Raw genomic sequence first — 72,089 nt, forward strand, 5'->3', positions numbered from 1 at the left:
GTCACAACCCAAATTTCAAGGGTTCAAAACTCAAATAGAAACTAAAATTGAGAGTGAAAAAAATAAAAATAAAAATAAAAGTAAATTAATATAAAATAAGAAAATGTTGTAAAATTAAAATGAGATTGAGTAACACAACATTAAATATAAAATAAAATAAAATTATAAGACGGTGTTGTTCAAATTTATCCAAAAAAAAAAAAAAAAAAAAAATTACAAAAGAATTCAAACACAAAGACAGACTAATGCTACATAACAACCCCATCTGTGAGTGCACAACCTTTGAAGGCTCCCTCATCTCAACGGTAAGTTCCATTACGAACCCATCCAAAATAATCACACCTGTGACCGCATCTCCTGACTTTAAACGGCTAGTCTGAACATGGTTTCGTCACGAAAGCTTTAGAGATAAATCTATATTTACAAAAATATTTTTCTCTTAATTTATAACTAGTCATAAAAAGAAATAATTAGGTACAAATTTGGTCTAGAATTCAAAACTTTCAAATCTCACCGTTCCTTAACCAGATTTAAATCCAAATTCTTAAACTCCTAGTACCTTAAATAAAGTTGTTATCCTCTCATAAAACAGGAATTTCTCTTAAGATCATTAAATTCTTATAGATTCCACACTCAATATCATTAATACAATTATGTTTTATCTTGAACATGCCAAACATGAAACTAAAGTGCGTTCAATTCAACTCCATTTTATTGTCATCTTGAATGATGTGTAGGGTATATTCTTGATTTACCTTAAAGTTCTTGTGACATGACAATTCATATTAGTTAAGCTTTTTGCAAAATCACAAGTTAAAAGACAACAACGACGAACCTAGGTCTATTAGTCAATTCAAAGACAATTTCTTTTTCCATCTTATGGATAATAATAGTTCAACTAAATCCATATTATGCAAAGAAACAAGTTTAGGACTCATAAAAACAACTACCTAAATTATGTCCTAAAAATTTTAAAACATAAGTTGTAGTTGATAATTACACAAAATTTTCCCTAAATCCATGAACTCGTGTCCAATTAGTCAATCCTAAAGATTGTAACTAGCATATAGTAATTGAAGCTCCACATGAAGTAATTTAAAGTTCCCCTTACCTAACTAAAGTTCATCTCATCTTTAATGAAGCACGAATTGCACTGAAGTTCATGAAATGCTTATAGACTCCAACTCTGAGTACTATTAATGCAATTATGTTTCATATGAGTTTGTCATAAATGAAACTAAGGTGCATTCAATACAACTTTATTTTCTTGTCATACGAGGCAAAATAGAAAAATTAAATCAAACAAACTGATGAACTGAACCGAATCAATCCAACCAAAATTGATTAGTTTGTTTATTTTCTTGCGTTGTTGGTTTATTTGATAACCCTGGTATATTATAACAATACAACTTTTCGTTATATAGCCCTCCAACTACTAAGAGAAAAATATATTTGAGTAGAAGCTAAAAATATTGGGTGTTCAAGAAAAAACATTTGGTTTAGTGGTATGATTCTCACTTGGGATGCAAGAGGTTTTGAGTTTAATTCTTGAAATGCCCCTATGTCTAAATCTTTTCTTATCTAAGGACTTCATATTTGAAATCAACCTAACTTCATACTCGACATTTTATACTTACCATCATGCTCTTAATACTCAAAGTCTTTCTTAACATCCCATCCCAAGGCTTTATTTGGCTCAAAGTCTTTCTTAACATCCCATCCCAAGGCTTTATTTGGCTCAAGTCTTTCTTAACGTCTCATCCCAAGGCTTTATTCTCCAAGACAAATTCTACATCCGAGGACTTCACGTGTTTCCTGCAATACGACAAAATACGACCTTAATACCTAGGCCTAAGGCTTCATACATATGTTTCAAGTGGTATAACAAGGGTAAGGCTTCATACATATGTTTCAAGTTGTATAACAAGGGTAAGGCTTCATACATATGTTTCAAGTGGTATAACAAGGGCATTTGGTCTAGTGGTATGAAAGTTCGATTCTCAAAATGCCCCTTCATGAGATTGTAGTATGAAAGACATTTACCAAGTAAATAAACACATTAAAATAACACAAGTGACACGTATGTAAACTATGTTATTAATATTTTATTTCTATTACATATTTCCTTATTTATGAAATAATGAGCGGAGATATTTTTCATTTTCACAATTACTGATGACAGGAGGTTTAGGATTTTTTTAATGTAAGAATCGTGGGGATGTAGCTCAGATGGTAGAGCGCTCGCTTCCGGTGTGGAAAGTACGGAGATCGATACCTTGCATCTCCAAATGAATCGATCACTAAACTTATGAAATAATGAGCGGAGATATTTTTTCATTATCACTAAATATATTATTCCATCTTTCCTTGTTTATGAAATAATGAGCGTAGATATTTTTTCATTTTTACAATTATTGATGACGGGAGGTTTAGGGTTTTCTGATGTAAGAATCGTGGGGATGTAGTTCAGATAGTAGAGCGCTCACTTTTGATGTGGAAAGTACGGGGTTGATACCATGCATCTCCAAATGAATCGATCACTAAATATATTATTTCTTTTCAATTTTTTCTTATTTACGCCATAATGAGCAGGGATAGTTTTTCATGTCACTATTATTGATGACGAGACGTTTAGGATTTTGTGACATAAGAATCGTGGGGATGTAGCTCAAATGGTAGACCGCTTGCTTTGCATGCGAGAGGTACGGGGATAGATACCACGCATCTTCAAAATAAAACTATCTATTATTAAATATATTATTGAAAATTATTTCTTTTCAATTTTTTCTTATTCATGACAGGTTGAGTAGCAATATTCTTCATTTTCACTATTATTGATGATGGAAAATTTAGGGTTTTGTGATGCAAGAATTGTGGGGATGTAGCTTCGCTTAGCATGCGAGAGGTACGAGGATCGATACCTCGCATCTCCAAAAGAAACTATTTATTATTAATATTTTATTTCTATTCAATATTTTCTTATTTATGACATAATATGCAGAGATACTTTTTCATTTTCACAATTATTGATGAAGCGACGTTTAGGGTTTTTTGATATAAGAATCATAGGGATGTAGTTCAAATGGTAGAGCGTTCATTTTCCATGTGGAAAGTACGGGGATCAATACCTTGCATCTCCGATTGAATCGATTACTAAATATGTTATTTCTTTTCAATTTTTTCTTATTCAGGACATAATGAGCAAGGATAGTTTTTCATTTTCACTATTATTGATGACGAAATGTTTAGGACTTTGTGACATCGAAATTGTGGGGATATAGCTTAGATGGTAGAGCACTCGCTTTGCATGCGAGAGGTATGGGGATCGATACCCTGCATCCCTAGATTTTCTTCATTTTCACTATTATTGATGATGGGAATTTGAGGGTTTTATCATGCAACAATTGTGGGGAGGTCTTCCTTTTCACTATTATTGATGATGGGAATTTGAGGGTTTTATCATGCAACAATTATGGGGATGTAGCTCGGGATGTAGCTTATGATGGAAAATGTATTATGATGCAAGATGTAGCTCGGGATGTAGCTTATGATGGAAAATGTATTATGATGCAAGAATTGTGGGGATGTAGCTTATGATGGGAAATTTAGGGTTTTATGATGCAAGAATTGTGGGGATGTAGCTTAGATGGTAGAGCTCATTTAACATGCAATGGTAGAGCTCATTTAACATGCAAGAGGTAAGGGGATATCCCGCATCTCCAAAAGAAACTATTTGTTATTAATATTTTACTTCTATTCAACCTTTCCTTATTTATGACATAATTAGCGGAGATATTTTTTCATTTTCACTAGAATTGATGACAGGACATTTAGGATTTTCTGATATAAGTATTGTGGGAATGTAGCTTAGATGGTAGATTGCTTGCTTAGCATGCGAGAGGTACGGGGATCGGATCGATACCCCATATCTCCAAAAGAAACTATTCGTTATTACTTTATTTCTATTCAATTTTTCCTTATTTATGACATAATGAATAGCGTTATTTTTTTATTTTCACTATTATTGATGACGAGATGTTTAGGATTTTGTGATATAAGAATCTTGAGGATATAGCTTAGATGGTAGAGCGTTGCATCCCATGTGAGAAGTACTGGGATCGATACCACGCATCAACTAAGGAAACGATTACTAAATATATTAGTTCTTTTAAATTTTTCCTTATTTACGACATAATGAGTGGCGATAGTTTTTCACTTTCAATATCATTGATGACGGGAAGTATAGAGTTTTTTGATGTAAAATCGTGGGAATGTAGCATGCGAGAGATATAGGGATCGATACCTCGCATCTCCAAAAGAAACTATTCGTTATTACTATTTTATTTCTATTCAATATTTCCTTATTTATGACATATTGAGTAGCGATATTTTTTTCATTTTCACTATTATTCATGACGAGACGTTTAGGGTTTTGTGACGTAAAAATTGTGGAGATGTAGCTTAGATGGTAGAGCGCTCGCTTTGCATGCGAGTTATACGGGGATTGATAGCCCGCATCTCCAAAAGAAAGTATTTAATTTGTTATTATATTTTTTCATTTTCACAATTATGGATGCCCCGCATCACCAAACCAAACTATTTGTTATTAATATTTTGATATTTTTTTTATTTTCACTATTATTGATGATGGGACATTTAGGGTTTTATGATGAACAAATCATGGGGATGTAGCTCAGATGGTAGAGCGCTCGCTTTGCATGCGAGAGGTACGGGGATCGATACCCTGCATCTCCAAAAATAAGACTATCTACTATTAAATATATTATTTCTTTTCAATTTTTCCTTATTCATGTCATGTTGGGTAGTAATATTTCTTCATTTTCACTATTATTGATGACCGGAAATTTAGGGTTTTGTGATGCAAAAATTGTGGGGATGTAGCTCAGATGGTAGAGTGCTTGCTTAGCATGCGAGAGGTACGGGGTACGGGGATCGATACCTCAAATCTCCAAAAGAGAGAGATTGTTTTTTTAAGTATGAGTTAATTTAACATGTTATGTATAAGGTGGGTACAAGAGAAAAAGAAAAGATACTTATATAAGGATTATTATATCATTATGGCTATGCCATTCTTATAGATAAAAGAGAGTAATGTCCCATATAGAGAGAAAAGCCTTATAGATAAAAGAGAGTAATGTCCCATATAGAGAGAGGACTTATTGTAAGTAAAGAAAGCCTTATAGATAAAAGAGAGGCGGCCTTATAGATAAAAGAGAGGCGGCCTTATAGATAAAAGAGAGGCGGCCTTATAGATAAAAGAGAGGCGGCCTTATAGATAAAAGAGAGGCGGCCTTATAGATAAAAGAGAGGCGGCCTTATAGATAAAAGAGAGGCGGCCTTATAGATAAAAGAGAGGCGGCCTTATAGATAAAAGAGAGGCGGCCTTATAGATAAAAGAGAGGACTTATTGTAAGTAAAGAAAGCCTTATAGATAAAAGAGAGGCGGCCTTATAGATAAAAGAGAGGCGGCCTTATAGATAAAAGAGAGGCGGCCTTATAGATAAAAGAGAGGCCTTATAGATAAAAGAGAGGCCCTTATAGATAAAATAAAAGAAGAGGCCCTTATAGATAAAAGAGAGGCGAGGCCTTATAGATAAAAGAGAGGCCCTTATAGATAAAATAAAAGAAGAGGCCCTTATAGATAAAAGAGAGGCCTTATAGAGAGAGGCCTTATAGATAAAAGAGAGGCCTTATAGATAAAAGAGAGGCCTTATAGATAAAAGAGAGGCCCTTATAGATAAAAGAGAGGCCTTATAGATAAAAGAAGAGGCCCTTATAGATAAAAGAGAGGCCTTATAGATAAAAGAAGAGGCCCTTATAGATAAAAGAGAGGCCTTATAGATAAAAGAGAGGCCTTATAGATAAAAGAGAGGCCTTATAGAGAGAGGCCTTATAGAGAGAGGCCTTATAGAGAGAGGCCTAGGCCTTATAGATAAAAGAGAGGCCTTATAGAGAGAGGCCTTATAGAGAGAGGCCTTATAGAGAGAGGCCTTATAGAGAGAGGCCTTATAGATAAAAGAGAGGCCTTATAGATAAAAGAGAGGCCTTATAGAGAGAGGCCTTATAGAGAGAGGCCTTATAGATAAAAGAGAGGCCTTATAGATAAAAGAGAGGCCTTATAGATAAAAGAGAGGCCTTATAGATAAAAGAGAGGCCTTATAGATAAAAGAGAGGCATAGAGAGAGGCCTTATAGATAAAAGAGAGGCCTTATAGATAAAAGAGAGGCATAGAGAGAGGCCTTATAGATAAAAGAGAGGCCTTATAGAGAGAGGCCTTATAGAGAGAGGCCTTATAGAGAGAGGCCTTATAGATAAAAGAGAGGCCTTATAGATAAAAGAGAGGCCTTATAGATAAAAGAGAGGCATAGAGAGAGGCCTTATAGAGAGAGGCCTTATAGAGAGAGGCCTTATAGAGAGAGGCCTTATAGAAAAGAGAGGCCTTATAGATAAAAGAGAGGCCTTATAGATAAAAGAGAGGCCTTATAGAGAGGCCTCCCTTATAGATAAAAGAGAGGCCCTTATAGATAAAAGAGAGGCCTTATAGATAAAAGAAGAGGCCCTTATAGATAAAAGAGAGGCCTTATAGATAAAAGAGAGGCCTTATAGATAAAAGAGAGGCCTTATAGAGAGAGGCCTTATAGATAAAAGAGAGGCCTTATAGATAAAAGAGAGGCCTTATAGATAAAAGAGAGGCCCTTATAGATAAAAGAGAGGCCTTATAGATAAAAGAAGAGGCCCTTATACATAAAAGAGAGGCCTTATAGATAAAAGAGAGGCCTTATAGATAAAAGAGAGGCCTTATAGAGAGAGGCCTTATAGAGAGAGGCCTTATAGAGAGAGGCCTTATAGAGAGAGGCCTTATAGAGAGAGGCCTTATAGAGAGAGGCCTTATAGATAAAAGAGAGGCCTTATAGATAAAAGAGAGGCCTTATAGATAAAAGAGAGGCCTTATAGATAAAAGAGAGGCATAGAGAGAGGCCTTATAGATAAAAGAGAGGCCTTATAGAGAGAGGCCTTATAGAGAGAGGCCTTATAGAGAGAGGCCTTATAGATAAAAGAGAGGCCTTATAGATAAAAGAGAGGCCTTATAGATAAAAGAGAGGCATAGAGAGAGGCCTTATAGAGAGAGGCCTTATAGAGAGAGGCCTTATAGAGAGAGGCCTTATAGAAAAGAGAGGCCTTATAGATAAAAGAGAGGCCTTATAGATAAAAGAGAGGCCTTATAGAGAGGCCTCCCTTATAGATAAAAGAGAGGCCCTTATAGATAAAAGAGAGGCCTTATAGATAAAAGAAGAGGCCCTTATAGATAAAAGAGAGGCCTTATAGATAAAAGAGAGGCCTTATAGATAAAAGAGAGGCCTTATAGAGAGAGGCCTTATAGATAAAAGAGAGGCCTTATAGATAAAAGAGAGGCCTTATAGATAAAAGAGAGGCCCTTATAGATAAAAGAGAGGCCTTATAGATAAAAGAAGAGGCCCTTATAGATAAAAGAGAGGCCTTATAGATAAAAGAGAGGCCTTATAGATAAAAGAGAGGCCTTATAGAGAGAGGCCTTATAGAGAGAGGCCTTATAGAGAGAGGCCTTATAGAGAGAGGCCTTATAGATAAAAGAGAGGCCTTATAGAGAGAGGCCTTATAGAGAGAGGCCTTATAGAGAGAGGCCTTATAGAGAGAGGCCTTATAGATAAAAGAGAGGCCTTATAGATAAAAGAGAGGCCTTATAGATAAAAGAGAGGCATAGAGAGAGGCCTTATAGATAAAAGAGAGGCCTTATAGAGAGAGGCCTTATAGAGAGAGGCCTTATAGAGAGAGGCCTTATAGATAAAAGAGAGGCCTTATAGATAAAAGAGAGGCCTTATAGATAAAAGAGAGGCATAGAGAGAGGCCTTATAGAGAGAGGCCTTATAGATAAAAGAGAGGCCTTATAGATAAAAGAGAGGCCTTATAGAGAGAGGCCTTATAGATAAAAGAGAGGCCTTATAGATAAAAGAGAGGCCTTATAGAGAGAGGCCTTATAGAGAGAGGCCTTATAGATAAAAGAGAGGCCTTATAGATAAAAGAGATCTATAAGGCCTTATAGATAAAAGAGAGGCCTTATAGATAAAAGAGAGGCCTTATAGATAAAAGAGAGGCCTTATAGATAAAAGAGAGGCCTTATAGAGAGAGGCCTTATAGAGAGAGGCCTTATAGATAAAAGAGAGGCCTTATAGATAAAAGAGAGGCCTTATAGATAAAAGAGAGGCCTTATAGATAAAAGAAGGCAAAAGAGAGGCCTTATAGATAAAAGAGAGGCCTTATAGATAAAAGAGAGGCCTTATAGATAAAAGAGAGGCCTTATAGAGAGAGGCCTTATAGATAAAAGAGAGGCCTTATAGATAAAAGAGATCTATAAGGCCTTATAGATAAAAGAGAGGCCTTATAGATAAAAGAGAGGCCTTATAGATAAAAGAGAGGCCTTATAGATAAAAGAGAGGCCTTATAGATAAAAGAGAGGCCTTATAGATAAAAGAGAGGCCTTATAGATAAAAGAGAGGCCTTATAGATAAAAGAGAGGCCTTATAGATAAAAGAGAGGCCTTATAGATAAAAGAGAGGCCTTATAGATAAAAGAGAGGCCTTATAGAGAGAGGCCTTATAGAGAGAGGCCTTATAGAGAGAGGCCTTATAGAGAGAGGCCTTATAGATAAAAGAGAGGCCTTATAGATAAAAGAGATAAAAGAGAGGCCTTATAGATAAAAGAGAGGCCTTATAGATAAAAGAGAGGCCTTATAGAGAGAGGCCTTATAGAGAGAGGCCTTATAGATAAAAGAGAGGCCTTATAGATAAAAGAGAGGCCTTATAGATAAAAGAGAGGCCTTATTGATAAAAGAGAGGCCTTATAGAGAGAGGCCTTATAGAGAGAGGCCTTATAGATAAAAGAGAGGCCTTATAGATAAAAGAGAGGCCTTATAGATAAAAGAGAGGCCTTATAGATAAAAGAGAGGCCTTATAGATAAAAGAGAGGCCTTATAGATAAAAGAGAGGCCTTATAGATAAAAGAGAGGCCTTATAGATAAAAGAGATAAAAGAGAGGCCTTATAGATAAAAGAGAGGCCTTATAGATAAAAGAGAGGCCTTATAGATAAAAGAGAGGCCTTATAGATAAAAGAGATAAAAGAGAGGCCTTATAGATAAAAGAGATAAAAGAGAGGCCTTATAGATAAAAGAGAGGCCTTATAGATAAAAGAGAGGCCTTATAGATAAAAGAGAGGCCTTATAGATAAAAGAGAGGCCTTATAGATAAAAGAGAGGCCTTATAGATAAAAGAGAGGCCTTATAGATAAAAGAGAGGCTTATAGATAAAAGAGAGGCCTTATAGATAAAAGAGAGGCTTATAGATAAAAGAGAGGCCTTATAGATAAAAGAGAGGCCTTATAGATAAAAGAGAGGCCTTATAGATAAAAGAGAGGCCTTATAGATAAAAGAGAGGCCTTATAGATAAAAGAGAGGGCCTTATAGATAAAAGAGAGGCCTTATAGATAAAAGAGAGGGCCTTATAGATAAAAGAGAGGGCTTAGAGAGGCCTTATAGATAAAAGAGAGGCCTTATAGATAAAAGAGAGGCCTTATAGATAAAAGAGAGGCCTTATAGATAAAAGAGAGGCCTTATAGATAAAAGAGAGGGCCTTATAGATAAAAGAGAGGCCTTATAGATAAAAGAGAGGCCTTATAGATAAAAGAGAGGCCTTATAGATAAAAGAGAGGCCTTATAGATAAAAGAGAGGCCTTATAGATAAAAGAGCCTTATAGATAAAAGAGCCTTATAGATAAAAGAGAGGCCTTATAGATAAAAGAGAGGCCTTATAGATAAAAGAGAGGCCTTATAGATAAAAGAGAGGCCTTATAGATAAAAGAGAGGCCTTATAGATAAAAGAGAGGCCTTATAGATAAAAGAGAGGCCTTATAGATAAAAGAGAGGGCCTTATAGATAAAAGAGAGGCCTTATAGATAAAAGAGAGGGCTTTATAGATAAAAGAGAGGCCTTATAGATAAAAGAGAGGGCCTTATAGATAAAAGAGAGGGCTTAGAGAGGCCTTATAGATAAAAGAGAGGGCCTTATAGATAAAAGAGAGGGCCTTATAGATAAAAGAGAGGGCTTATAGATAAAAGAGAGGCCTTATAGATAAAAGAGAGGCCTTATAGATAAAAGAGAGGCCTTATAGATAAAAGAGAGGCCTTATAGATAAAAGAGAGGCCTTATAGATAAAAGAGAGGCCTTATAGATAAAAGAGAGGCCTTATAGATAAAAGAGAGGCCTTATAGATAAAAGAGAGGCCTTATAGATAAAAGAGAGGACTTATTGTAAGATTGTAAGTAAAGAAAGCCTTATAGATAAAAGAGAGTAATGTCCCATATAGAGAGAGAGGCCTTATAGATAAAAGAGAGGACTTATTGTAAGATTGTAAGTAAAGAAAGCCTTATAGATAAAAGAGAGTAATGTCCCATATAGAGAGAGGACTTATTGTAAGTAAAGAAAACAATCTAGTTTCCCACGACTTATTGTAAGTAAAGAAAACAATCTAGTTTCCCACAAGCACATATAGAGAGGACTTATAAGTCTTATTGTAAGTAAAGAAAACAATCTAGTTTCCCACGACTTATTGTAAGTAAAGAAAACAATCTAGTTTCCCACAAGCACATATAGAGAGAGGACTTATAAGTCTAAAGAAAGCAATCTAGTTATACTGCTACTTGTGGAGAGGGAATTTGATGAATTCGTCAAAAGATAAGAACTTCGAATATTATTGTCATTTATAGCTTCTTATAGGATGGCGGTAGTCCGATGCATATGACGGAACTTCTTCACAATTGTAATATATGACTAATGAATATTATTGTCATTTATAGCTTCTATCACAATAATATAAAATTTGGGGTTAAAGCCTATATGTGATTGAAAAGACCATTCACCACACGCTTGTAAATTAAATTATATCTACCACCTCTGAAATTTTTCACGGCAAACCTTCCAACAGCTTGCACTTTTTCGTCATTGACATCCTTAATTGGAACTAGATTTTAAGGCAAATCTTCTCCACGACTCACTTTGGAACACTTTTATAGATAGTTTCAACAAACTTACTTTGCTCGTTAATACTTTGGAGTTCAATATTTATAGTTGGAGAACACTATTCAAATTGATAGGGTCGAATCTTACAACAAAGTCTAATTGAGCCTCCCTCTATTAGGAGATAGCTTCGAATCGAATTCTTTAGTTTGGACAATGGTTGCATTGTTTTAGTCAAACAACCGAGACTAGTGTATTACCAATAGTATAAACATTCTGTACGTCTATTTTCTTACATATTAACAATTGTATACAAATAATAATTAAATTTATGAGAAGAAGTTTGGATGGAGTTTTATTAAATAGGTCATCTTAAATTATATCTAAAAATATATAATATATTTTTTTTTTCTTTTTTACATTTAGGAGAACAAAACAAAGATTGAAGAAGATGTGATTCATGCCATGTTTTAATTTTTATTTTTCTTATTTCTCAAAGATTAAAAAAAAAAAAAGTTATCATCTCTCAAGTATGGTTCGTTATTTGATTATTTTCTATTGAGTGAATTTTAAGTGAAACACTCTCTACCCCAAGTATCAACGTCCCCTAAGTGTCAATTTTTATTCTCCATCTCAACATAAACTAAACTTATTTTCGTGAAGATATCTATTTATAAAAGCAAAATATCTCAGAGTCACGAAAATAAAAATGAGATATAGATACGAGACATAAATATGATACCAAATAGATAGGGTAACTCTTAGGATTAGATTTGATTGAGTTACTTGGATTAGATTTGATCTAGTTATTTGAATTAGATTTGATTTAGTCATTCTTCAATTTGATGAGAGATTTCTCCCAATTCTTCTGATCTTTACAGTTTTCTTTTTCTGTTCATAACAGTAACATGTCATTCTTAAAAAACTAGACACCGATGTGACAATGATACATTAATTAAAAAGAATTATTTCAAAAAATTTATCAATTTTATATTAGATTTAAATTCATATAAATAAGTTCATATATTTGTATACTTAAAAACAAGCTTAATGTACGTTTCACTCTCAAAATATATTCAAAGTCAAGTGTCTGATACGATGGATTATAACTTTGTAATGTATCCATTGTATTAACAAGTGTTCAGTACATGCCCAACACGTGTCAGATTAGTGACACTAAGTTATTTTCATGCTTTCTTTACACCCATTTAAAGTATTTTGAAAATTAGCATGTCAAATATTATAATTGACTAACTACAACTTCAATTTTGTGCTTAAGTAATGTTTTGACCCAAGAGAAATAAAATCCTTAATTTAGTACATGGTAGCAAAGATGATCATGAGAATGAGTTATTCTCATATGGAAAGAGAATTAACCTTAAGTTATATCTCATATCCTCTCCTAACCAATTATTTAGTTTTATTCAGTCTCTTTTAGAAAGATATGTCCATCAATAGCAAAAAAATATAAAATAAATAAATAAATAAATAGAATAGATTAAATTAGCCAAAAGTAATGACTAACATAATTAAAAAAAAAAAAAAAAAAACATAAAGGATGAATCGATTAAATTGGCGAATTGGTAACATAATTAAAAAAAAATGTAACAAACACACAAAAAAGTATGAATTGATTAAGGCTATGATAAATTAGGGAAGGATATAACCACAAAGTTTTTACGATATGATATGATTATGATACGACATGTGAAGGACGGATATATATCCAACAAGTGTCAAAGAGGGACGTGAGAATAAATTATTCTCAAGCTTTCTTTACATCGGTAAAGAGTATTTGATAAGCTTTCAAAATTAAGGGTTTTCATTTTTATTCTTCCTTCTTTCTCCGTTTAACGTTTAATTTTTTTTTTTAAATAAAAAAAGTTTAATGTGAGAATGAAGAAGTTAGAAAGGAGGAAGAAATGAATATAATAAAACTTTTCCGTCGGTAGGAATGGAAATGGTGAATGGGTCCTTGATGATAGTCGACTGCTATACTCTGGTTTTGGATATAAGTGATGATTATCAGCAATATGAGTTGTGTCAATACCACACCCTTATCAAGAGGAAGTAAAGTAGAGTAGAATAGATCAAGCGATCCATTTGTTGAGAGTACTGTACGAGAAGCACAAGTAAGAATGTTGGATATAACTACTCTTTCACATCTGAGGGATGAGTCTCATAGATCCAACTACAATATCAAAGAAACTTCAGGTGGTAGTGATTGCTTGCATTGGTGTCTCCGTGGTATCTCAGCCACACGTAACATGATTTTTCTTGCTCAAATATAGCTTCATTTGTCTTAAAAGTTCACTTTTGAGTAATCCTGGAACGCTTCTTAATTTGCAACCTCTTATGAAGATGATCACTCCGAGGTGGATTTGTTAGTGAAGATGCAATTATATAATCAGGGTTTTATATCAATGGTTTCACTTATATCTATAAATGAAATTTGTGGTGTATTTTTTGGAAATTCAACAATAATCATCGGTTACATGGTTACCATTCTAAAGAAATTCAACTTTCGACCTTTTGTGAATGCTCAAAGCTACTTGCAAAATACAGTCGATTATGATCCATAATACTCACCTGACTCAAAATTGAGGTTTGTTCATATTTGAAAATGTGACAAACCAAAAGACAAGATGCTAATTAATATTGTTTGTGATAGTTGTTGTGAATTCTTCATCTTTGAATACATAATTTTTCCATCTTTTAAAAATATTATTTTTTTAGTTTGGGCTTAATTTCATAATAGGCGATTGAATCACAATATTGCAATATTTTAAGTTACTTTTAAGCTTAAAGGTCGATGAATAAAGTAATTACAGTAAGTTCTTTTTATGCATCTTATTTTGATCTAGCACATAAATGCTTCCTAATTATTTTATTCATTTTTTTTATGAATTAGGTTATGAAGATCATTTGAATTATAAACGCTTTAATTCAAACAATATTTAATAACTAATCATTTTAATATTTATACTCAAATATACTAACAAGTACTAATAACACTCTTAAAGAATACAACTATTATTTCGAACTATAAAGAATTTAATTCAAACCTATTCTAATGGACAAACGCTTTATTAGACTCTATTGGAAGATTTCACTTCATCAATTTAAGTAGCGTTCAACTACAACTATAAATATCAAATTCTTAAGTATTCATGAACAAAATCGGCCTAACAATGTCTCTTGGAACTATTTACTAAAGGTGTTAGAATGAGCCGTGTGGAAGGGTTGCCTTTAGATGCTTTAGTACCAATTAAGGATGTCAATATCCTAGTAGTGCGGAATGCAGGAACATTCATAGTTGAAAAGAATAACGAGAATAGTGGGCATCGTTTCATCTACAAGCGTGTGGTGAACGGTCTGGTTGGTATGACCAGAGAACATCGTCCTCGTAGAATTTATATTATTATGATAGAAGTTATAAATAATGATGATATTCCTTGGTCTTTTATTACAAAGGTGCAGAACTTTCTTTTTGTGCATGTGATATATCCATGGCCACCTACTCATAGCTCTCATCTTTTAAAGAAGTTCTCGAGTTCCTTGTCCCCAAGTAGCAATACAACTACTAAAATGCTATCTCTACTTATAATAAACCCTCTCTCTCGAAATATATATGTGTTTGTGGATGTATTACTCTCTTTTATTAATGAAATATAGCTTAGTCATAATGATATTATGAGTATCTTTTCTATCCTTCCCTTCCTTATTGCTATATAAAGAATATGAAGATTATAAGTAAAAGTGTACAAGTAATTTGTTACTGTTAAGGATATTTAGTAATAAATTATAATTTACCATATATATTATATTTGATATTTGATATCTTATTGCTAATATTTGCCTTATTACCATAGGTATCCTTTTATTGCTATTTCCATTTATTACTATTTTCATATCCTTGTAATTTATTTGATTATAAATAAGATAACTTTCACACCATTTAGGTGTGGTGGATTCATCAAACATTATCATGGTATCAGAGTCATTTTTGTTTAGCAACTCGTATCCTTTCTTTTCAATGGCTTTTGAAATCTTCCACTGTTCTTCCCCATCACCATTGCTGGATTTGACGCTGCAGGGGCAGTCGTCATGGCTACCACATGCAGATCCGACTGATTACTCTTCGGCTCCACCCTTTTGACCTCTAAATCATCCTTCGCCATACTCTGTACATACAACCTCACCTTTTCCTAACATAGCATCTTTCATTTTCTTCCTAATTTTTCCTTCATCCTTCATCCTTCACAGAAACCCTAATCTCAGGATGATCATTAGTGTTCTCTTCAGAAATATACGGAATCTCGACAAGCCCATCAACCTTTTGCAGAGATTTACCTTCGGAATCTAGGTGCCGCACTGGCCTCTTCGCCAACAAAGTTGCTGCATCCCTTCCTGCCAAAATTGGCTCATTCGCCCAATGTGGCGACTCTTCCGACTGGCCTTCTCGCCAAAATTGGCTCCTTCGCCCAATGTGGCGATTCTTTCGGCTTCAACATTGTCTTTGTCCTTTGCTCTAGGTTTCCCCTTCTACTTCTTGGGTTAGACATATTCTCACCAGAGCCAAGGCAGCATCGTCGCTAAGCGACAATCCCTCTTCATGGGTTAGACATATTCTCGCTGAAGCCAAGGCAGCATCGCCGCTCAAGAAAGTGTTTCTCTACGCCTCCTCTGAACCAGGTTTTTGACATCTTCACGAAAAGTGTTTCTGAACCTCTTTGAATTTTTCAGATCCAAGCTTCACGTTCGTTCAAATCCGACGCTCAGCTTGCGGTGGGGTGTTAAGGATATTTAGTAATAAATTATAATTTACCATATATACTTATTACCATAGGTATTCATTTATTAGTATTTTCATATCCTTGTAATTTATTTGATTACAAATAAGATAACTTTCACATGATTTAGATGGGGTGGATTAATCAAACATTATTAGTTATTTTTTAACTTAAAATGCTTATAATTCAATTTATCTTTGTTATCAACAATAATTATCAAATAGTATATAATTTTGTCCAAGTAAGGTCGATTCTCATTCCTTGCATGATATCATAACACAAAATCGAGCGGAAGGGTTAACAATAAATTGATAGCAAAAACCCATTCGTCGAACTAACTTATAAAGGAAGGGTTGGTTGGAAACCATGTCTATACTTCTTTGCTTTAATCACAAGTAACTAAAGATATATAAGAACAACAGAATATGGCATGCCAAGTCAAAACATAAAAAATTTCTTGCCATGTTAGTTAATGAATATGGTATGAACAAAGATCTGACGTCACACTTCATGATTGGAGACAAATATAGTGAGCTATGGTCGTCCATACCGTCCTTTGGTCCAATTATGTCAAGCAAATGTTTCAGCAAGCAAAGAGTTTTTAATAAGTTCGCTATTACAAAGAGCTCGGTTTAAGGCTCAAATGTCTCTGATGTGAAAGGCGCACCAATTCAACGAGATTTAAGTAACCATGAATAAGACACATGATACAGCTTGTAAATGAAACGATGTCCATGACTCTTGTTATTTTCTTCCACTACAAACCTTCTAGCCTCTTGCACTTTTTTGTCATTGACATCCTTAATTGAAATTTGAATTGAAGGAAACACTTCTCCACAACTCATTATGGAACACCTTTGATAGATAGTTTCAACCGATTTACTTTGCCAAGGAATACTTTAAAATTCGATATTTATAGTTGAACGCTACTTAAATTGATAAAATGAAATCTTACAACAGAGGTTAATAAATCGTTTGTCTATTAGAAGAGAGCTTGGAATTAAATTCTTTATAGTTGGGATAAGAAACAAAGTATACTTTTTAGTTTTAAAATAAATTAATTTTTTAGTTTTAATTTTAGTCCCAATAAATTAATTTTGATGTGGTGTTATGTATTTTAATAAAATTAATATTAACTTAATCAACAAAAATTTGTATTTTTTTTTTAAATTATAATCTAAATTAATAAAAATACCATTGAACTTTGCACTTTAATAAAAAAAAATACTCATAATTTTTTTTTTAAAAACAATACAGTTAAATTTTCCAAAAAAAAAAAAAAAAACTTCAAAACTACTCTTTTAACTTTCAAAAGTGTTTAAAAAAGATAGATGGGTAGAAGATTGTGTTCATGGGGAGAAAATTGAAGGTTATTTTAGGGGAAGGTTTTCAAGATCAGTATAAGATCCTCAAAACATCACAAGAAGTAATCTCCTAGCTTATGGTCGCGATTAAGAACCTACTAGTAGGCTACTTAGTAAGTTTTACTCACTCCATGTTTATCATTTTTTTTCATGTAACTAGGAGTTGGTCATGGATGAGAGCGGACTTTGGAGTGTGGGCCATGAACTAACCTCTGTTTTTTATCTAGTATTTTTTGTTCTTCTTTTGAGTCTGCATCTTATTTTGTGTTTGTAACGAGTATGTATATGTAACACCCCAAAAATGAAGGAAATTATCTTCCATAAGAATAAGCCCTCATGAAAGACCCAAAGCATAGAAAGGAAAAAAATTAAAGGATTAAGCAAGAACAAAGGACTTAGTCAGGTCACCCGCGTACCTTAACAAGTGATTGCAAGGAGTTAAAAGGCCTTTTGAAAAAGATTGGAAAGGAAAAAGTAAATACAAAGGGCAAAAAAGTCATTTTATCAATTATCAAGAATCTTTCCCGATTTGTAATTCCTTATCTAGAAGGAATCTCAAGATTCAGAAAAAGGGAAAAATGATAAAAGAGCGATGAGAAATTTGTAGAAAAATTATGGATTTTTAGAGAAAAATAATAATAAAATATTTAGAAAGTGGCAAATTACCAAAATACCCTTGGAAGACTGGATAATTACAGAAATACCACTCTAATTCGAATCAGAGCATCTACCATGACCATCCGGGAAAAATCTTTCGAACTCAAATCTCAACCGTCAGATCTCGTCAAAAATTTGATATGATCTAGAACGAACACCCACGAATCATCACGTCCAACGACATGTATTCAAAGCCAAGGTCGGTAAGGCTATGATCGGAGTTGATATCTTCAAAAAATTATCCATAAAGTTTGAACTCTAAATAACGAAGATTCTGGAGCTCTCAATGTCAGTTTAAGCTCCTCCTATAAGGTCGGAAGTAGGAGCAACAATACGGAATAAGAATCGAGAAAGTTCAATCCCCCAATTGAAGGCAATAAGCATTTAGATGGTGGATCTCCTACTCTCAGATTTCTTCCAAATTCGAGAGCAATCCTCCACCATTTCTCTTCAAACTTTTAAATAACGAAGAATCTAGAGCTCTCAATGTCAGTTTAAGCTCCTCCTATAAAGTCTGAAGTAGGAGCAACAATACGGAATAAGAATCGAGAAAGGTCGATCCCCAAATCGAAGGCAATAAGCGTTTAGATTATGGGTCTCCTACTCTCAGATTTCTTCCAAATTCGAGAGCAATCCTCCACCATTTCTCTTCAAACTTATTCCTACAGTTTCTCAACAAGATTACCCACAAGTTCTATGAAGGAATAGAGTGCTGAAAGTGCCCAGAAACCATTCCCCCAATTCAATCCGCCATTGAAGAACTTCAAGAAAAACTTGGAAATCCAATTCGAGGATACATGATGACTCGTCGAGCAAGAATGATTCCAATCAGTTTCTGCACCTCCAAGGAATGCTTCCATAGAAGACCACGAAGAAAAATAACCTCGAGAGCGTGTCAAATTGAAGAAAATAGGTTTCGAAATTAAATTGGGGATAAGAGTCAAAATTCATATCTACGATCTCTTTTCCTTCAAATTAAGGATTCCTCTAGCTTCAGAGGAAGATGTTGAGTAAACTTGATGAAGGAATCGAGAGTTGAGACATCATATAACAAGCTACCCATGAGATCGAAAATCTAGCGTTTCGAGTGAGTTGCATACCGAGAACAATTTTTGGAAATTAAGGTCCTACACTCAAAGACGTTCATCCAAACAAATTCCTTTAGCCTGAAGATAGGACATGGAAGGGGTTCAATGAAGAAATAGGGCCTTGAAACCCCTAGAATCGGCTACCCAATAAGAAATCCTTTGTTTTATCTCCAGCGATAAATCAGATTTTGGATGAACTTTGGTAACGAATATCTTAGGCTACGATCCACGAGAAGTTATCAAATAAATCCCTAACCCTTTCTTGTAACATCCATTTGTAAGTTTCACGAAGAAATCGAGGAGAGAAACGCTGTAAATGTGGCTATACAGGCCGAGTTTCAGATGGTGGCAATGCGAAAAATGCGCATCTTCTTCCTTTTCAGAGGAAGAAAACGATGATACGTCTAGTTCAACTAAACTGTCCATGTCAACTCAAAATTTGACCTTTTCTCGAGTTTTCTCAGTAGATCTTATTTTATGAAATGTTGTATGAATCCTTATCCCGAGAGGTTATATAAGGTAATGAAGTTTGGGAGTTATTGGAAAACTTTAGTTAGCGAAACCAAGATATGGGAGAAAATGCTCATCACTGCCGCGAGGCCCCTATTTCTCTTTAGGTGGGATGCTTTGGTATATGTACCATGAGCAGGATTCCATGACGAACTTATTATCTCCCTCACCTAAATGAGATGCCCTGCACCACGATTTGCTAGCAGGATGCCACGATTATGACAACGCCACCTATGCACTCATGGGGAGAAAATTAAGAGTTACTTCGCAAGAGTTTTCATGGTTAAAATACGATGCATGACATGACAACCTCTAAGGTTTAGTTCCTGAAAACGAAACAAGAAGTCATATCCTAGCTCAAGGTTTAGACATGCTCCAAACAAAACAAGAAGTCATATCCTAGCTCAAGGTTTAGACATACTCCAAATTACCAACTATTTTCTGTAAGGGTCTATTTTATATGACATGAGAATAAATTCAAGATTTCAAGTTGTTTGGAGCAAGTTCGGAACCTAAAACTCATGCTAGTTATTATGGGTTCAAATGATATTGTTTGGAGCAAGTTCGGAAGTGAAAACTCATGCTAGTTATTATGGGCTCAAATGATAGCGGAGCAAGTTCGGAATAACTCAAGAATGTTACACCTTATGCCTCGAGAAAATTTGTGTTTTCGCATCGAATGCTAGGAAACACCCTTTTGTTTTAAAATGTCTTGTGTTGTCGTTCCTTATTCTGTGTTTTCGCATCAAGGTTATTTCTTAAAAAGGTCCTACCGAGAGTTGAACCCAGGTCATTGGATTCAAAGTCCAAAGTGCTAACCACTACACCATAGAACCCCTTGTAAAAATTGATTTTGGAATGGTTTTCCTATTTTATGCAGATTCCACAAGAAGAGAGATTCTATCACGCGTCAAACTCAAGTTATTGGATTCAAAGTTCTAGAGCTATTTTATCTAACTCGTTGTGATCTTGAGCACCTTTAGAGTGATTGCAAAAGTAACCCTCTAGTGTTGATTGAAGCCCTTGGAGAACATGTAATTTTATATATTTCTTATAATTAATTTATATATTGTTGTATATTACAAACAAATTGAAATAATACTTTACATCCCAGTCTTTCTTTCTTCCGTGCAAAACTTAACAGGAAAACCATATTATTTCAATATTCACTCAAGAAACAAGGGGTGAAAACTATATTATTGCAAACCCTCCATTATTGCTTCTACTTTGCGTCAAAATGCTTACACTAAATCATGTTACTAACTAGTTGGTTTGGTTCGGTTCAATTCTTGGGTCCACTAGATTGAATCGACCTAGCTCAATTAAACTCTTGAGAATATAAAAATCATAAGTTTCTTAAATTACCTTAACCGGAAAGTTTAACCCCTAATTTTTTTTAGAATGTTTAGCTTTGTGTCTAGTTGATCTCTAAATGCTTAGAAGTATCTAATAAGACTTCTATTTAAGGAACTTTTCTCTATAAAAGATGTAAGACTTGAGGTTTATTATTAAGGAATTTCAAATGAGTGATTTGATATAGGACAAAATATTTATTTGTTTCAAATATCTTATGTTGACCATTCTTTTTTGTCAAGTATTTTGAATATTATCATTGTGAATTACTAATGGCATTAGATTGAATCTCATTAATAACAATATCCCAAAACTCAGGTAAAGATACATGAGAATTAATACTTTAATTTCATCTTCAAAATTTATTTTCACTTAACTCAGTTGATTGATAATCATAATAGTCACCCGTGCACAAATATTTACAACCTTAAAAGGTAAAATTATAAGGAGTACAAGAGAAAAGTGATTAAAACCTACAAAAGTGATTAAAACCTACAAAAGTGATTAAAACCTACAAATATTTACAACCTTAAAAGGTAAAATTATAAGGAGTACAAGAGAAAAGTGCTTAAAACCTACCAATATTTACAACCTTAAAAGGTAAAATTATAAGGAGTACAAAAGAAAAGTGCTTAAAATATTTCTATTACTCAGTTGACTGATAATCATAATAGTCACCCGTGCACAAATATTTACAACCTTAAAAGGTAAAATTATAAGGAGTACAAGAGAAAAGTGCTTAAAACCCATAGATATTTACAACCTTAAAAGGTAAAATTATAAGGAGTACAAGAGAAAAGTGCTTAAAACCCACAAATATTTACCCCTTAAAAGGTTAAATTATAAGGAGTACAAGAGAAAAGTGCTTAAAATATTTCTATTGATCACTTATAAATATTTACAACCTTAAAAGGTAAAATTATAAGGAGTACAAGAGAAAAGTGCTTAGAATATTTCTATTGATCACTTATGGCAGCACCACACAAATGAGGGTAACATTTTTTTATTTCTCTACCATATTATATAGCGGCGCTAAGACCACACTATTTTCTTAATGATTTCTTGGTTCTTGTCCGAGAATAGTGGTGCTAAGTTTTTAACCATGTTCATAGTGGGTGCTTGGATACCACACTAGGACTTTGGAATAAGGTTTGGAATCGGTAATTATTCTTATTTCTTTTCATTTAGACACTCGATGGTCGGGAGTAAATCGAACAAAGTGTCTGTCCAAAATAAAAGGGCCTAACCAGATTCTAATGGATGACCTCTTGATCTGCAGTCAAATGCTCTACCACTAAGCTATGGATCCATTTTATATGATTTCAACCTTAGTGACCCCTTCTATAGAGTGTCAGTCCAAAAGTGTAAAAAGTGTCTGTCCAAATAAAAGGGCCCAACCAAGTTCAAACGGGTGATCGGTCAAATTCTCTACCACTGAGCCATGGATTCATTTTGTAGGATTTTAACATTTGTGACCCCTTAGACATAGTGTCGGTCCAAAAAGTGTAACAATTTTCTATCCAAGATAGAAGGGCCCAACTAGGTTCGAATTGGTGACCTCTTGATCTGCAATCAAATGCTCTAACATTGAGCTATGGACCCATTTTGTATGATCTCAACCTTTGTGACCCCTTCTACAGATTATCGGTCCAAAAGTTACCCTACCGAATCGGCTATGAACCAATTTTGTATAAATTTGTGGATTGCCTATCGGGAATTAAACACAGGTCGTTAGATTCAAAGTCGAAAGTGCTAACCACTACACCATAGAACCACTTGTTAAACTTTATTCTGGCAGCGATTTTGATAAGCACCAACAACACTGGATTTTGCAAAGCTAGAGGTCGCAGTATCCTTAGAGACTTTCACAAGGTGTTTTCAACTTCTTTTATAGGTAGTATCAGTTTGAGAAGACAGAGAAGAGAGACTTTGTTAGAAACTCTCCCATAGGTAATCTGGAAGGTGTTTTCAACTATAGGTAGAATTTTAAAATCAAACCACAACAAAACTTACTTCTATCTAGCAAAATTTTTTTTTTTTGTTTGAAACAAGATTATTCCCTTTTTTTTTCTAAAACTAAATTTGACTCTCGAATGCATTTTAATAGTTTTGTTCATTAAATTTTCTTTAAAATTTTTGGGCAGAGTCCAATGGAAATAGTATTTTTTTTTTATTACTATTTTGTAATTTGTATGGTATTATTAGAGGCTTTTGAATGAATATGATAATTGATTCTCTGTCCTCTTTGACAATTTTAGATACCTCCATATCCGATATTTGATGCGTCACGTTTCATTATGAGATCTGTCCTTCGGTCAATAAGACTTAAGCAAAGAGTTTATTTGACTAATGATTTGATTTTTTTTTTGTTGTAGATATATCCCTTACAAATCAAGACTTTGTATTATTTTGAACATACTCATCAAGAAATTTGTAAATGTGCCTGATATCTTGAAGGATATAAGACACGTAATTGAGAGAACCTATTTTTTTTTTAAGTTGGTTTTTCTAGGATACGTCATCACCAAAGTTTGAGACAAAGACCATTGGATGGGTTTTAATAAGGCTCAAATAAATTTAAAATCCAAAAAAATGGATATGAGTTTGATATTATTTGATTTTGGGTATGGACACAACTAGTTGTTTTCTTTTGATTACATTAATGAATGTATGTAGATGTTTAAAGTGTTGACCTTAATGGTTTTAGAAAATATCAACACATCATCAATATAAACTATCGAATTTTTTTGAAAGGATTGAAAATATCATTCATAATCTTCTGAAATTCGGATGGAGCATTTTTTAGCCTAAATGGCATGACGTTCCTCTCATATTTTCTAAATTGGACATAAATGCTATTTTATATTTGTCATTTTAGGAAATTAGAATTTTATGTAATCCCAATTTCATGTCGAATTTTATAAAAACATTTGACTCTAAATTCTTTTTATCAAATCATTTTTGTTTTGGATTGGATATCTTATTTATTCTAAAACCTTAGTCAAAGGTTTGTAGTTAATTACCAGTATCAGAATTTCTGGTTTCTTTTCACCATGTTGTTAACCTAAAATGTCAGACATGACCACATGCTCTTTGAAGACTTTATCAGCTTCCTCTGCAAAATATCACCTAAAATGTCACAATATTTAGTGTTTGATGTTTTTTGACTTAACCCTAGGGTTCTATTTAAAGTGAACTTGTGATAATTTTTGTCAAATTATATATTTGAATACCTAATACATTAAGATATAATATCTTATTTAAATAATATTAAAATGTCGTAGAATATCATAATATATGTTTAACTAATATGAATCTCATTCAAATTTCTAATATATATTTTTATTTAAGTTTATGATACACATCAGTTATTTTAATATTTAAAATATCAAATACGTTAATATGTTTTGATATTACACTTCAAGACTATAGGAACTTGCTGAGAGGACCTGAGAGTTACATTGGCCCACGATGCATCTCATGGACGATGCAAAACTATGGTGGCGCTTGAAGGTGAATTGTATAAAAAACTGGTCATGCACAAAAAAATCGTGGGAAGACCATTGATGGAATTGAAGCAATCGGCGCTCCCCTGGATGGGTTTCCAACCAAAGACCTAATGTTTGATGTTGACTCTTTTGAAGAAAGAGCCACAGGATCGAACAACAAGAAACGTGGCGGTAGCTCTAAGAACTCTATCACACACATAAAAAAACGTGTCGAAGAGTTAGACTACACAGAAGATCTGGCTTTCATCGAGGAGACCTGAGTTTGATTCTCGACAATGAAATTTTATTTTCTTATTTCTTTTATTTTATAGTTTCATCTTTTGTCACCAATTATATTTAAACTTTACCTAGGTTTGAGAAGCACTATAATGAATGAGTTCAATAGTATCTTAAATTTAAAAGACTTTTATGAACTTGGTTTGAGAGGCACTATAATGGTCAAGTTCAATAGTATCTTAGATTAAAAAGACTTTTATGAACTTTGAACCTTTAATAGTGTTATGTCATAGATATTTGGTTCAATTTCAACAAGTGAGGTTGAGGTCATTCAAATGGTTAATGTGATAATCCGGTCATTTTCATAGTCTCTTTTGTTGAACGCCATCATGGCTGAGATGACTGAGATGAGCACCAGAGTGAGTTTGATAAGGAGGGTCGTAGAGAACCACACCCCAAGCCAAGCTCATGTTGGGCTTCACAAATTGAAAATCCAAAAACAGAAACCCTTAAATGGGAACCGGGATGCTAACGAATTAAAAAACTTTATTTTTGACGTAGAACAATACTTGAAGGTTACAGGAACTTGCTCATAGGACCTAAGAGTTACATTGGCCACAATGCATCTCATGGACGGTGGCGCTCGAAGGTGGATGATATAAAAAATGGGTCATGCACCATAAACTCATGGGAAGACCGTTGATGGAATCGATGCAATCGACGCAACCCTTGATGGGTTGCCAATTAAAGACCTAACGTTTGATGTTGACTCTTTTGAAGAAAGAGTTACACAATCGAACAGCTCGAAACTTTGCGGTAGCCCTGAGAACTCTAACACACAAAGGGAAGGACGTGTAGAAGAGTTAGACATTAAGCAAAAGATCATGCTAAAACTCTTCAGCGATCTGACAAAATACTTCAGGACATCTACACCAAAAATCCATTGTCGTCCAGCGGTTAGGATATCTGGCTTTCACCCAGGAGACCCGGGTTCGATTCCCGGCAATGGAATATTATTTTCTTATTTCATTTTATTTTACAATTTCTATCTTAAATTAAAAAGACTTTTATGAACTTCGTACCTTTGTTCGAGTTATGTTATAGATATTTTGTTCAATTTCAAATGGTTAATGCGATAATTCAGTCGTTTTAGAGGTCTCTCTTGTTGAACGACATCATGGTTGAGATGAGCAGGTGATTCAAATGGTTAATGCGATAATCCAGTCGTTTTCGAGGTCTCTCTTGTTGAACGACATCATGGTTGAGATGAGCACCCGAGTGAGTTTGACAAGTTTGGCAGTAGAGAACCATACCTCAAGCCAAGTTCATGTGGGCTTAACAAACTTAAAATCCAAGAACACAACCCCTTAAATGGAAATCGGGATGCTAAGGAATTAAAAAGCTTTATTTTTGACGTAGAACAATACTTGAAGGTTACTGGAATTTGCTCATAGGACCTAAGAGTTACGTTGGTCGCAATGCATCTCATGCACGATGCAAAACTATGTTGGCGCTCGAAGGTGAATGGTATGAAAAATGGGTCATGCACCATAAACTCATGGGAAGACTGTTGATGGAATCGATGCAATCGATGCTCCTCTGGATGGGTTGCCAATCAAAGACCTGACGTTTGATGTTGACCCTTTTGAAGAAACAGCCACACGATCAAATAGCTCGAAACGTCGCGGTAACTCTGAGAACTCTATCACACACATGAAACGACGTGTCGAAGAGTTAGACATTACCTAAAACATCATAGTAAAACTCTTCAGCGATTAGACAAAAGACTTTAGGACAACTACACCAAAAATTCATTGTTGTCCAACGGTTTGGATATTTGGCTTTCACCTAGGAGATTCTGGTTTGATTCTCTAAAATTGAATATTATTTTCTTATTTCTTTTTATTTTATAGTTTCATCTTTTGTCACCAATTATATTTAAACTTTACCTCATTTTGAGGGGAACTTTAATGGTCAAGTTCAATAGTATCTCAGATTAAAAAGACTTTTATGGACATCGTACCTATGTTAGTGTTATGTTATAGATATTTGTTTCAATTCCAACGAGTGGGGTTGAGGTGATTCAAATGGTTAATACGATAATCCGGCTATTTTCGAGGTCTCTCTTGTTGAACGCCATCATGGTTTAGATGAGCACCTGAGTGAGTTTGACAAGGAGACCTGAATTTAAACTTTACCTACGTTTGAGAGGCACTATAATGATCAAGTTCAATGGTATTTTAGATTAAAAAGACTTTTATGAACTTTGTACCTTTGTTAGTGTTACTTTGTACCTTTGTTTGTGTTACTTTGTACCTTTGTTTGTGTTATGTTATAGACATTTGGTCAAGTTCAACAAGTGGGGTTGAGGTGATTCAAATGGTTAATGTCACTTTATTTGATTCAAATTGTTAATGTGATAATCCAGTTGAATAGTTACAGGTTATTTCCAAGGTCTCTCTTATTGAACGCCAACAAGGCTGAAATGATTGTTATTGAAGGCCAACAAGGCTGAAATGATTGTTATTGAAGGCCAACAAGGCTCAAATGATTGTTATTGAAGGCCAACAAGGCTCAAATGATTGAGATGAGTACCTGAGTGAGTTTGACAACATTGAAATAAAATCAAATAAAATTGAAAAAAAAGTTAGCCTTATGACACTTCCTTCAACTCGAACACGTAACCTTGAGATCTACAGTGACGCTCTCCCAACTAAGCTATCCCCACTAACATTAAAATTGAAAACTCATTAGTAAGGTATTTAGCTAATTCATTGATATTTTAAAAAGAAATAATCACTAATTTTAAATTGAATAGTTAGGAGTCAAGTTATGTGACGTGAATCAGGTGCAGTGAAACCGAGTTATCTTCGCTAATATTTGAAAAAAAAGATCATAAGTAAAGGTATTTCTGCTAATTCATTATTTATTGAAATTTTAAAAATAAATAATAACTAAATTTTTATTGAATAGTCAGCTTATGCAAATGGAAACAGGTGCGGTGAACGTGGAGATTAAACAAACACGTCACCTTCAAATCTGTAGTTTGACACTCTCCCAACTGAGCTATCCCTGCTAACGTTAAAAATAAAAATTCATAAGTAGAGCTATTTCCACTAATTCATTATATTTTAAAAAGAAATAATAATCAACTAAACTATAAGGTGTTATAATTCATTATATTGTAAACATAAATAATCACTAATTTTGAAAAGAATATTCAAATTATGCAACGTGAACCAAGTGCGGTGAACGTGGATCGAACACGTGACCTTCAGATCTTCAGTCTGACGCTCTCCCAACTGAGCTATCCCCGCAATCATTAGAAATGAAAATTTATCGGTAAAGATATTTTCGCTGATTCATTGAGATTTTAAAAAGAAATAATGACTAATTTTTTATTGAATAGTCAGGTTATGCAAATTGAAACAGGTGCGGTGAACGTGAACGTGGATAAAACAAGTGTGACCTTCAAATCTTCAGTCTAACAATCTCCCAACTAAGCTACTCTTGCTAACATTAAAAATGAATATTCATCAGTAAAGGTATTGGGTACACTTCTTAAAATTCAACAAAAGGCAATAGTATTAGACCGAGATGCCAGATTTAAATCTCCCTTCTGGAAATTTTAACAAAAGGCATTGGGTACGCAGTTATAGTACGATATTCCACCCATAAAAAGATGGTCAAACAAAAATGCTCAAGCAAATATTGGAAGACATGTTAAGTACCTACCCCTTATGAAATTCGCTTATAATAATATTTGCCAAGCCACCATACAAATGGCCACATACGAGGTTCTCTATGGACGAAGATTTCGATCCCTATCTTTTGGGAAGAAGGGGGGCAAACGACAACTATTGGGCCAGAGCTGGTGCAAATTACCAACGCCGCAGTCCAGAAGATTAAAGCTAGGATATAAACCGCACAAAGCCCAGAGAAAAGCTATGCAGACCTAAGGCGCAAGGACATGGAATTGTAGGTAGGGGATCATATATTCCTAAAGGTAGCACCCCATGAGAGGGGTGCTCAGGTAGGGTAAAAAGGGAAAGCTAAGCCCTAGGTTTATCCGTCCCCTTGAGATATTAGAAAGGATTGGATCTGTGGCCTATAGAATCGGGCAATGCCCAAACTTGTCTGCAGTACATAATATCTTTCATGTATACATACTACGGAAGTATACCCTAGATCGTTCGCACGTACTGACTCATGAAACTCTCTTCTTGAGAGATAACCTAACATATAAAGAAGACCTAATTCAAATAATAGACAAGAAAGTGAAATGATTGAGAAACAAGGAAATCTCTCTTGTTAACGTCCTATGGAAGAATCATAGAGTAGAAGAAGCCACTTGAGAAACAGAAGGCAAACAAGAACCTTGTACCCTGACCTATTTTAGAATAAGCACTTTCGATGACTGAAAGTTTTCAAAGGAGAGTAGAATTTGCAACACTCAAGGTCTCCAATAAGAGATGGTGTATAATCCCTACTAGGTTGTATCTAGAAGCAAAGAACAAGTACAATTGAAAAAATATTGAGAAAATTTGAACGGGATAGAAACTCTAGTGTTCATCCATAATATACAACCACTACCTAAATTATGACCTAAAAATTTGAAAACATAAGTTGTAGTTGAAAATTACATAAAACAATCCCCTAAATCCAAGAACTCGTGTCTAATTAGTAAATCCTAAACATAGTAGCTAACATAGAGTAATTGAAGCTCCACATCTTGTATTCTGTTGAATGAAATTTCTTCCTTTAAAAAAGAAATTTGTTCTTCCTTATAATTTAATACATTTATTGATTGAATAATTGTATTATTTTGAAGGTTATTTATAGGTTATTTATTTCACTTCATCAATAATGAGATGAAAGTGAAAATCCATACTCATCAATAATTTGACGAATGTGGAAATCCATAATCATCAATAATGTGATGATGGGAAAAGTGAAAATAAAGGTGAAAATAATAATACAAATGGGAAAAGTGAAAATAATAAAGGAAAAGATTCAAGACAAACAAACATGATCAGATATGTGAGGAGAAATGTTTCATCCTGACATATTTCACGAACGAATTTTTTTAATTTTTTTTACAAATAGTTTAACGACTATTGAGTCATTGATGATGATATTTACAAAGGTGGTTGAGAATCCAAAAATGGATTATTGAGATCATAAATCGTGTCTTCATCTTCTTCTTCTACAATAGAAGGAGAAGACGTCGAACCGACTGATGCGACCTCTTGAAGAAGCTTTTGAAAATCAGCTTCTGAAGTTGTCTGGGCTAATGCAGCGAGTAGCTTCGACTTTGAATTAAGGAATTCGGAGGTCCTCTTCTTGGATAAATCCTGAAGGTGGCCATTCTCAGATAGCCAGACCTTTACCGCTTTGATGTCTGCGTGGGTATAAGTATATTTACCCTACAATTTGATTTTGATAGTTTTGAAGACTTGTTTTATTTGGTCTTTGGTTTCTTTAATTTGAAAATTCTAAGTTAAAATCCAAGGAATTTGAAAGTATACGCAAAAGCGCATGGTTAATGGAAATGGGGTTTTGAATATATTTTGAATGAAGTAGTGGTACGATTCCGGTATTGGGACTGGAAATATATCTTTGGCTGATCCAAAGATTTTCCACCATTTGATAAACCAAAATGGGTAATGAATTTTATGAGCATTCTGGCAGAATTGAATAAACCACGAGTGCTCGTAATTTTGATACCAAATGACATTGAACCATGTCATCTGATAGTCTCTGTATGAGTAAGAATGAGGAACAAAAGGTTTTGAAAAAGTCTTCTTCGTGTATGGATCTTGATTCCAATACGTCGGGTTCATGACTTTAAAAATTTTTAATTTTGAATACGCGATTTTCGAAGGATCATCGCGACTCGGAATATGAGTAATTTCAACGGACTTTGTGTCGACTAGAATAAATTCATAAAACCTTCTGGTTTTATGAAGATCTTCTGGGATATAAAAGAATTCCGATGGATAGGTTTTTTAACGACTTCGCCGATTTTCGGGTCGTCGTATTCTGGTTCTACCATAGCTTCTGGTATAGACACAGATTTTTGAAAATAGGTCTTGATTTCAGGAACTAGAGAAAATCGAACGGGAACAACCGCATCCGAGTAGGTTGAGGGGACAGAAGGTCCCTTTGAAGTGGAAGAGACAGTAGGTCTCGATGGAGTAACGGCAGATGGCCGTGTTGAAGAGGCAGATGGTCTTGCTGGAGTGATAACCTCCGCTTGGTTTTTAGAAAGCTTTGCTTTAGACTTGGTCACCAAGGTGAAACCAGCATCCATTGCATAGCTGTCAGATGTCATTGGAGTAGGTGTGCTTGAAGAAGCATTGGGCTTCTTCCAATTTTCGATCACTTTCTTTCCGGTCATTACTGGGAGAAGGAGATTGGTGTTGGGGAGAATTTTTCTTTGAGAGTAAGAACTCTCTTGAGAGGTAATCTGCCAAGGGGTTTTCGACCCCTTTTATAGGCAAAATTTGGAAGTCGAAGCAAGATGAAATGGCTTGCCATCTAGCAAAAATTTGTTTAGACACAAGATTCTTGCCATCTTCTTCTAAAACAAATTTAGATGCCCTTGAATCTGTTTTGATAACAAAGCTTTTGTTAATTAAATCACTTTGAAATTTTTGTACACAAAGTACTATTGAAAGTATTTCTTTCTTTACTGTTGAGTAATTTTTTTTAGTAGAATTCCATATTCCCGAATGGAAACGGACAATGGATTCTTTCTTGTCAAGGGACTGTTTCAGGATTCCTCCATATCCAATATCGGATGCGTCGGTCTCCACTATTAAACTAGCCCTTGGGTTTATCAGCGATAAACACGGAATTGACTTGACAAGGGATTTGATTTTTTGGACTGTTTTGATGTGTTCTTCTGTCCACGGCTTTGGATTCTTTTTTAGCCTTTCATAAAGTGGCTTGCAAATGGGTCTGATATTTTGAAGTAAATCAGACACATAATTGAGACATCTCAAAAATCTTTGTAGTTGGGTTTTATCTGTAATTTGGTTCAAAAAATTTGATGCAGACTCCATGGACCTTTGAATGGGTTTAATTAGACCCAAATAAATTTCAAATCCAAGAAAACGGATTTTTGTTTAAAAAAGTTTAATTTTTTATTTAGACACAACTAAACCGCTTCTTTTGACTGCCGTAAAAAATGTTTGAAGATGCTTAAAGTGTTGATCGATGTTTTGAGAAAAAATCAGAACATCGTCAATATAAACAATTGAAAAGTCTTGAAAAGGATTGAAAATATCATTCATAATCTTTTGAAATTTGGATGGAGCGTTTTTTTATCCCAAATGGCATAACGTTCCATTCGTATTGTCCGAAAGGGACATTGAAAGCCGTTTTGTACTTGTCTTTTTCTGAGATCTGGATTTGCCAAAATCCTAATTTCATATCAAATTTTAAAATTATTTTTGCATTTGAAATTCTTTGCATTAAATCTAATTTATTTGGAATTGGATATCTAATCCATTCCAAAACCTTATTCAAGGGTTTGTTGTTTATTACCAGTCGCGGGACTCCACGTTCCTTCTCTCCCTGGTTGTTGACGTAAAAAGCCGCACATGACCGCGACTCCACGTTCCTTCTCTCCCTGGTTGTTGACGTAAAAAGCCGCACATGACCAGGGGTTCTTTGACGGTCTAATAAGACCCTTCTGTAAAAGATCATTGATTTCTGCTTTGCACAATGTTAGTAATTCTCTATTCATTTGAATAGGTCGGGCCTTCGTAGGAATATTTTTCTCCTCAAAGTTTTTGACATAAGGAAGATCAACTGTGTTGCTTCCTATTCCAAAAGGCATTAGGGATAGTTGAACAAATTTCCCTTTCTATTTGAGTTTGTAAAGTTTTGATTTTAGACTGGACAGTCTTATTTTGAATTTGTTCTTCTATTCTTTTGAATCAAATTTCTTCCTTAAAAAAAGAAATTTGTTTTTCCTTATAATTTAATTCATTTATTGATTGAATAATTGTATTTTTTTTTAAGGTTATTTATTTCACTAATCCTTGTGGGGGAAAGAAAGTTAAATTTTATCTTCTTTCCTAAGGCCTTTGACGGTAACCCCTTTTCGTTTATTTTAAAAGGATATAATTGAGTAATTAAAGAAGTACCTACGATTACCTCTTGTCCTAAGTCCTTTACTAAAAGGAAGGAATTTACAAACCAAATTCCATCATTGCAAACATGAACTTTTGATAGTTTGTAATTAATTTTGAGTTTGTTGTTGTTTGCACCTCTAAGACCCTACTAGTTTTTTCAAAATACTTTGTAGGTATTAGGCCTTCTTGAATGCAATTTTGATCGGCTCCAGTATCTATGAGAGCCTTTAGTGTGATTTTGAAATCATAAATTTTTAAGGTAACGAGAGCGTACCATTTTTGATATTGAGAAGTGGTGATGGCTCCAACGAAGGAACTTTGAAAATCTTCTTCGTCCAGGTTCGGTTGGGCAGTTTCCCTTTGTTCGGGCAGCCTTTCCTGAAGATTGAGAATTTCTTGACGAAGCATATAAGATTCTGACCTAGTTTCAGATCTTAACGCATGTACCTCTTGTTTGAGATTATTAATCTCTCTTTGTAAATCTTGAGTAGTGAGTTCTCTCGGTTTTTCAAATCTTTGGAGAACTGATTGGAGTCTGTAGGGATTTCTTTCTTCCCTTTCAGGTGGCTTAGAGATTGTCATAACAATTTTTTTTGAATTTCTGGATCTTGAACTTTTTCTACTACTTTGAGTAGAATTTCTTGATCCTTTGTAAGGACATTTATGCATCCTTCGCACGTCCTTTATCCTTCTTGTTCTGATTCGTATTCTGTGCTAGAATATGAATCGGATTCTTCTTGGAGTTCGAGGATTTCTCCCTTGCTGGATTGTTCTCAGTCGGTTAAAAGCTATTCCACTAGTGTGACGTAGATACCCTTTCTTTGTGATATCAGTCATGCTATTTGAATAGCCTGAAGTCATCATAGCCTCTCCACCGGTTCCGAAGACTCCTTCGGCATCAATGTGCTCCAATGAAAGAGATCAGGCCCTTTCGTGAACCAGAACCGGCTTAGTTGTGTCTAAACCAAAAGTGAGATCTTTTCGCGTATACGCAATCTTGAAACCCAATTAGCTCACGGACTGTCTCCTCAACCCTGGTGAGTATGAGTGCTTGGTAAGAGAGAATGTTAAATGAGAAAGACATTTGATTACGACAACATTCGCAACTACCAAAGTGCACTAAACCTAGTAGAGATCTTCGACCTAACGATAATGGAACTTCAAGTCCATTTAATCAATCCCATCTGTACCTTATTGTTGACCGAATCGGATGCACGCCAGGCCTAAATTCTCTCTCAGTCACCCGAAGACGAAAGAAAGATAAGATCCGAAGTTTACGAATCGAAGAGAAAGTGGATCTGAGTTCTACACGCTTTCATTTCAAAAGCTTTGCTTGCCTACGGTACTTTATTCAGGATGTGCAACAATATGGTCATCTCTCAGCCGTGTATAGAGAATTCCTTGATCATTTCCTTGGCGGATAACACAAATGAAATCGCTTCCCTAATCGCCCATCTTATGAGTCCATTCTTGTCTTGTTGGTTTGTTGTACTATTCTATACCTCTCTCGATTGATAGAAAGACGTTCGGGAGCTGGGAGGGCCTATCGTGAGGGAACTTTCCTTTTCACGGTAGGCAAAGGTAAAACGGGAGCTGCATATGTCCACGGTGATCAAGGCAGAGCGACTCCTTCTTTAAAAGAGGTTGGTTTTATCGAAACTGTTAGTTCCACTTTCGTTAAAGAAAAAATAGGAGCTCTTGGTTTGGCCGATGTCGATTCGTCCGCTAATGGTTTTAGGAAAGGGGGTACAAATTTTCTACATAGGTCATCTGTGGTCACAATTCTTTTAAGGAAGATGCTACCAAATAATCGGTGAACAATAGCCTTTAAAGAAGTTTCAGAGAGCAAGAAGAGGCAGAACAGAGAATAGAAGTGAGTCGTGCAAGGAAGAAGGAACTAGTAGGTTTAATTTGGGTTCGTTTGATCTAAAAAAACGAACACAAATTTAAGACTCACTAGCCCAAAGTCCATATGTGGTAAAAAAAAAAAAAAACCTTCCATGGCCCAACACTTATTCGCAGTTCGCATCCAACCATTTCCTTTTCAACCTACACGTATGCTCCAGGCCAAACTCACGTAACTAGTTAGAAGATGCGGCCCACAACTGAATGGAAGACAAGTGTCACAATCGCACTCTTGCAGTAGTGAGACAATGATTATGTGACATTTGTTCTAATCCAATGAACAAGTCAACCATGCAAAATTTAGACTGAACGAACAATAGCAGTGTATGCTCGAATCACATTTAGAAAGAAATATTTTAGAAAACGTGAGCGAGAAAATATGTTAAAAATAATTTCAAATAAAGCAATGTTATAAGCTAAAAGTGAAGAAACAACAACTGGTCACGTTCTCCTATAGTACATTTTGGGACATTTTAGTCCTGATGGGTGTAGATATGATTTTGAGGACTGATCATACACCCCGTATTGACACAACAATAATAGTAAAGGCCTATCTAAGATGAAAGCAAGTAAAAGGGGTTTGGAATGATCATGCCACCATGAACCACAAATTGTTTACAAGAATAGCTGAGACATCTAACATGCAGCCACAGGCAACACGCCTTGGACAATCATGACCGCGACATCTGCCCTTACACAATTTGTCAATATCTCTATCAACCGGCTCTTCATAAATCAACGTTGTAGAATGAGGCTGACTTTAGGTCTCGCGACGCACTTCTAGCTGATCTCAGTATTGAGGAGTCTTTTCCAACCTACTAGGATCTGTTGAAAATCACTTCTCGGTTTGTTAACTCTTCAAGTCTTCTCTGTTGGTGTCTTTCCTACTTTCTTCGCTTGAAACAATTTCTTCTTTGCATGATGTCATACCACCTGCTTTTACTTGATGTTTTCTTGGTCAGAATAATAACGTTTCAAGTTACTGACGTGGACAACAGGGTTAGTCTGTATCCATAGGTGCAATTGGTTCCTATATGATGTCTTCCTAATCTTGTGGACAACTTCGACTAGTCCATAGAATTTTCCCACCAGTCTTTGGTTCTTGTTGCTTTGAACTCAAAGTTGATTTGACCTTAACTTATCATAACTCTCTATTTGCTTTGAAATTATCGTGGTCGACCCTTCTCTTCATCCGTCTGGATGGTATTTCTGCGTGAACATGTGGTGCTTTAGTGGTTTGTTTTTGTCTCCCTTCTTCAGTAGAGGTGTTGGCTTGGTGTCTTTCCCAAGCATTTGAGTGATCACTGACAAGAGCCTTTGCAGGTCAATATTTCTTCTTACATTTTCTCTATCATGTTCTTTGTGTTCATTTAGATCAAGTGTGTGCATTGTTGTGTTATTCTAATAACTGGTATCAGAGCGAGGAGAGATTCACCACGATATGTGAAGATGGAAAGTTCAAAGACTGGAATTGAAAAGTTTGATGGATTAGATATCAGTATCTAGAAGATGTAGATTGAAGACTACCTATACGAGAAAGATATTCAGGAACCCATTTTGGGGGTGTAGCTGGATACCATGACCACGGAGGAGTGGAAGCTCAAGGATTGTCACGCCGTAGGGTTAATCTTGTTGACGCTGCCAAGGAACCAAAGAAAGTGCGATTGGAAATGATCCATACAGACGTTTGGGGACCATCTCCAGTTTCTTCATTTCTAGTACCAAAATTTCATGGATTAGATGTCTCGCACTGTGCAACGACAACACTCTCTTTTCCTGAGGCTAGTCAGATATCTCATGACCACTCTTTTCCTCCTCACCATATCTAGACACTATAACGTTGATCCACTATTGTCTTATATAGTTAACGTTCACTCTTTAACGTCCAAGAACATTTTATAACTACCACGAAAATCAAAACATACAATAAATTCATACAAGTTTTACAACATATCATATAATACAAAATAGGGTTAGACTGCATACTTGGTCGCGGAGAAACGTGTCATCGAGCTGAGTCATAGAGATATAGAACTCTTTATCCTAAGGAAAAATCTATATAATTTAAAATCTGGCTGCTCTAATAGCAATATGTCACAACCCAAATTTCAAGGGTTCAAAACTCAAATAGAAACTAAAATTGAGAGTGAAAACAAATAAAAATAAAAGTAAATTAATATAAAATAAGAAAATGTTGTAAAATTAAAATGAGATTGAGTAACACAACATTAAATATAAAATAAAATTAAATTATAAGACGGTGTTGTTCAAATTTATCCAAACAAAAAAAAAAAAGTGTTTGGGATACAATTACAAAAAAAAAAAATAATAAATAAAAAATAATCACACCTGTGACCGCATCTCCCGACTTTAAACGGCTAGTCTGAACATGGTTTCGTCACGAAAGCTTTAGTGATAAATCTATATTTACAAAAATATTTTTCTCTTAATTTATAACTAGTCATAAAAAGAAATAATTAGGTACAAATTTGGTCTAGAATTCAAAACTTTCAAATCTTACTGTTCCTTAACCAGATTCAAATCCAAATTCTTAAACTCCTAGTACCTTAAATAAAGTTGGTATCCTCTCATAAAAGAGGAATTTCTCTTAAGATCATTAAATTCTTATAGATTCCACACTCAATATATTTAATACAATTATGTTTTATCTTGAACATGCCAAACATGAAACTAAAGTGCATTCAATTCAACTCCATTTTATTGCCATCTTGAATGATGTGTAGGGTATATTCTTGATTTACCTTAAAGTTCTTGTGACATGACAATTCATATTAATTAAGCTTTTTACAAAATCACAAGTTAAAAGACAACAACGACGAACCTAGGTCTATTAGTCAATTCAAAGACAATTTCTTTTTCCATCTTATTGATAATAATAGTTCAACTAAATCCATATTATGCAAAGAAACAAGTTTACGACTCATAAAAACAACTACCTAAATTATGTCCTAAAAATTTGAAAACATAAGTTGTAGTTGATAATTACACAAAATTTTCCCTAAATCCATGAACTCGTGTCCAATTAGTCAATCCTAAAGATTGTAACTAGCATATAGTAATTGAAGCTCCACATGAAGTAATTTAAAGTTCCCCTTAACTAACTAAAGTTCATCTCATCTTTAATGAAGCATGAATTGCACTGAAGTTCATGAAATGCTTATAGACACCAACTCTGAGTACTATTAATGCAATTATGTTTCATATGAGTTTGTCATAAATGAAACTAAGGTGCATTCAATACAACTTTATTTTCTAGTCATACGAGGCAAAATAGAAAAATTAAATCAAACAAACTGATGAACTGAACTGAATCAATCCAACCAAAATTGATTAGTTTGTTTATTTTGTTGGGTTGTTGGTTTATTTGATAACCCTGGTATATTATAACAATTCAACTTTTCGTTTTATAGCCCTCCAACTACTAAGAGAAAAATATATTTGAGTAGAAGCTAGAAATATTGGGTGTTCAAGAAAAGACATTTGGTTTAGTGGTATGTCTAAATCTTTTCTTATCTAAGGACTTCATATTTGAAATCAACCTAACTTCATACTCGACATTTTATACTTACCATCATGCTCTTAATACTCAAAGTCTTTCTTAACATCCCATCCCAAGGCTTTATTTGGCTCAAAGTCTTTCTTAACATCCCATCCCAAGGCTTTATTTGGCTCAAGTCTTTCTTAACGTCTCATCCCAAGACTTTATTCTCCAAGACAAATTCTACATCCGAGGACTTTACGTGTTTCCTGCAATACGACAAAATACGACCTTAATACCTAGGCCTAAGGCTTCATACATATGTTTCAAGTGGTATAACAAGGGTAAGGCTTCATACATATGTTTCAAGTGGTATAACAAGGGTAAGGCTTCATACATATGTTTCAAGTGGTATAACAAGGGCATTTGGTCTAGTGGTATGATAGTTCGATTCTCAAAATGCCCCTTCATGAGATTGTAGTATGAAAGACATTTACCAAGTAAATAAACACATTAAAATAACACAAGTGACACGTATGTAAACTATGTTATTAATATTTTATTTCTATTACATCTTTCCTTATTTATGAAATAATGAGCGGAGATATTTTTCATTTTCACAATTACTGATGACGGGAGGTTTAGGATTTTTTAATGTAAGAATCGTGGGGATGTAGCTCAGATGGTAGAGCGCTCGCTTCCAGTGTGGAAAGTACGGAGATCGATACCTTGCATCTCCAAATGAATCGATCACTAAACTTATGAAATAATGAGCGGAGATATTTTTTCATTATCACTAAATATATTATTCCATCTTTCCTTGTTTATGAAATAATGAGTGTAGATATTTTTTCATTTTTACAATTATTGATGACGGGAGGTTTAGGGTTTTCTGATGTAAGAATCGTGGGGATGTAGTTCAGATAGTAGAGCGCTCACTTCTGATGTGGAAAGTACGGGGTTGATACCATGCATCTCCAAATGAATCGATCACTAAATATATTATTTCTTTTCAATTTTTTCTTATTTACGCCATAATGAGCAGGGATAGTTTTTCATGTCACTATTATTGATGACGAGACGTTTAGGATTTTGTGACATAAGAATCGTGGGGCTGTAGCTCAAATGGTAGACCGCTTGCTTTGCATGCGAGAGGTACGGGGATAGATACCACGCACCTCCAAAATAAAACTATCTATTATTAAATATATTATTGAAAATTATTTCTTTTCAATTTTTCCTTATTCATGACAGGTTGAGTAGCAATATTCTTCATTGTCACTATTATTGATGATGGAAAATTTAGGGTTTTGTGATGCAAGAATTGTGGGGATGTAGCTTCGCTTAGCATGCGAGAGGTACGACTTAGCATGCGAGAGGTACGAGGATCGATACCTCGCATCTCCAAAAGAAACTATTTATTATTAATATTTTATTTCTATTCAATATTTTCTTATTTATGACATAATATGCAGAGATACTTTTTCATTTTCACAATTATTGATGAAGCGACATTTAGGGTTTTTTGATGTAAGAATCATAGGGATGTAGTTCAAATGGTAGAGCGTTCATTTCCCATGTGGAAAGTACGGGGATCAATACCTTGCATCTCCGATTGAATCGATTACCAAATATGTTATTTCTTTTCAATTTTTTCTTATTCAGGACATAATGAGCAAGGATAGTTTTTCATTTTCACTATTATTGATGACAAAATGTTTAGGACTTTGTGACATCGGAATTGTGGGGATATAACTTAGATGGTAGAGCACTCGCTTTGCATGCGAGAGGTATGGGGATCGATACCCTGCATCTCTAGATTTTCTTCATTTTCACTATTATTGATGATGGGAATTTGAGGGTTTTATCATGCAACAATTGTGGGGATTTCTTCATTTTCACTATTATTGATGATGGGAATTAGAGGGTTTTTCATTTTCACTATTATTGATGATGGGAATTTGAGGGTTTTATCATGCAACAATTGTGGGGATGTAGCTCGGGATGTAGCTTATGATGGGAAATGTATTATGATGCAAAAATTGTGGGGATGTAGCTTATGATGGGAAATTTAGGGTTTTATGCTGCAAGAATTGTGGTGATGTAGCTTAGATGGTAGAACACATGCAATGGTAGAACTCATTTAACATGCAATGGTAGAACTCATTTAACATGCAATGGTAGAGCTCATTTAACATGCAAGAGGTAAGGGGATATCCCACATCTTCAAAAGAAACTATTTGTTATTAATATTTTACTTCTATTCAACCTTTCCTTATTTATGACATAATTAGCGGAGATATTTTTTCATTTTCACTAGAATTGATGACAGGACATTTAGGATTTTCTGATATAAGTATTGTGGGAATGTAGCTTAGATGGTAGATTGCTTGCTTAGCATTCAAGAGGTACGGGGATCGAATCAATACCCCCATGTCTCCAAAAGAAACTATTCGTTATTACTTTTTTCTATTCAATTTTTCCTTATTTATGACATAATGAATAGCGTTATTTTTTTATTTTCACTATTATTGATGACGAGATGCTTAGGATTTTGTGACATAAGAATCTTGAGAATATAGCTTAGATGGTAGAGCGTTTGCATCCCATGTGAGAAGTAACAAAGGAAACGATTACTAAATATATTAGTTCTTTTAAATTTTTCCATATTTACTACATAATGAGCAGGGATAGTTTTTCACTTTCAATATCATTGATGACTGGAAGTTTAGAGTTTTTTGATGTAAAATCGTGGGAATGTAGCATGCGAGAGATACAGGGATCGATACCTCGCATCTCCAAAAGAAACTATTCGTTATTACTATTTTATTTCTATTCAATATTTCTTTATTTATGACATATTGAGTAGCGATATTTTTTTCATTTTCACTATTATTCATGATGAGACGTTTAGGGTTTTGTGACGTAAAAATTGTGGAGATGTAGCTTAGATGGTAGAGCGCTCGCTTTGCATGCTAGTTATACGGGGATTGATAGCCCGCATCTCCAAAAGAAAGTATTTAATTTGTTATTATATTTTTTCATTTTCACAATTATCGTTGCCCGCATCACCAAACCAAACTATTTGTTATTAATATTTTGATATTTTTTTATTTTCACTATTATTGATGATGGGACATTTAGGGTTTTATGTTGAACAAATCATGGGGATGTAGCTCAGATGGTAGAGCGCTCGCTTTGCATGCGAGAGGTATGGGGATCGATACCCCGCATTTCCAAAAATAAGACTATCTATTATTAAATATATTATTTCTTTTCAATTTTTCCTTATTCATGTCATGTTGGGTAGTAATATTTCTTCATTTTCACTATTATTGATGACGGGAAATTTAGGGTTTTGTGATGCAAAAATTGTGGGGATGTAGCTCAGATGGTAGAGTGCTTGCTTAGCATGCGAGAGGTACGGGGTACGGGGATCGATACCTTGAATCTCCAAAAGAGAGAGATTGTTTTTTTAAGTATGAGTTAATTTAGCATGTTATGTATAAGGTGGGTACAAGAGATCCCATATAGAGAGAGGACTTATTGTAAGTAAAGAAAGACTTATAGATAAAAGAGAGTAATGTCCCCGGACTTATAGATAAAAGATGTAAGTAAAGAAAGCACTTATTGTAAGTAAAGAAAGACTTATAGATAAAAGAGAGTAATGTCCCCGGACTTATAGATAAAAGATGTAAGTAAAGAAAGCCTTATAAAGATGTAAGTAAAGAAAGCCTTATAGATAAAAGAGATTAATGTCCCATATAGAGAGAGGACTTATAGATAAAAGAGAGTAATGTCCCATATAGATAGAGGACTTATTGTAAGTAAAGAAAACAATCTAGTTTCCCACAAGCACATATAGAGAGAGGACTTATAAGTCTAAGAGGACTTATTGTAAGTAAAGAAAACAATCTAGTTTCCCACAAGCACATATAGATAAGTCTAAGAGGACTTATTGTAAGTAAAGAAAACAATCTAGTTTCCCACAAGCACATATAGAGAGAGGACTTATACGTCTAAAGAAAGAAACAATCTAGTTTCCCACAAGCACATATAGAGAGAGGACTTATAAGTCTAAGAGGACTTATTGTAAGTAAAGAAAACAATCTAGTTTCCCACAAGCACATATAGAGAGAGGACTTATACGTCTAAAGAAAGCAATCTAGTTATACTGCTACTTGTGGAGAGGGAATTTGATGAATTCGTCAAAAGATAAGAACTTCTTCACAATTGCAATATCTGACTAATGAATATTATTGTCATTTATAGCTTCTTATAGGATGGCGGTAGTCCGATGCATATGACGGAACTTCTTCACAATTGTAATATATGACTAATGAATATTATTGTCATTTATAGCTTCTATCACAATAATATAAAATTTGGGGTTAAAGCCTATATGTGATTGAAAAGACCATTCACCACACGCTTGTAAATTAAATTATATCTACCACCTCTCAAATTTTTCACGGCAAACCTTCCAACAGCTTGCACTTTTTCGTCATTGACATCCTTAATTGGAACTAGATTTTAAGGCAAATCTTCTCCACGACTCACTTTGGAACACTTTTATAGATAGTTTCAACAAACTTACTTTGCTCGTTAATACTTTGGAGTTCAATATTTATAGTTGGAGAACGCTATTCAAATTGATAGGGTCGAATCTTACAACAAAGTCTAATTGAGCCTCCCTCTATTAGGAGATAGCTTCGAATCAAATTCTTTAGTTTGGACAATGGTTGCATTGTTTTAGTCAAACAACCGAGACTAGTGTATTACCAATAGTATAAACATTCTGTACGTCTATTTTCTTACATATTAACAATTGTATACAAATAATAATTAAATTTATGAGAAGAAGTTTGGATGGAGTTTTATTAAATAGGTCATCTTAAATTATATCTAAAAATATATAATATTTTTTTTTCTTTTTTATATTTAGGAGAACAAAACAAAGATTGAAGAAGATGTGATTCATGCCATGTTTTAATTTTTATTCTTTCTTATTTCTCAAAGATTAAAAAAAAAGAAAAGTTATCATCTCTCAAGTATGGTTCGTTATTTGATTATTTTCTATTGAGTGAATTTGAAGTGAAACACACTCTCTACCCCAAGTAATTGCAAGATGCAAGTTTCACACTAAGAGGAATCAAAGTCCCAAGTATCAAGGTCCTTTAAGTGTCAATTTTTATTCTCCATCTCAACATAAATTAAACTTATTTTCGTGAAAATATCTATTTATAAAAGAAAAATATCTCAGAGTCACGAAAATAAAAATGAGATATAGATACGAGACTTAAATATGATACCAAATAGATAGGTAACTCTTAGGATTAGATTTGATTGAGTTATTTGGATTAGATTTGATCTAGTTATTTGAATTAGATTTGATTTAGTCATTCTTCAATTGGATGAGAGATTTCTCCCAATTCTTCTGTTCTTTACCGTTTTCTTTTTCTATTCGTAACAGTAACATGTCATTCTTAAAAAACTAGACACCGATGTGACAATGATACATTAATTAAAAAGAATTATTTCAAAAAATTTATCAATTTTATATTAGAAATAAATTCATATAAATAAGTTCATATATTTGTATACTTAAAAACAAGCTTAATGTACGTTTCACTCTCAAAATATATTCAAAGTCAAGTGTCTGATACGATGGATTATAACTTTGTAATGTATCCATTGTATTAACAAGTGTTCAGTACATGCCCAACACGTGTCAGATTAGTGACACTAAGTTATTTTCATGCTTTCTTTACACCCATTTAAAGTATTTTGAAAATTAGCATGCCAAATATTATAATTGACTAACTACAACTTCAATTTTGTGCTTAAGTATGGTTTTGACCCAAGAGAAATAAAATCCTTAATTTAGTACATGGTAGCAAAGATGGACATGAGAATGAGTTATTCTCGTATGGAAAAAAGAGATTTAACCTTAAGTTATATCTCATATCCTCCCCTAACCAATTATTTAGTTTTATTTAGTATGTTTTAGAAAGATATGTCCATCAATAGCAAAAAAATAAAAAATAAATAAATAAATAGATAGAATAGATTAAATTAGCCAAAAGTAATGACTAACATAATTAAAAAAAAAACATAAATGATAAATTGATTAAATTGGGGAATTGGTAACATAATTAAAAAAAAAATGTAAGAAACACACCAAAGTAAGATTAGGAACACAAGTAAAAAAAAAAAAAAAAAACAGCCAAAAATCAAGATTTGGAAAGTGTTAAACAGTTTTAACATATGGACATTTCACGACTTTACTCATGCAATATTCCCATGAAATATAACACTAGAGCATTATAAAATTTAGAGAAATGATTGAAATTGATGTCATGTTCATATAGGTTGACTTTAATACAAAGGACAAATCGAACTTTCTGAAGGATAAATTGGGGACACCAGCCTAAGCTAATCAGGTAGGTGGCCTTACCATCCGTATGGTTATATTTGATGTTGACTGTGCCGTGGTTCTGCAAGTGTCATATATATTGATATGTGTGAAATGTTTGTGAATCGATATGCTTATGATATGTTATAATATGTGAATTGTATGATAATACTTACGGTACCATGTGTTCAATGGTATATTTGAGATAGGATACGAGAAGGATGCACTAAACGTAATGTAACGATAGAAGTATGAGATGTTCATGAAACGTTATGGTTTGGTTACGTATCGAAGTGCTATGGGTATGATAGATTGATAAAAACGATATGGTCACGATGGATTCATAAAACAATACGATTAGGTTATGGGTAGAAAGGGATAGGATTATGATAGATTGATAGAACGATAGCGTTAGGATACGTTCCTGTAACGTTATGACTAAGGTACATTCAGGTAACGACACAACTATGATATGTCTAAGGACGTTAAGGCTATGATAAATTAGGGAAGGATATAACCACAAAGTTTTTACGATATGATATGATTATGATACGACATGTGAAGGACGGATATATATCCAACAAGTGTCAAAGAGGGACGTGAGAATAAATTATTCTCAAGCTTTCTTTACATCGGTAAAGAGTATTTGATAAGCTTTCAAAATTAAGGGTTTTCTTTTTTATTCTTCCTTCTTTCTCCCTTTAATGTTTAATTTTTTTTTTTAAATAAAAAAAGTTTAATGTGAGAATGAAGAAGTTAGAAAGGAGGAAGAAATGAATGTAATACTTTTCGGTCGGTAGGAATGGAAATGGTGAATGGGTCCTTGATGATAGTCGACCGCTATACTCTGGTTTTGGATATAAGTGATGATTATCAACAATATGAGTTGTGTCAATACCACACCCTTATCAAGAGGAAGTAAAGTAGAGTAGAATAGATCAAGCGATCCATTTGTTGAGAGTATTGTACGAGAAGGACAAGTAAGAATGTTGGATATTACTACTCTTTCACATCTGAGGGATGAGTCTCGTAGATCCAACTACAATATCAAAGAAACTTCAGGTGGTAGTGATTGCTTGCATTGGTATCTCCGTGGTATCCCAGCCACACGTAACATGATTTTTCTTGCTCAAATATAGCTTCATTTGTCTTAAAAGTTCACTTTTGAGTAATCCTGGAAGGCTTCTTAATTTGCAGCCTCTTATGAAGATGATCACTCCGAGGTGGATTTGTTAGTGAAGATGCAATTATATAATCAGGGTTTTATATCAATGGTTCCATTTATATCTATAAATGAAATTTGTGGTGTATTTTTTGGAAATTCAACAATAATCATCGGTTACATGGTTACCATTCTAAAGAAATTCAACTTTCGACCTTTTGTGAATGCTCAAAGCTACTTGCAAAATACTGTCGATTATGATCCATAATACTCACCTGACTCAAAATTGAGGTTTGTTCATATTTGAAAATGTGACAAACCAAAAGACAAGATGCTAATTAATATTGTTTGTGATTGTTGTTGTGAATTCTTCATCTTTGAATACATAATTTTTCCATCTTTTAAAAATATTATTTTTTTAGTTCGGGCCTAATTTCATAATAGGCGATTGAATGACAATATTGCAATATTTTAAGTTACTTTTAAGCTTAAAGGTCGATGAATAAAGTAATTACAGCAAGTTCTTTTTATGCATCTTATTTTGATATAGCACATAAATGCTTCCTAATTATTTTATTTATTTTTTTATGAATTAGGTTATGAAGATCATTTGAATTATAAACGCTTTAATTCAAACAATATTTAATAACTAATCATTTTAATATTTATACTCAAATATACTCACAAGTACTAATAACACTAGTCTCAATGACTTAAAGAATACAACTATTATTTCGAACTATAAAGAATTTAATTCCAACCTATTCTAATGGACAAACGCTTTATTAGACTCTATTGGAAGATTTCACTTCATCAATTTAAGTAGCGTTCAACTACAACTATAAATATCAAATTCTTAAGTATTCATGAACAAAATCGGCCTAACAATGTCTCTTGGAACTATTTACTAAAGGTGTTAGAATGAGCCTTGTGGAAGGGTTGCCTTTAGATGCTTTAGTACCAATTAAGGATGTCAATATCCTAGTAGTGCGGAATGCAGGAACATTCATAGTTGAAAAGAATAACGAGAATAGTGGGCATCGTTTCATCTACAAGCGTGTGGTGAACGGTCTGGTTGGTATGACCAGAGAACATCGTCCTCGTAGAATTTATATTATTATGATAGAAGTTATAAATAATGATGATATTCCTTGGTCTTTTATTACAAAGGTGCAGAACTTTCATTTTGTGCATGTGATATATCCATGGCCACCTACTCATAGCTCTCATCTTTTAAAGAAGTTCTCGAGTTCCTTGTCCCCAAGTAGCAATACAACTACTAGAATGCTATCTCTACTTATAATAAACCCTCTCTCTCTTGAAATATATGTGTGTGTGTTTGTGGATGTATTACTCTCTTTTATTAATGAAATATGGCATAGTCATAATGATATTATGAGTATCTTTTCTATCCTTCCCTTCCTTATTGCTACATAAAGAATATAAAGATTATGAGTAAAAGTGTTTTATGAGTAAAAGTGTACAAGTAATTTGTTACTGTTAAGGATATTTAGTAATAAATTATAATTAACATATATATTATATTTGATATTTTATTATAAGGCAAATATCTAATATTTGCCTTATTACCATAGGTATATTTTATTGCTATTTCCATTTATTACTATTTTCATATCCTTGTAATTTATTTGATTATAAATAAGATAACTTTCACACCATTTAGGTGGGGTGGATTCATCAAACATTATCATGGTATCAGAGCCGGTTTAGCAACTCGTATCCTTTCTTTTCAATGGCTTTTGAAATCTTCCACTGTTCTTCCCCACCACCATTGCTGGATTTGACGCCGCAGGGGCAGTCGTCATGGCTACCACATGCAGATCCGACTGATTACTCTTCGGCTCCACCCTTTTGACCTCTAAATCATCCTTCGCCATACTCTGTACATACAACCTCACCTTTTCCAAACATAGTCTCTTTCATTTTCTTCCCAATTTTTCCTTCATCCTTCATCCTTCACAGAAACCCTAATCTCAGGATGATCATTAGTGTTCTCTTCAGAAATATACGGAATCTCGACAAGCCCATCAACCTTTTGCAGAGATTTACCTTCGGAATCTAGGTGCCGCACTGGCCTCTTCGCCAACAAAGTTGCTGCCTCCCTTCCTGCCAAAATTGGCTCATTCGCCCAATGTGGCGACTCTTCCGACTGGCCTTCTCGCCAAAATTAGCTCCTTCGCCCAATGTGGCGACTCTTTCGGCTTCAACATTGTCTTTGTCCTTTGCTCTAGGTTTCCCCTTCTACTTCTTGGGGTTAGACATATTCTCACCAGAGCCAAGGCAGCATCGTCGCTAAGCGACAATCCCTCTTCATGGGTTAGACATATTCTCGCTGAAGCCAAGGCAGCATCGCCGCTGAGCGGCGATCCGTCCGCAATTTTCGATGGCCAAGAAAGTGTTTCTCTACGCCTCCTCTGAACCAGGTTTTTGACATCTTCACGAAAAGTGTTTCTGAACCTCTTTGAATTTTTCAGATCCAAGCTTCACGTTCGTTCAAATCCGACGCTCAGCTTGCGGTGGGGTGTTAAGGATATTTAGTAATAAATTATAATTTACCATATATACTTATTACCATAGGTATCCATTTATTGTTATTTCCATTTATTAGTATTTTCATATCCTTGTAATTTATTTGATTACAAATAAGATAACTTTCACACCATTTAGATGTGGTGGATTAATCAAACATTATTAGTTATTTTTTAACTTAAAATGCTTATAATTCAATTTATCTTTGTTATCAACAATAATTATCAAATAGTATATAATTTTATCCAAGTAAGGTCGATTCTCATTCCTTGCATGATATCATAACACAAAATCGAGCGGAAGGGTTAACAATAAATTGATAGCAAAAACCCATTCGTCGAACTAACTTATAAAGGAAGGGTTGGTTGGAAACCATGTCTATACTTCTTTGCTTTAATCACAAGTAACTAAAGATATATAAGAACAACAGAAAATGGCATGCCCAGTCAAAACATAAAAAATTTCTTGCCATGTTATAGTTAATGAATATGGTATGAAAAAAGATCTGACGTCACACTTCATGATTGGAGACAAATACAGTGAGCTATGGTCGTCCATACCGTCCTTTGGTCCAATTATGTCAAGCAAATGTTGCAGCAAGCAAAGAGTTTTTAATAAGTTCGCTATTGCAAAGAGCTCGGTTTAAGGCTCAAATGTCTCTGATGTGAAAGGCGCACAAATTCAACGAGATTTAAGTAACCATGAATAAGACACATGATACAGCTTGTAAATGAAACGATGTCCATGACTCTTGTTATTTTCTTCCACTACAAACCTTCTAGCCTCTTGCACTTTTTTGTCATTGACATCCTTAATTGAAATTTGAATTGAAGGAAACACTTCTCCACAACTCATTATGGAACACCTGTGATAGATAGTTTCAATCGATTTACTTTGCCAAGGAATACTTTAAAATTCGATATTTATAGTTGAACGCTACTTAAATTGATGAAATGAAATCTTACAACAGAGGTTAATAAATCATTTGTCTATTAGAAGAGAGCTTGGAATTAAATTCTTTATAGTTGGGATAAGAAACAAAGTATACTTTTTAGTTTTAAAATAAATTAATTTTTTAGTTTTAATTTTAGTCCCAATAAATTAATTTTGATGTGGTGTTATGTATTTTAATAAAATTAATATTAACTTAATCAACAAAAATTTGTATTTTTTTTTAAATTATAATCTAAATTAATAAAAATACCATTGAACTTTGCACTTTAATCTATAAAAAATACTCATAATTATTTTTTTTTAAAAATACAGTTAAATTTTCCAAAAAAAAAAAAAAAAAAAAAAAAAAAACTTCAAAACTACTCTTTTAACTTTCAAAAGTGTTTAAAAAAGATAGATGGGGAGAAGATTGTGTTCATGGGGAGAAAATTGAAGGTTATTTTAGGGGAAGGTTTTCAAGATCAGTACAAGATCCTCAAAACATAACAAGAAGTAATATCCTAGCTTATGGTCGCGATTAAAAACCTACTAGTAGGCTACTTACTAAGTTTTACTCACTCCATGTTTATCATTTTTTTTTTCATGTAACTAGGAGTTGGTCATGGATGAGAGCGGACTTTGGAGTGTGGGCCATGAACTAACCTCTGTTTTTTATCTAGTATTTTTTGTTCTTCTTTTGAGTCTGCATCTTATTTTGTGTTTGTAACGAGTATGTATATGTAACACCCCAAAAATGAAGGAAATTATCTTCCATAAGAATAAGCCACTCATGAAAGACCCAAAGCATAGAAAGGAAAAAAATTAAAGGATTAAGCAAGAACAAAGGACTTAGTCAGGTCACCCGTGTACCTTAACAAGTGATTGCAAGGAGTTAAAAGGCCTTTTGAAAAAGATTGGAAAGGAAAAAGTAAATACAAAGGGCAAAAAAGTCATTTTATCAATTATCAAGAATCTTTCCCGATTTGTAATTCCTTATCTAGAAGGAATCTCAAGATTCAGAAAAAGGGAAAAATGATAAAAGAGCGATGAGAAATTTGTAGAAAAATTATGGATTTTTCGAGAAAAATAATAATAAAATATTCAGAAAGTGGCAAATTACCAAAATACCCCTAGAAGACTGGATAATTACAAAAATACCACTCTAATTCGAATCAGAGCATCTACCATGACCATCCGGGAAAAATCTTTCGAACTCAAATCTCAACCGTCAGATCTCGTCCAAAATTTGATATGATCTAGAACGAACACCCACGAATCATCACGTCCAACGACATGTATTCAAAGCCAAGGTCGGTAAGGCTATGATCGGAGTTGATATCTTCAAAAAATTATCCAGAAAGTTTGAACTCTAAATAACGAAGATTCTGGAGCTCTCAATGTCAGTTTAAGCTGACCTCCTATAAGGTCGGAAGTAGGAGCAACAATGTGGAATAAGAATCGAGAAAGTTCAATCCCCCAATTGAAGGCAATAAGCATTAAAATGGTGGATCTCCTACTCTCAGATTTCTTCCAAATTCGAGAGCAATCCTCCACCATTTCTCTTCAAAATTATTCCTACAGTTTCTTAACAAGATTACCCACAAGTTCTATGAAGGAATAGAGTGCTGAAAGTGCCCAGAAACCATTCCCCCAATTCAATCCGCCATTGAAGAACTTCAAGAAAAACTTGGAAATCCAATTCGAGGATACATGATGACTCGTCGAGCAAGAATGATTCCAATCAGTTTCTGCACCTCCAAGGAATGCTTCCATAGAAGACCACGAAGAAAAATAACCTCGAGAGCGTGCCAAATTGAAGAAAATAGGTTTCGAAATTAAATTGGGGATAAGAGTCAAAATTCCTATCTACGGTCTCTTTTCCTTCAAATTAAGGATTCCTCTAGCTTCAGAGGAAGATGTTGAGTAAACTTGATGAAGGAATCGAGAGTTGAGACATCATAGAACAAGCTACCCATGAGATCGAAAATCTAGCGTTTCGAGTGAGTTGCATACCGAGAACAATTTTTGGAAATTAAGGTCCTACACTCAAAGACGTTCCTCCAAACCAATTCCTTTAGCCTGAAGATAGGACATGGAAGGGGTTCAATGAAGAAATAGGGCCTTGAAACCCCTAGAATCGGCTACCCAATAAGAAATCCTTTGTTTTATCTCCAGCGATAAATAAGATTTTGGATGAACTTTGGTAACGAATATCTTAGGCTACGATCCACGAGAAGTTATCAAATAAATCCCTAACCCTTTCTTGTAACATCCATTTGTAAGTTTCACGAAGAAATCGAGGAGAGAAACGCTGTAAATGTGGCTATACAGGCCGAGTTTCAGATGGTGGCGATGCGAAAAATGCGCATCTTCTTCCTTTTCAGAGGAAGAAAACGATGATACGTCCAGTTCAACTAAACTGTCCAAGTCAACTCAAAATTTGACCTTTACTCGAGTTTTCTCAGTAGATCTTATTTTATGAAATGTTGTATGAATCCTTATCCCGAGAGGTTATATAAGGTAATGAAGTTTGGGAGTTATTGGAAAACTTTAGTTAGCGAAACCAAGATATGGGAGAAAATGCTCATCACTGCCGCGAGGCCCCTCTTTCTCTTTAGGTGGGATGCTTTGGTATATGTACCATGAGCAGGATTCCATGATGAACTTATTATCTCCCTCACCTAAATGAGATGCCCTGCACCACGATTTGCTAGCAGGATGCCACGATTATGACAACGCCACCTATGCACTCATGGGGAGAAAATTAAGAGTTACTTCGCAAGAGTTTTCATGGTTAAAATACGATGCATGACATGACAACCTCTAAGGTTTAGTTCCTGAAAACGAAACAAGAAGTCATATCCTAGCTCAAGGTTTAGACATGCTCCAAACAAAACAAGAAGTCATATCCTAGCTCAAGGTTTAGACATACTCCAAATTACCAACTATTTTCTGTAAGGGTCTATTTTATATGACATGAGAATAAATTCAAGATTTCAAGTTGTTTGGAGCAAGTTCGGAACCTAAAACTCGTGCTAGTTATTATGGGTTCAAATGATATTGTTTGGAGCAAGTTCGGAAGCGAAAACTCATGCTAGTTATTATGGGCTCAAATGATAGCGGAGCAAGTTCGGAATAACTCAAGAATGTTACACCTTATGCCTCGAGAAAATTTGTGTTTTCGCATCGAATGCTAGGAAACACCCTTTTGTTTTAAAATGTCTTGTGTTGTCGTTCCTTATTCTGTGTTTTCGCATCAAGGTCATTTCTTAAAAAGGTCCTACCGAGAGTTGAACCCAGGTCGTTGGATTCAAAGTCCAAAGTGCTAACCACTACACTATAACCCCTTGTAAAAATTGATTTTGGAATGGTTTTCCTATTTTATGCAGATTCCACAAGAAGAGAGATTCTATCACGAGTCAAACTCAAGTTATTGGATTCAAAGTTCTAGAGCTATTTTATCTAACTAGTTGTGATCTTGAGCACCTTTAGAGTGATTGCAAAAGTAACCCTCTAGTGTTGATTGAAGCCCTTGGAGAACATGTAATTTTATATATTACTTATAATTAATTTATATATTGTTGTATATTACAAACAAATTGAAATAATACTTTACATCCCAGTCTTTCTTTCTTCCGTGCAAAACTTAACAAGAAAACCATATTATTTCAATATTCACTCGAGAAACAAGGGGTGAAAACTATATTATTGCAAACCCTCCATTATTGCTTCTACTTTGCGTCAAAATGCTTACACTAAATCATGTTACTAACTAGTTGGTTTGGTTCGGTTCAATTCTTGGGTCCACTAGATTGAATCGACCTAGCTCAATTAAACTCTTGAGAATATAAAAATCATAAGTTTCTTAAATTACCCGGAAAGTTTAACCCCTAATTTTTTTTAGAATGTTTAGCTTTGTGTCTAGTTGATCTCTAAATGCTTAGAAGTATCTAATAAGACTTCTATTTAAGGAACTTTTCTCTATAAAAGATGTAAGAAGGGTTATTATTAAGGAATTTCAAATGAGTGATTTGATATAGGACAAAATATTTATTTGTTTCAAATATCTTATGTTGAGCATTCTTTTTTGTCAAGTATTTTGAATATTATCATTGGGAATTACTAATGGCATTAGATTGAATCTCATTAATAACAATATCCCAAAACTCAGGTAAAGATGACATCAGAATTAATACTTTAATTTCATCTTCAAAATTTATTTCCACTTAACTCAGTTGACTGATAATCATAATAGTCACTCGTGCACAAATATTTACAACCTTAAAAGGTAAAATTATAAGGAGTACAAGAGAAAAGTGCTTAAAACCTACAAATATTTACAACCTTAAAAGGTAAAATTATAAGGCGTACAAGAGAAAAGTGCTTAAAATATTTTTATTACTCAGTTGTCTGATAATCATAATAGTCAACCGTGCACAAATATTTACAATCTTAAAAGGTAAAATTATAAGGAGTACAAGAGAAAAATGCTTAAAACCCACAAATATTTACCACCTTAAAAGGTAAAATTATAAGGAGTACAAGAGAAAAGTGCTTAAAATATTTCTATTGATCACTTATGGCAGCACCACACAAATGAGGGTAACATTTTTTTATTTCTCTACCATATTATATAGTGGCGCTAAGACCACACTATTTTCTTAATGATTTCTTGGTTCTTGTCCGAGGATTTCTTGGTTCTTGTCCAAGAATAGTGGTGCTAAGTTTTTAACCATGTTCATAGTGGGTGCTTGGATACCACACTAGGACTTTGGAATAAGTTTTGGAATCGGTAATTATTCTTATTTCTTTTCCTTTAGACACTCGATGGTCGGGAATAAATCGAACAAAGTGTCTGTCCAAAATAAAAGGGCCTAACCAGATTCGAATTGATGACATCTTGATCTGCAGTCAAATGCTCTACCACTAAGCTATGGACCCATTTTATATGATTTCAACCTTAGTGACCCATTCTATAGAGTGTCAGTCCAAAAGTGTAAAAAGTGTCTGTCCAAAATAAAAGGTTCCAACCAAGTTCAAACGGGTGATCGGTCAAATTCTCTACCACTGAGCCATGGATCCATTTTGTAGGATTTTAACATTTGTGACCCCTTAGACATAGTGTCGGTCCAAAAAGTGACAAATTTCTATCCAAGATAGAAGGGCCCAACTAGGTTCGAATTGGTGACCTCTTGATCTGCAATCAAATGCTCTAACATTGAGCTATGGACCCATTTTGTATGATCTCAACCTTAGTGACCCCTTCTACAGATTATCGGTCCAAAAGTGACCCTACCGAATCGGCTATGAACCAATTTTGTATAAATTTGTGGATTGCCTATCGGGAATTAAACACAGGTCGTTAGATTAAAAGTCGAAAGTGCTAACCACTACACCATAGAACCACTTGTTAAACTTTATTCTGGCAGCGATTTTGATAAGCACCAACAACACTGGATTTTGCAAAGCTAGAGGTCGCAGTATCCTTAGAGACTTTCACAAGGTGTTTTCAACTTCTTTTATAGGTAGTATCAGTTTGAGAAGACAGAGAAGAGAGACTTTGTTAGAAACTCTCCCATAGGTAATCTCCAAGGTGTTTTCAACTTCTTTTATAGGTAGAATTTTAAAATCAGACCACAACAAAACTTACTTCTATCTAGTAAAATTTTTTTTTTGTTTGAAACAAGATTATTCCCTTTTTTTTTTAAAAACTAAATTTGACTCTCGAATGCATTTTAATAGTTTTGTTCATTAAATTTTCTTTAAAATTTTTGGGCAGAGTCCAATGAAAATAGTATTTTTTTATTTATTACTATTTTGTAATTTGTATGGTATTATTAGAGGCTTTTGAATGAATATGATAATTGATTCTCTGTCCTCTTTGACAATTTTAGATACCTCCATATCCGATATTTGATGCGTCACGTTTCATTATGAGATCTGTCCTTCGGTCAATAAGACTTAAGCAAAGAGTTTATTTGACTAATGATTTGATTTTTTTTTTGTTGTAGATATATCCCTTACAAATCAAGACTTTGCATTATTTTGAACACACTCATCAAGAAATTTGTAAATGTGCCTGATATCTTGAAGGATATAAGACACGTAATTAAGAGAACCTATTTTTTTTTGAAGTTGGCTTTTCTAGGATACGTCATCACCAAAGTTTGAGACAAAGACCATTCATAATTTAAAATCCAAGAAAATGGATCTGAGTTTGATATTATTTGATTTTGGTTATGGACACAACTAGTTGTTTTCTTTTGATTACATTAATGAATGTATGTAGATGTCTAAAGTGTTGACCTTAATGGTTTTAGAAAATATCAACACATCATCAATATAAACTATCGAATTTTTTTGAAAGGATTGAAAATATCATTCATAATCTTCTGAAATTCGGATGGAGCATTTTTTAGCCTAAATGGCATGACGTTCCTCTCATATTTTCTAAATTGGACATAAATGCTATTTTATATTTGTCATTTTAGGAAATTAGAATTTTATGTAATCCCAATTTCATGTCGAATTTTATAAAAACATTTGACTCTAAATTCTTTTTATCAAATCATTTTTGTTTTGGATTGGATATCTTATTTATTCTAAAACCTTAGTCAAAGGTTTGTAGTTAATTACCAGTATCAGAATTTCTGGTTTCTTTTCACCATGTTGTTAACCTAAGATGTCAGACATGACCACATGCTCTTTGAAGACTTTATCAGCTTCCTCTGCAAAATATCACCTAAAATGTCACAATATTTAGTGTTTGATGCTTTTTGACTTAAGCCTAGGGTTCTATTTAAAGTGAACTTGTGATAATTTTTGTCAAATTATATATTTGAATACCTAATACATTAAGATATAATATCTTATTTAAATAATATTAAAATGTCGTAGAATATCATAATATATGTTTAACTAATATGAATCTCATTCAAATTTCTAATATATATTTTTGTTTAAGTTTATGATACACATCAATTATTTTAATATTTAAAATATCAAATACGTTAATATGTTTTGATATTACACTTCAAGACTATAGGAACTTGCTGAGAGGACCTGAGAGTTACATTGGCCCACGATGCATCTCATGGACGATGCAAAACTATGGTGGCGCTTGAAGGTGAATTGTATAAAAAACTGGTCATGCACAAAAAAATCGTGGGAAGACCATTGATGGAATTGAAGCAATCGGCGCTCCCCTGGATGGGTTTCCAACCAAAGACCTAATGTTTGATGTTGACTCTTTTGAAGAAAGAGCCACAGGATCGAACAACAAGAAACGTGGCGGTAGCTCTGAGAACTCTATCACACACATAAAAAAACGTGTCGAAGAGTTAGACATTACACAGAAGATCTGGCTTTCATTGAGGAGACCTGAGTTTGATTCTCGACAATGAAATTTTATTTTCTTATTTCTTTTATTTTATAGTTTCATCTTTTGTCACCAATTATATTTAAACTTTACCTAGGTTTGAGAAGCACTATAATGGATGAGTTCAATAGTATCTTAAATTTAAAAGACTTTTATGAACTTGGTTTGAGAGGCACTATAATGGTCAAGTTCAATAGTATCTTAGATTAAAAAGACTTTTATGAACTTTGAACCTTTAATAGTGTTTTGTCATAGATATTTGGTTCAATTTCAACAAGTGAGGTTGAGGTCATTCAAATGGTTAATGTGATAATCCGGTCATTTTCAAGGTCTCTTTTGTTGAACGCCATCATGGCTGAGATGACTGAGATGAGCACCAGAGTGAGTTTGATAAGGAGGGTCGTAGAGAACCACACCCCAAGCCAAGCTCATGTTGGGCTTCACAAATTGAAAATCCAAAAACAGAAACCCTTAAATGGGAACCGGGATGCTAACGAATTAAAAAACTTTATTTTTGACGTAGAACAATACTTGAAGGTTACAGGAACTTGCTCATAGGACCTAAGAGTTACATTGGCCACAATGCATCTCATGGACGGTGGCGCTCGTAGGTGGATGATATAAAAAATGGGTCATGCACCATAAACTCATGGGATGACCGTTGATGGAATCGATGCAATCGACGCTCCCCTTGATGGGTTGCCAATTAAAGACCTGACGTTTGATGTTGACTCTTTTGAAGAAAGAGTTACACAATCGAACAGCTCGAAACTTTGCGGTAGCCCTGAGAACTCTAACACACACAGGGAAGGACGTGTAGAAGAGTTAGACATTAAGCAAAAGATCATGCTAAAACTCTTCAGCGATCTGACAAAATACTTCAGGACATCTACACTAAAAATCCATTGTCGTCCAGCGGTTAGGATATCTGGCTTTCACCCAGGAGACTCGGGTTCGATTCCCGGCAATGGAATATTATTTTCTTATTTCATTTTATTTTACAGTTTCTATCTTAGATTAAAAAGACTTTTATGAACTTCGTACCTTTGTTCGAGTTATGTTATAGATATTTTGTTCAATTTCAAATGGTTAATGCGATAATTCAGTCGTTTTAGAGGTCTCTCTTGTTGAACGACATCATGGTTGAGATGAGCAGGTGATTCAAATGGTTAATGCGATAATCCAGTCGTTTTCGAGGTCTCTCTTGTTGAACGACATCATGGTTGAGATGAGCACCCGAGTGAGTTTGACAAGTTTGGCAGTAGAGAACCATACCTCAAGCCAAGTTCATGTGGGCTTAACAAACTTAAAATCCAAGAACACAACCCCTTAAATGGAAATCGGGATGCTAAGGAATTAAAAAGCTTTATTTTTGACGTAGAACAATACTTGAAGGTTACTGGAACTTGCTCATAGGACCTAAGAGTTACGTTGGTCGCAATGCATCTCATGGACGATGCAAAACTATGTTGGCGCTCGAAGGTGAATGGTATAAAAAATGGGTCATGCACCATAAACTCATGGGAAGACTGTTGATGGAATCGATGCAATCGACGCTCCTCTGGATGGGTTGCCAATCAAAGACCTGACGTTTGATGTTGACCCTTTTGAAGAAACAGCCACACGATCAAATAGCTCGAAACGTCGCGGTAACTCTGAGAACTCTATCACACACATGAAACAACGTGTCGAAGAGTTAGACATTACCTAAAACATCATAGTAAAACTCTTCAGCGATTAGACAAAAGACTTTAGGACAACTACACCAAAAATTCATTGTTGTCCAACGTTTTGGATATTTGGCTTTCACCTAGGAGATTCTGGTTTGATTCTCTGAAATTGAATATTATTTTCTTATTTCTTTTTATTTTATAGTTTCATCTTTTTGTCACCAATTATATTTAAACTTTACCTTATTTTGAGGGGAACTTTAATGGTCAAGTTCAATAGTATCTCAGATTAAAAAGACTTTTATGGACATCGTACCTATGTTAGTGTTATGTTATAGATATTTGTTTCAATTTCAACGAGTGGGGTTGAGGTGATTCAAATGGTTAATGCGATAATCCGGCTATTTTCGAGGTCTCTCTTGTTGAACGCCATCATGGTTTAGATGAGCACCCGAGTGAGTTTGACAAGGAGACCCGAATTTAAACTTTACCTACGTTTGAGAGGCAATATAATGGTCAAGTTCAATGGTACTTTAGATTAAAAAGACTTTTATGAACTTTGTACCTTTGTTAGTGTTACTTTGTACCTTTGTTTGTGTTACTTTGTACCTTTGTTAGTGTTATGTTATAGACATTTGGTCAAGTTCAACAAGTGGGGTTGAGGTGATTCAAATGGTTAATGTCACTTTATTTGATTCAAATTGTTAATGTGATAATCCAGTTGAATAGTTACAAGTTATTTCCAAGGTCTCTCTTATTGAATGCCAACAAGGCTGAAATGATTGTTATTGAAGGCCAACAAGGCTCAAATGATTGAGATGAGTACCTGAGTGAGTTTGACAAAATTGAAATAAAATCAAATAAAATTGAAAAAAAGTTAGCCTTATGACACTTCCTTCAACTCGAACACGTAACCTTGAGATCTACGGTGACGCTCTCCCAACTAAGCTAGTTAGCCTTATGACACTTCCTTCAACTCGAACACGTAACCTTGAGATCTACGGTGACGCTCTCCCAACTAAGCTATCCCCACTAACATTAAAAATGAAAACTCATTAGTAAGGTATTTAGCTAATTCATTGATATTTTAAAAAGAAATAATCACTAATTTTAAATTGAATAGTTAGGAGTCAAGTTATGTGACGTGAATCAGGTGCGGTGAAACCGAGTTATCTTCGCTAATATTTGAAAAAAAAAATCATAAGTAAAGGTATTTCTGCTAATTCATTATTTATTGAAATTTTAAAAATAAATAATAACTAAATTTTTATTGAATAGTCAGCTTATGCAAATGGAAACAGGTGCGGTGAACGTGGAGATTAAACAAACACGTCACCTTCAAATCTGTAGTTTGACACTCCCAACTGAGCTATCCCTGCTAACGTTAAAAATAAAAATTCATAAGTAGAGCTATTTCCACTAATTCATTATATTTTAAAAAGAAATAATAATCAACTAAACTATAAGGTGTTATAATTCATTATATTGTAAACATAAATAATCACTAATTTTGAAAAGAATATTCAAATTATGCAACGTGAACCAAGTGCGGTGAACGTGGATCGAACACGTGACCTTCAGATCTTCAATCTGACGCTCTCCCAACTGAGCTATCCCCGCAATCATTAGAAATGAAATTTTATCGGTAAAGATATTTTCGCTGATTCATTGAGATTTTAAAAAGAAATAATGACTAATTTTTTATTGAATAGTCAGGTTATGCAAATTGAAACAGGTGCGGTGAACGTGAACGTGGATAAAACAAGTGTGACCTTCAAATCTTCAGTCTAACAATCTCCCAACTAAGCTACTCTTGCTAACATTAAAAATGAATATTCATCAGTAAAGGTATTGGGTACACTTCTTAAAATTCAACAAAAGGCAATAGTATTAGACCGAGATGCCAGATTTAAATCTCCCTTCTGGAAATTTTAACAAAAGGCATTGGGTACGCAGTTATAGTACGATATTCCACCCATAAAAAGATGGTCAAACAAAAATGCTCAAGCAAATATTGGAAGACATGTTAAGTACCTACCCCTTATGAAATTCGCTTATAATAATATTTGCCAAGCCACCATACAAATGGCCACATACGAGGTTCTCTATGGACGAAGATTTCGATCCCCTATCTTTTGGGAAGAAGGGGGGCAAACGACAACTATTGGGCCAGAGCTAGTGCAAATTACCAACGCTGTAGTCCAGAAGATTAAAGCTAGGATATAAACCGCACAAAGCCCAGAGAAAAGCTATGCAGACCTAAGGCGCAAGGACATGAAATTGTAGGTAGGGGATCATATATTCCTAAAGGTAGCACCCCATGAGAGGGGTGCTCAGGTAGGGTAAAAAGGGGAAGCTAAGCCCTAGGTTTATCCGTCCCCTTGAGATATTAGAAAGGATTGGATCTGTGGCCTATAGAATCGGGCAATGCCCAAACTTGTCTGCAGTACATAATATCTTTCATGTATCCATACTACGGAAGTATACCCTAGATCGTTCGCACGTACTGGCTCATGAAACTCTCTTCTTGAGAGATGACCTAACATATAAAGAAGACCTAATTCAAATAATAGACAAGAAAGTGAAATGATTGAGAAACAAGGAAATCTCTCTTGTTAACGTCCTATGGAAGAATCATAGAGTAGAAGAAGCCACTTGGGAAACAGAAGGCAAATAAGAACCTTGTACCCTGACCTATTTTAGAATAAGCACTTTCGATGACCGAAAGTTTTCAAAGGAGAGTAGAATTTGCAACACTCAAGGTCTCCAATAAGAGATGGTGTATAATCCCTACTAGGTTGTATCTAGAAGCAAAGAACAAGTAAAATTGAAAAAACATTGAGAAAATGGTACATTTTCTAATTTTTATAAACTTCCCGAATCATTAAATTTTTTATAGAATAAGAATTACAAGGTGTTTAAAAAAGGAAGGCTCTGATCGGAGAAGACTTTTCTGGCAGAAGATTCAGAAAAATCAAGAATGAAAGAGGTCCTGAAAGTGCTAGTAGATTTTCACACGAATTAGTCCACGTTAGGTTACCCTCTAATGTTTTCCTAAGCTAAAATCTCAACTCCTAAAGCCTAACCCATGACATTATGTATAAACCTAGGTTCATCAATAATCCATGTACCAAGTAACTATGTGAATAACATGTTAAATAAGTTGGTAGGATCCATACCCATAAGTAACCATTATCTGCATTACGTGTGTACTCAAAGGCCCATATTCCTCTTTAGGTAGGATGTCATGCAATATGTATCATGAGCTGGATGTTATGATAGGCCTACCTTTCCCATCAGCTAAACGAGATGTCCTGCACCACGATTTACCAGTAGGATTACATGATTATGACGACACCATTCATGTGTTCATGGGGAGAAAATTGAAGGTTATTTTAGGGGAAGGTTTCCAGGATCAGTATATGATACATGACATGATGACCTCTAAGTTCTAAGATCCTGAAAACATATTCTTGATTTACCTTGAATGACGTGTAGGACATATTCTTGATTTACCTTGATATTTCATATTAGTTAAGCTTTTTGTAAAATCACAATTACACAACAACAAAGATGAACTTGGGTCTGTTTATTATTTTAAAGAAAATTTCTTTCTCCATCTTATTCCTAATAACTCTGCAACTAAATTCATATTATGCTAAGAAACAATTTTTTTACTAGCAAGAAGTAGAATATGCAACTTTAACTAAAATTTCATCTAAACAAATTTTATTGCCATACAACATAGATGACAATTATAGCCTTCAAACAAAAACTAGAGTAGTTGTGGTGAACGGGATAGAAACTCTAGGGTTCATCCATAATATACAATCACTACCTAAATTATGACCTAAAAATTTGAAAACATAAGTTGTAGTTGAAAATTACATAAAACAATCCCCTAAATCCAAGAACTCGTGTCCAATTAGTAAATCTAAACATAGTAGCTAACATAGAGTAATTGAAGCTCCACATCTTCTTCTTCTATTCTGTTGAATGAAATTTCTTCCTTTAAAAAAGAAATTTGTTCTTCCTTATAATTTAATACATTTATTGATTGAATAATTGTATTATTTTGAAGGTTATTTATAGGTTATTTATTTCACTTCATCAATAATGAGATGAAAGTGAAAATCCATACTCATCAATAATTTGAGGAATGTGGAAATCCATAATCATCAATAATGTGATGATGGGAAAAGTGAAAATAAAGGTGAAAATAATAATACAAATGGGAAAAGTGAAAATAATAAACGAAAAGATTCAAGACAAACAAACATGATCAGATATGTGAGGAGAAATGTTTCATCCTGACATATTTCACAAACGAATTTTTTTTAATTTTTTTTACAAAACGACTATTCAGTCATTGATGATGATATTTACAAAGGTGGTTGTGAATCCAAAAATGGATTATTGAGATCATAAATCGTGTCTTCATCTTCTTCTTCTACAATAGAAGGAGAAGACGTCGAACCGACTGATGCGACCTCTTGAAGAAGCTTTTGAAAATCAGCTTCTGAAGTTGTTTGGGCTAATGCAGCGAGTAGCTTCGACTTTGAATTAAGGAATTCGGAGGTCCTCTTCTTGGATAAATCCTTAAGGTGGTCATTCTCAGATAGCCAGACCTTTACCGCTTTGATGTCTGCGTGGGTATAAGTATATTTATCCCACCATTTGATTTTGATAGTTTTGAAGACTTGTTTTGTTTGGTCTTCGGTTTCTTTAATTTGAAAATTCCAAGTTAAAATCCAAGGAATTTGAAAGTATACCCAAAAGCGCATGGTTAATGGAAATGGGGTTTTGAATATATTTTGAATGAAGTAGTGGTACGATTCCGGTATTGGGACTGGAAATATATGTTTGGCTGATCCAAAGATTTTCCACCATTTGATAAACCAAAATGGGTAATGAATTTTATGAGCATTCTGGCAGAATTGAATAAACCACGAGTGCTCGTAATTTTGATACCAAATGACATTGAACCATGTCATCTGATAGTCTCTGTATGAGTAAGAATGAGAAACAAAAAGTTTTGAAAAAGTCTTCTCCGTGTATGGATCTTGATTCCAATACGTCGGGTTCATGACTTTAAAAATTTTTAATTTTGAATACGCGATTTTCGAAGGATCATCGCGACTCGGAATATGAGTAATTTCAACGGACTTTGTGTCGACTAGAATAAATTCATAAAACCTTCTGGTTTTATGAAGATCTTCTGGGATATAAAAGAATCCCGATAAATAGGCTTTTTTAACGACTTCGCCGATTTTCGGGTCGTCGTATTCTGGTTCTACCATAGCTTCTAGTATAGACACAGATTTTTGAAAATAGGTCCTGATTTCAGGAACTGGAGAAAATCGAACGGGAACAACCGCATCCGAGTAGGTTGAGGGGACAGAAGGTCCCTTTGAAGTGGAAGAGACAGTAGGTCTCGATGGAGTAATGGCAGATGGCTGTGTTGAAGAGGCTGAAGGTCTCGCCGGAGTGATAACCTCCGCTTGTTTTTTAGAAAGCTTTGCTTTAGACCTGGTCACCAAGGTGAAACCAGCATCCATTGCATAGCTGTCAGACGTCATTGGAGTAGGTGTGCTTGAAGAAGCATTGGGCTTCTTCCAATTTTCGATCACTTTCTTTCCGGTCATTACTGGGAGAAGGAGATTGGTGTTGGGGAGAATTTTTCTTTGAAAGTAAGAACTCTCTTGAGAGGTAATCTGCCAAGGGGTTTTCGACCCCTTTTATAGGCAAAATTTGGAAGTCGAAGCAAGATGAAATGGCTTGCCATCTAGCAAAAATTTGTTTAGACACAAGATTCTTGCCATCTTCTTCTAAAACAAATTTAGATGCCCTTGAATCTGTTTTGATAACAAAGCTTTTGTTAATTAAATCACTTTGAAATTTTTGTACACAAAGTACTATTGAGAGTATTTCTTTCTTTACTGTTGAGTAATTTTTTTTAGTAGATTTCCATATTCCCGAATGGAAATGGACAATGGATTCTTTCTTGTCAAGGGACTGTTTCAGGATTCCTCCATATCCAATATCGGATGCGTCGGTCTCCACTATTAAACTAGCCCTTCGGTTTATCAGCGATAAACACGGAATTGACTTGACAAAGGATTTGATTTTTTGTTCTGTTTTGATGTGTTCTTCTGTCAACGGCTTTGGATTCTTTTTTAGCGTTTCATAAACTGGCTTGCAAATGGGTCTGATATTTTGAATGAAATCAGACACATAATTGAGACATCCCAAAAATCTTTCTAGTTGGGTTTTATCTCTAATTTGGTCCAAAAAATTTGAGGCAGGACCTTTGAATGGGTTTAATTAGACCCAAATAAATTTCAAATCCAAGAAAACGGAGTTTTGTTTGAAAAAGTTTAATTTTTGGTTTAGACACAACTAAACCGCTTCTTTTGACTGTCGTAAAAAATGTTTGAAGATGCTTAAAGTGTTGATCGATATTTTGAGAAAAAATCAGAACATCGTCAATATAAACAATTGAAAAGTCTTGAAAAGGATTGAAAATATCATTCATAATCTTTTGAAATTTGGATGGAGCGTTTTTTTATCCCAAATGGCATAACATTCCATTCGTATTGTCCGAAAGGGACATTGAAAGCCGTTTTGTACTTCTTTTTCTGAGATCTGGATTTGCCAAAATCCTAATTTCATATCAAATTTTAAAATTATTTTTGCATTTGAAATTCTTTGCATTAAATCTGATTTATTTGGAATTGGATATCTAATCCATTCCAAAACCTTATTTAAGGGTTTGTAGTTTATTACCAGTCGCGGGACTCCACGTTCCTTCTCTCCCTGGTTGTTGACGTAAAAAGCCGCACATGACCAGGGGCTCTTTGACGGTCTAATAAGACCCTTCTGTAAAAGATCATTGGTTTCTGCTTTGCACAATGTTAGTAATTCTCTATTCATTTGAATAGGTCGGGCCTTCGTAGGAATATTTTTCTCCTCGAAGTTTTTGACATAAGGAAGAAACTGTGTTGCTTCCTATTCCAAAAGGCATTAGGGATAGTTGAACAAATTTCCCTTTCTATTTGAGTTTGTAAAGTTTTGATTTTAGACTGAACAGTCTTATTTTCAATCTGTTCCTCTATTCTTTTGAATGAAATTTCTTCCTTTAAAAAAGAAATTTGTTTTTCCTTATAATTTAATTCATTTATTGATTGAATAATTGTATTTTTTGAAGGTTATTTATTTCACTAATCCTTGTGGAGAAAGAAAGTTAAATTTTATCTTCTTTCCTAAGGCCTTTGACGGTAACCCGTTTTCATTTATTTTAAAAGGATATAATTGAGTAATGAAAGGAGTACCTAGGATTACCTCTTGTCGTAAGTCCTTTACTAAAAGGAAGGAATTTACAAAGTAAATTCCATCATTGCAAACATGAACTTTTGATAGTTTGTAATTAATTTTGAGTTTGTTGTTGTTTGCACCTCTAAGACCCTACTAGTTTTTTCAAAATACTTTGTAGGTATTAAGCCTTCTTGAATGCAATTTTGATCGGCTCCAGTATCTATGAGAGCCTTTAGTGTGATTTTGAAATCATAAATTTTTAAGGTAACGAGAGCATACCATTTTTGATATTGAGAAGTGGTGATGGCTCCAACGAAGGAACTTTGAAAATCTTCTTCGTCCAGGTTCGGTTGGGCAGTTTCCCTTTGTTCGGGCAGCCTTTCCTGAAGATTGAGAATTTCTTGACGAAGCATATAAGATTCTGACCTAGTTTCAGATCTTAACGCCTGTACCTCTTGTTTGAGATTATTAATCTCTTTTTGTAAATCTTGAGTAGTGAGTTCTCTCGGTTTTTCAAATCTTTGGAGAACTGATTGGAGTATGTAGGGATTTCTTTCTTCCCTTTCAGGTGGCTTAGAGATTGTCATAACAATTTGTTTTGAATTTCTGGATCTTGAACTTTTTCTACTACTTTGAGTAGAATTTCTTGATCCTTTGTAAGGACATTTATGCATCCTTCGCACGTCCTTTTTCCTTCTTATTCTGATTCATATTCTGTGCTAGAATATGAATCGGATTCTTCTTGGAGTTCGAGGATTTCTCCCTCGCTGGATTGTTCTGAGTCGGTTAAAAGCTATTCCACTAGTGTGACTTAGATACCCTTTCTTTGTGATATCAGTCATGCTATTTGAATAGCCTGAAGTCATCATAGCCTCTCCACCGGTTCCGAAGACTCCTTCGGCATCAATGTGCTCCAATGAAAGAGATCAGGCCCTTTCGTGAACCAGAACCGGCTTAGTTGTGTCTAAACCAAAAGTGAGATCTTTTCGCGTTACGCAATCTTGAAACCCAATTAGCTCACGGACTGTCTCCTCAACCCTGGCGAGTATGAGTGCTTGGTAAGAGAGAATGTTAAATGAGAAAGACATTCGATTACGACAACATTCGCAACTACTAAAGTGCACTAAACCTAGTAGAGATCTTCGACCTAACGATAATGGAACTTCAAGTCCATTTAATCAATCCTATCTGTACCTTATTGTTGACCGAATCGGATGCACGCCAGGCCTAAATTCTCTCTCAGTCACTCGAAGACGAAAGAAAGATAAGATCCGAAGTTTACGAATCGAAGAGAAAGTGGATCTGAGTTCTACACGCTTTCATTTTCAAAAGCTTCGCTTGCCTACGGTACTTTATTCAGGATGTGCAACAATATGGTCATCTCTCAGCCGTGTAAAGAGAATTCCTTGATCATTTCCTTGGCGGATAACACAAATGAAATCGCTTCCCTAATCGCCCATCTTATGAGTCCATTCTTGTCTTATTGGTTTGTTGTACTATTCTATACCTCTCTCGATTGATAGAAAGACGTTCGGGAGCTGGGAGGGCCTATCGTGAGGGAACTTTCCTTTTCACGGTAGGCAAAGGTAAAACGGGAGCTGCATATGTCCACGGTGATCAAGGCAGAGTGACTTCTTGTTTAAAAGAGGTTGGTTTTATCAAAACTGTTAGATCCACTTTCGTTAAAGAAAAAATAGGAGCTCTTGGTTTGGCCGATGTCGGTTCGTAGGGCAATGCGGACTCGACTCAGGATGAGGATTCCGCTTTTCATACTGCTGCTATGAGCCGAAAGAGCTGGTAAGCCATCTCGCTAAACGAAAGAAAAAAGAACGTACGGGTTGACCTTGTAACAAGGGGCGGGGGCCAGCCAAAGAAGGCCAGTCGGACTAGGTTAGGACCGTTGATCTGGTTCAGCTAGGTTCTTCCATGCGAGAATGTATGCGTATCGGTATCTTCTTTAGAACCGGTTGCTTCCTCTTTTTGTTTATATGTTTAGAGAAACCTGCTAAGTCTGCCTTTCTTACCAGGTATGATTCAATCTTTCAGCTCAAACTTTCCTATCGTCCGATGGAAAAGGTAGGAGTACGACTACCTTTTCCTTTTCTTGCCCGAGCCAAGGGATCATTCAGTTTCTACCAAAAAGTTTGCTATCTATTAGTTGCCATAATCGAATGTATTTCTCATTTCACGATAGCTCCTCCAAGAGCTTCCTGGTCCGTAGTAGATGAAACCCTGGACTTCTATCGGACGTATAGCATTGCCTGGTGAGCTCACCGTTGAGGGTTGGCCTTACAGGAGATCGAGCAGCCTTTCTTTTCCTACCTGGTATGCTTTCCCGATTATCGTGCAACTAGCCAACTAGCCGAAGATAGAGGGAGAGGGATCATGTCAATCAATTTGTATGTGCATTTTGTCCGTCCTGTACTTGCCTGCTTAGCTTTCTTAGCCAACATCTCTGGTTTCCCCCGAACCAAGAGGTCTTGCTTATCCATACCCAATAGTCACACTTTCAGCTGAAAGACTGATTTTTTTCATAAAGTCGGTTCATAGATCAAGAAAGAATGAAGCTGCTTACAGGGACAGTTACGCGATACGTCTTTTCATACTCGCCTTTTCTTGGGTTGTTGGTTTATTTGATTAGTTTGTTTATTTTGTTGGGTTGTTGGTTTATTTGATAACCGTGGTATATTATAACAATTCAACTTTTCGTTTTATAGCCCTCCAACTACTAAGAGAAAAATATATTTGAGTAGAAGCTAAAAATATTGGGTGTTCAAGAAAAGACATTTGGTTTAGTGGTATGATTCTCACTTGGGATGCAAGAGGTTTTGAGTTTAATTCTTGAAATGCCCCTATGTCTAAATCTTTTCTTATCTAAGGACTTCATATTTGAAATCAACCTAACTTCATACTCGACATTTTATACTTACCATCATGCTCTTAATACTCAAAGTCTTTCTTAACATCCCATCCCAAGGCTTTATTTGGCTCAAATACGACCTTAATACCTAGGCCTAAGGCTTTTCATACATATGTTTCAAGTGGTATAACAAGGGTAAGGCTTCATACATATGTTTCAAGTGGTATAACAAGGGCATTTGATCTAGTGGTATGAAAGTTCGATTCACAAAATGCCCCTTCATGAGATTGTAGTATGAAAGACATTTACCAAGTAAATAAACACATTAAAATAACACAAGTGACACGTATGTAAACTATGTTATTAATATTTTATTTCTATTACATCTTTCCTTATTTATGAAATAATGAACGGAGATATTTTTCATTTTCACAATTATTGATGACGGGAGGTTTAGGATTTTTTAATGTAAGAATCGTGGGGATGTAGCTCAGATGGTAGAGCGCTCACTTCTGATGTGAAAAGTACGGAGATCGATACCTTGCATCTCCAAATGAATCGATCACTAAACTTATGAAATAATGAGTGGAGATATTTTTTCATTATCACTAAATATATTATTCCATCTTTCCTTGTTTATGAAATAATGAGCGTAGATATTTTTTCATTTTTACAATTATTGATGACGGGAGGTTTAGGGTTTTCTGATGTAAGAATCGTGGGGATGTAGTTCAGATAGTAGAGCGCTCACTTCTGATGTGGAAAGTACGGGGTTGATACCATGCATCTCTAAATGAATCGATCACTAAATATATTATTTCTTTTCAATTTTTTCTTATTTACGCCATAATGAGCAGGGATAGTTTTTCATGTCACTATTATTGATGACGAGACGTTTAGGATTTTGTGACATAAGAATCGTGGGGATGGAGCTCAAATGGTAGACCGCTTGCTTTGCATGCGAGAGGTACGGGGATAGATACCACGCATCTCCAAAATAAAACTATCTATTATTAAATATATTATTGAAAATTATTTCTTTTCAATTTTTCCTTATTCATGACAGGTTGAGTAGCAATATTCTTCATTGTCACTATTATTGATGATGGAAAATTTAGGGTTTTGTGATGCAAGAATTGTGGGGATGTAGCTTCGCTTAGCATGCGAGAGGTACGGCTTAGCATACGAGAGGTACGAGGATCGATACCTCGCATCTCCAAAAGAAACTATTTATTATTAATATTTTATTTCTATTCAATATTTTCTTATTTATGACATAATATGCAGAGATACTTTTTCATTTTCACAATTATTGATGAAGCGACATTTAGGGTTTTTTGATGTAAGAATCATAGGGATGTAGTTCAAATGGTAGAGCGTTCATTTCCCATGTGGAAAGTACGGGGATCAATACCTTGCATCTCCGATTGAATCGATTACTAAATATGTTATTTCTTTTCAATTTTTTCTTATTCAGGACATAATGAGCAAGGATAGTTTTTTATTTTCACTATTATTGATGACAAAATGTTTAGGACTTTGTGACATCGGAATTGTGGGGATATAGCTTAGATGGTAGAGCACTCGCTTTGCATGCGAGAGGTATGGGGATCGATACCCTGCATCTCTAGATTTTCTTCATTTTCACTATTATTGATGATGGGAATTTGAGGGTTTTATCATGCAACAATTGTGGGGATTTCTTCATTTTCACTATTATTGATGATGGGAATTTGAGGGTTTTATCATGCAACAATTGTGGGGATTTCTTCATTTTCACTATTATTGATGATGGGAATTTGAGGGTTTTATCATGCAACAATTGTGGGGATTTCTTCATTTTCACTATTATTGATGATGGGAATTTGAGGGTTTTATCATGCAACAATTGTGGGGATTTCTTCATTTTCACTATTATTGATGATGGGAATTTGAGGGTTTTATCATGCAACAATTGTGGGGATTTCTTCATTTTCACTATTATTGATGGGTTTAGGGATGTAGCTTATGATGGGAAATGTATTATGATGCAAGAATTGTGGGGATGTAGCTTATGATGGGAAATGTATTATGATGCAAGAATTGTGGGGATGTAGCTTATGATGGGAAATGTATTATGATGCAAGAATTGTGGGGATGTAGCTTATGATGGAAAATTTAGGGTTTTATGATGCAAGAATTGTGAAATTGTGGGGACGTAGCTTAGATGGTAGAGCTCATTTAACATGCAATGGTAGAGCTCATTTAACATGCAAGAGGTAAAGGGGATATCCCACATCTTCAAAAGAAACTATTTGTTATTAATATTTTACTTCTATTCAACCTTTCCTTATTTATGACATAATTAGCGGAGATATTTTTTCATTTTCACTAGAATTGATGACAGGACATTTAGGATTTTCTGATATAAGTATTGTGGGAATGTAGCTTAGATGGTAGATTGCTTGCTTAGCATGCGAGAGGTACGGGGATCGGATCGATACCCCATGTCTCCAAAAGAAACTATTCGTTATTACTTTATTTCTATTCAAATTTTCCTTATTTATGACATAATGAATAGCGTTATTTTTTTATTTTCACTATTATTGATGACGAGATGTTTAGGATTTTGTGACATAAGAATCTTGAGGATATAGCTTAGATGGTAGAGCGTTTGCATCCCATGTGAGAAGTACTGGGATTGATACCAGGCATCAACAAAGGAAACGATTACTAAATATATTAGTTCTTTTAAATTTTTCCTTATTTACTACATAATGAGCGGGGATAGTTTTTCACTTTCAATATCATTGATGACGGGAAGTTTAGAGTTTTTTGATGTAAAATTGTGGGAATGTAGCATGCGAGAGATACAGGGATCGATACCTCGCATCTCCAAAAGAAACTATTCGTTATTACTATTTTATTTCTATTCAATATTTCCTTATTTATGACATATTGAGTAGCGATATTTTTTTCATTTTCACTATTATTCATGATGAGACGTTTAGGGTTTTGTGACGTAAAAATTGTGGAGATGTAGCTTAGATGGTAGAGCGCTCGCTTTGCATGCGAGTTATACGGGGATTGATAGCCCGTATCTCCAAAAGAAAGTATTTAATTTGTTATTATATTTTTTCATTTTCACAATTATCGATGCCCGCATCACCAAACCAAACTATTTGTTATTAATATTTTGATATTTTTTTTATTTTCACTATTATTGATGATGGGACATTTAGGGTTTTATGATGAACAAATCATGGGGATGTAGCTTAGATGGTAGAGCGCTCACTTTGCATGCGAGAGGTACGAGGATCGATACCCCGCATCTCCAAAAATAAGACTATCTATTATTAAATATATTATTTCTTTTCAATTTTTCCTTATTCATGTCATGTTGGGTAGTAATAATTCTTCATTTTCACTATTATTGATGACGGGAAATTTAGGGTTTTGTGATGCAAAAATTGTGGGGATGTAGCTCATATGGTAGAGTGCAGTGCTTGCTTAGTGTCACAACCTTAGTATGAAGAGAGTAGGTTGTGACCCTCACGCCATGACAAGCAAACGGGCGTCCCTCAAGAGACGCCCATCCGGCCATATGCGGGCCAACGTAGAAGAATGCCATGATACGATCGAGGAGGACGATGCATCATCCAACACACCACCAAGCAAAGTGGGTATTGAAGACATGTTGAGACACAAGCATAACAGAGACATC

The 72,089-nt window shown here is 34.5% G+C and overlaps 6 non-coding genes across 6 annotated transcripts; 3 read left to right on the forward strand and 3 right to left on the reverse strand.

Annotated features, from left to right (window-relative positions):
• Positions 1-4,682: 4,682 nt before the first annotated feature.
• TRNAA-UGC (transfer RNA alanine (anticodon UGC)) lies at positions 4,683-4,755 on the forward strand. The gene has a single exon. It is a non-coding gene; the product is annotated as a tRNA-Ala (tRNA).
• A 15,487-nt stretch (positions 4,756-20,242) lies between these two features.
• TRNAQ-UUG (transfer RNA glutamine (anticodon UUG)) lies at positions 20,243-20,314 on the reverse strand. The gene has a single exon. It is a non-coding gene; the product is annotated as a tRNA-Gln (tRNA).
• A 5,181-nt stretch (positions 20,315-25,495) lies between these two features.
• Positions 25,496-25,567, forward strand: TRNAE-UUC (transfer RNA glutamic acid (anticodon UUC)). Its single transcript has one exon. It is a non-coding gene; the product is annotated as a tRNA-Glu (tRNA).
• Positions 25,568-27,800: 2,233 nt separating this feature from the next.
• TRNAF-GAA (transfer RNA phenylalanine (anticodon GAA)) lies at positions 27,801-27,873 on the reverse strand. The gene has a single exon. It is a non-coding gene; the product is annotated as a tRNA-Phe (tRNA).
• A 29,570-nt stretch (positions 27,874-57,443) lies between these two features.
• Positions 57,444-57,515, forward strand: TRNAE-UUC (transfer RNA glutamic acid (anticodon UUC)). Its single transcript has one exon. It is a non-coding gene; the product is annotated as a tRNA-Glu (tRNA).
• Positions 57,516-59,759: 2,244 nt separating this feature from the next.
• Positions 59,760-59,832, reverse strand: TRNAF-GAA (transfer RNA phenylalanine (anticodon GAA)). The gene has a single exon. It is a non-coding gene; the product is annotated as a tRNA-Phe (tRNA).
• Positions 59,833-72,089: the final 12,257 nt, after the last annotated feature.

The sequence above is a fragment of the Cucurbita pepo genome, chromosome 10, assembly GCF_057944985.1.
Source record: "Cucurbita pepo subsp. pepo isolate OVF chromosome 10, ASM5794498v1, whole genome shotgun sequence".
NCBI lineage: Eukaryota > Viridiplantae > Streptophyta > Magnoliopsida > Cucurbitales > Cucurbitaceae > Cucurbita > Cucurbita pepo.